The sequence below is a fragment of the Salvia miltiorrhiza genome, chromosome 5 (assembly GCF_028751815.1).
Source record: "Salvia miltiorrhiza cultivar Shanhuang (shh) chromosome 5, IMPLAD_Smil_shh, whole genome shotgun sequence".
NCBI classification, from domain to species: domain Eukaryota; kingdom Viridiplantae; phylum Streptophyta; class Magnoliopsida; order Lamiales; family Lamiaceae; genus Salvia; species Salvia miltiorrhiza.
In genome coordinates this window covers 22482655-22544793 of record NC_080391.1, presented here as the reverse complement: position 1 = coordinate 22544793, position 62139 = coordinate 22482655, and the positions used below count along the sequence as shown (strand labels likewise).

General features: G+C 38.5%; 3 protein-coding genes and 1 long non-coding RNA gene across 13 annotated transcripts; all 4 read right to left on the bottom strand.

The window, feature by feature from the left end:
• Positions 1 to 6818: 6818 nt before the first annotated feature.
• LOC130986759 (uncharacterized) lies at positions 6819 to 14791 on the bottom strand. Of its 6 annotated transcripts, XR_009089385.1 has the most exons (4): positions 9960 to 10341; positions 9817 to 9872; positions 7580 to 7644; positions 6819 to 6993 (listed from the first exon to the last, which is right to left on the bottom strand). XR_009089385.1 is itself a non-coding variant. In XM_057910270.1 (3 exons), the coding sequence occupies exons 1-2, from the start codon at positions 14758 to 14760 to the stop codon at positions 7625 to 7627; spliced, it is 609 nt and encodes a 202-aa protein (XP_057766253.1). In that variant the 5' UTR covers positions 14761 to 14791; the 3' UTR covers positions 6819 to 6993; positions 7580 to 7624. The 6 variants fall into 6 exon arrangements, 2 of the variants coding, with proteins under 2 accessions (XP_057766253.1, XP_057766254.1); XR_009089384.1 differs by having other exon boundaries at positions 9817 to 10341; XR_009089387.1 differs by lacking the exon at positions 7580 to 7644.
• A 1898-nt stretch (positions 14792 to 16689) lies between these two features.
• Positions 16690 to 20210, bottom strand: LOC130986758 (uncharacterized). The gene is made up of 3 exons (XR_009089382.1): positions 19686 to 20210; positions 17451 to 17515; positions 16690 to 16864 (listed from the first exon to the last, which is right to left on the bottom strand). It is a non-coding gene; the product is annotated as an uncharacterized LOC130986758 (long non-coding RNA).
• Positions 20211 to 27123: 6913 nt separating this feature from the next.
• Positions 27124 to 31127, bottom strand: LOC130986757 (probable disease resistance protein At1g58602). The gene is made up of 3 exons (XM_057910269.1): positions 29964 to 31127; positions 28070 to 29876; positions 27124 to 27378 (listed from the first exon to the last, which is right to left on the bottom strand). Exons 1-3 carry the CDS (start codon positions 30994 to 30996, stop codon positions 27351 to 27353), a joined length of 2868 nt encoding a protein of 955 aa, XP_057766252.1. The 5' UTR covers positions 30997 to 31127; the 3' UTR covers positions 27124 to 27350.
• A 13846-nt stretch (positions 31128 to 44973) lies between these two features.
• Positions 44974 to 55577, bottom strand: LOC130986755 (gamma-cadinene synthase-like). Of its 5 annotated transcripts, XM_057910266.1 has the most exons (8): positions 55396 to 55526; positions 50228 to 50343; positions 48674 to 48923; positions 48111 to 48486; positions 47796 to 48014; positions 47519 to 47657; positions 45677 to 45922; positions 44974 to 45381 (listed from the first exon to the last, which is right to left on the bottom strand). In XM_057910266.1, exons 2-8 carry the CDS (start codon positions 50336 to 50338, stop codon positions 45085 to 45087), a joined length of 1638 nt encoding a protein of 545 aa, XP_057766249.1. In that variant the 5' UTR covers positions 50339 to 50343; positions 55396 to 55526; the 3' UTR covers positions 44974 to 45084. The 5 variants fall into 5 exon arrangements, with proteins under 5 accessions (XP_057766249.1, XP_057766248.1, XP_057766247.1 ...); XM_057910265.1 differs by lacking the exon at positions 50228 to 50343 and having other exon boundaries at positions 55396 to 55577; XM_057910264.1 differs by lacking the exon at positions 55396 to 55526 and having other exon boundaries at positions 50228 to 50451.
• Positions 55578 to 62139: the final 6562 nt, after the last annotated feature.

The window sequence follows — 62139 nt, the reverse complement described above, 5'->3', positions numbered from 1 at the left end:
ATCTGTTGTCTGTGAGTCAATTTTGTGACAGTGGTTTCACAGTAAAAATCAAAAAGAATGAATTCACTGTTAGAAACAATCAGAAGAAGGTGGTTCTGAAAGGATTCAGACAAGGGAGTCTCTACGTCGTTTCTTGGGAAGACAGCCCACCAGAAACGTGCCTCATCAGCAAGAACAACTCGGAGCTCAATTGGCTATGGCACAAGAGACTCAACCATCTCAACTTCAAGACGATCAACAAACTTGCTAAACATCAACTGGTAGAAGGTCTTCCTTCTATTGTATTCCAGAAGAAGCAAGAATGTGAAGCATGCCTCAGAGGAAAGCAGACGCGGACGTCATTCAAGTAAAAGACAGGACACTCCTCTGGAAGGATTCTGCATCTACTTCACATGGATCTGTTTGGCCCGATCACTCCAAGAAGCTACAACGGTAGGAAGTACACCTTGGTAGTTGTGGATGATTATTCACGATATACTTGGGTTATCTTTCTCTTCAAAAAGAAGGAGACACTGGAGGAACTGCCAAAGCTGCTGAGAAGACTGAGCGTTGAAAAGGAAGTCAACATCATCAGCATCAGATCAGATCGTGGGACTGAGTTCCTCAATACTGTCATTCGTGAGTATTGTGATGAATAAGGAATCAGTCATCAAACTTCTGCAGCAAGAACTCCACAGCAGAATGTAGTTGCAGAAAGAAGAAACCGGTCTCTAAAGAAAGCAGCCAGGACGATGCTAGCCGAGTCAAAACTTCCCTTGAAGTTTTGGGCCGAAGCAGTCAACAACGCATGCTACACGCAGAATCGCTCCTTCCTCACTCAGAGACATGGAAGAACTCCATACGAGTTATGGAAGAACAGAAAGCCATCGATTGCCTACTTTCATGCTTTCGGTTCTAAGTGTTTCATACACAACAATGATAAGAAGAGGTTGAACACCTTCGATAGCAAGGCTGATCCAGGAGTCTTCCTTGGATACTCTGGAACAGAACGTTCAAGCAAAGCCTATCGAGTGTTCAATACTCAAACTCTTTGTGTAGAAGAAACACCTCATGTGATCTTTGATGAGTCTACAGATGGTTTCAGGGAACAGGATGCTGAAAAGGGTGTTCAGATCGCTGAAGGTTCTAAAGCAGAAATCCATACTGTCGAGCCCTCTATTGTCTTGGTGTGGGGACCTGGCAAAGATGAAGATACTGAGATGCTTCAGTATCAGAAGATCAACCAACGGTCTGAAGTCCAGACTGGAGCCAATACAGATGGCATCAGTCAAGGGGGAACTCCAGTTGCTGAAGTTCAAGTTGAACGCGCAGAAGCCGCCCCAGCTCAACTCACCCCTGCTCCAGAAGTTGCTCAACATCCCAGAGCTATTCTAACCGAAGAAGCTCCACCATCCCCTGAAGAAATCAAGAAGTATCGAAGATGGTTTGAACTCCACTCTAAGGAGAACATCATTGGAGAACCATCAGATGGCGTCAAGACTCGGAGATCAATGTGCAACCTCGTCTTCGACATCAACCAGAACTGCATCAACGAAGATAAGAATTTCAGCTGTTTCTTATCAACTACAGAGCCCAAGGATATTGAAGAAGCTCTGAAGTCCACTGAATGGGTCATCGCAATGCTAGAGGAACTCAATGAATTCAACCGGAATTCAGTTTGAGAGCTTGTGGATCGACCAGACGATGCAAAGGTGATTGGCTTGAAATTGATTTTCAAGAGTAAGGAAGACGAAGAAGGAAACGTTGTGAGAAACAAAGCAAGGCTTGTGGCTAAAGGATACAGTCAAGAAGAAGGAATCGACTACGACGAGACATTTGCCCCAGTTGCCAGATTGGAAGCAGTCAGACTCTTCTTAGCCTTCGCAGCTCACAAAGGTTTCAAGGTACACCAAATGGATGTCAAGTGTGCATTTCTTAATGGAGTGCTCACAGATGAAGTCAATGTAGAACAACCTCCTGGATTTGAGGTTGCTGGACCAGAAAAGGTGTACAAGCTGAAGAAAGCGCTCTATGGGTTGAAGCAAGCACCAAGAGCGTGGTATGATACTCTCTCGGAGTATCTGGTTGAACAAGGCTTCAAAAAGGGATCTGTGGACAGAACTTTGTTCACTCTCAAAGAAGGAGAAGATCTCTTGCTTGTTCAAATTTATGTCGATGACATAATCTTCGGATCCAAATCCGAACGCATGTGCAATAAGTTTGCTGACATCATGACGAACAAATTCCAAATGTCCATGATGGGAGAAATGAATTTCTTTCTCGGATTGCAAGTCAAGCAGACCAAAGAAGGAATACTGATCAGCCAGTCCAAGTATGCCAAGGAGCTGATAGCTAAGTTCAGTATTCAGCACATGAAATCAGTCAAGATCCCAATGAACACAAACTGGAAAGTTGATCCAGGTTCAGAAGGAAGCTCTGTCTCTTCGAAGAAGTACAGAGAAATCATTGGATCTTTGCTGTATTTGACTGCGAGCAGACCAGATATCGCATTTGCAGTCGGGGTTTGTGCAAGATATCAATCAGATCCTAAGGAAGCTCATTTGGATGCAGCTAAGCGGATTCTGAGATATCTCAAGGGCACACCCAATTTAGGATTGTGGTACCCAGTAGACGACGACATTAAGCTCACCGGATTTTCAGACTCCGACTTCGGTGGATGCAAGCTTGATCGCAAATCAACCTCCGGAACATGTCAATTCCTAGGCAACAAGCTCATCTCTTGGTTTTCAAAGAAGCAGACTTCAGTCGCCACCTCTACAACTGAAGCTGAATATGTTGCTGCCGGAAGCTGCTGCTCACAAATCCTGTGGTTAGTCCATCAACTAAAGGACTATGGGATCGAGGAAAAGGAAGTTCCTATCTATTGCGACAGCTCCAGTGCTATTGCAATCTCCCAGAATCCAGTTCATCACACTAGAGTCAAACATATTGAGATTCGACATCACTTCATTCGTGATCATGTCGAAAAGAAGAATATCTCTGTGGAATGGATTCCCACTGCTATTCAGAGAGCGGATCTGCTGACCAAGGCTCTTCCAGAAGAGAGGTTCAATGATCTATGTGCAAAGATCGGCCTCATCAACCCTGAAGAGTGATGCTGTGTTTGAAGATTTTCTCAAACAGTCATGCTGACTGGTGGTCAACCAACTGCTGCTTCTACGATCGCCGACGTGGAAAGCAATGAAGTCCGAATGCTCATCTGAAGAAGAAGTCATCCTGATGATTCAACCAGGATCACGTGGTATCAACTGACTACTATGTTCAGTTGATCAGTAAGTATTTTAAATGCTTACCTTTTCAAAAATCAGTTATTTCAGTTTAGAGCTTTAAGTGTTTAGTTCAAAATCTTTTCTCTAACTGATCAGTTTCTTTCAAAAACTTTAACTGATTGTTGGAATTGTTGGAAAATGGAATATCCGAAAAGGACAAGATTTTTATAAAAGAGAAAATCTGTTTTGATTGAACTTGTCCTGATCTTTTTGCCAAAAATCCTTCCAACCTTTTGGCCTCTGCAATAAAATTTCTTGAAACGCTCATTGACATGACATATGTAATGATGCCTTTCATCTTCTTCATGGTTCACATCTTGTCTATTTATACACCATGCTGTCTTCACGATTCTTCTGCATCAACTAACAACTCTCCACAGCCTTCACTGTGAGAAAATGTTTCAATTTTTTTTTCCAAAGTTGCAGAGAAAAATTGTTCCGACTAAAGGAGAAATCTATGACTGCAAAGTCATGGAGTGGAAGAATGACGCTCATAGTCTTGGTCTACACCGGACCCTTCCACTGGATCTCAACGTCTCTCCGGCGTCAAAGTTTGCTCTACCCTCACTTGTATCCAGCGAAGCGAGTGTCTTCCATCCTCATGCCCGGTGCATCGGCTTGAAGTACCTGTCTGAAATAGGACAAACTTAATCGTCTTCACCGAAAAGCTTCTTGCTCTTTGTGGAGAACCGATGCGGAGCAACAACAATGAGCTGGAACTCATTGTCAACCGGCGCTATGTCAACAGGGAGACCCTCACAATCTCCTCTGTTTTGACAACCCCTCATCTCTCAAATCCTCTCCTCACTCTTCATTTTTCTTTTCTAAACCCTCCGCCTTCTCCGTATACCTCTGACCCTCAACATCTTTCTCTGGACCATTCTGCGATTCAGTTTCCACGCAGTGGTCTTAGCTTCATCCTTCAGTCAAAATCCCGCCTTTTTGATGTTGCCAAAAAGGGGGAAATTCTTAAGAGACTTATTCTCAAAAGACTGAAGACGATCAAGCAAAATGATCATCCTTCATCCGATGATCATGAGGAAGATACGCCAAGAGGAAGAGACCTCAATTCAACGGAACACAAGTGAGAGTGGAACAAGCTTAGGAACATGAAGACACGAAGACAGAAGATGAAGATCAAGAATTTCAAGGCGCAGCCAAGCAGACTGCTGGAGTCCATGGTTTATCCATGATGTTTTCTTGTTTTTCTTGTTACTCCAATGTAAGTCTTGCTCTGTACCTCGACTGATGGCTTATCAGTCTTTTTAATGAAATGAACTTCTTATTGATCTCACCCTGAAGACAATGACTCTTTGTCCAGACTCTGATTTATGGTTTTTCTGTCTTCTTTAAGTTCTGTGTTTAGAACTGTTTTCGTTCTTGCTCTAAGTACAAGTTGTTTAGGTTCTATTGTTAAGGGGGAACTGTTTTCACTCCTTGTCTAGAACTTGTACTGAGAGCTCAGTCTTTTTATTGTCTAGAACTGCTGTGTGGTTTTGGCATCATCAAAAAGGGGGAAATTGTTGGGAACCTTGTGGAATATCCTAACCCTTGTTTTGATGATACCAAAATTCATAGGACTTAAATGTAATAGACTAGAATCGTTTTGAACTCAAGTGTTAGAGTTCGTTTCTAGTTTAGTTGCGGTGTCGAAGACTGAAGACTGAAGACTGAAGACTGGAGTTACCCACTGAAGTGTCAGTTGAAGAATCAGTTGAAGACTGATTATTTAATGCGCGCCATAGACTGATACTAAAGTCAAGTATCAGTTGAACATTCCTCCTAGGACTGATCTTCCAACGTTCAGAGGAAGCCACGTACGCTCAAAGTACAGCCGCATTAAATGCAGAGATATCTCAATATCTTATCTCTGCAGAGGTCATTCCTATCTGGTGGCTACTTTTCAGAGATGTCACATCTCCTGTCCTTCAAAGAGAGCCGTTTCCACACAGACAAGGAACCTCGAAGATTGAAGCCTCAGCCCAAATTCGAATTGCTCTCCAACGGAAGAAATCTTGAGGACGATTTACGCCAACGGATCTATTCAAGAGTTCTCCTACAAATAGCGCTCGAGGATCACTTCAATCTTCACCGATTCAACGACATAAGCTGAAGCTCTGCCGAAATAGCTACTCAGCCTAAAGCTTAACCGCTCAAAGCTTGAATCGAAGAAGAGAATTCCAAAGCCAAAATCAGTCACTGCTGATTACATGCATTCTCTTAGACCCTAGGCATATATCTGTGTACCCAGAAGCCAAAGGTCAAACTTGCTTCAAAGAACTTGTTCTTTGCAAGTAAAGTTGGCACTCGTTTAAACCTCTCCCCCATAAGAGTGTTTGAGTGACTCGGAGTTCAGGAAGGTACTCTGAACTCTGAAAGGGAAGTCTGAGCACGAGGTGTGCTTAGCAGGGAAATCCTACGCGAGTTGTGTAGGTGCTGAAATCCTACGCGAGGTGTGTAGGTGGAGAAACCCTACGCGAGGTGTGTAGGTGCTGAAGAGAGTTTATCTTCAGTTTACGGTTTGCAGTGCACCAGGCAAGCACTTGCGGAGTGGATTGTTGGTCTGATCAACCAGCCGTGGATGTAGGAAAGAGTTTTTCCGAACCACGTAAAAGTCTCTGTGTTATTTACAGCTTTCAGTTTTACATTCATAACTGTGCTATTTCAATTGATAAAACTGAACACTGACTAACAGCAAAGAGAAACCCTAATCCAACTATCTGCTCCACTGAGGCTATTCGAAACTAAGTTTAATTTCCGCTGCGTATGATATCAATCTGACTCACTATCATGTGATAGTAAGGAAGAGAGATATCATCTTCATCTTTGCAAACACGACTGAAGCCCTTACGTGGATCAGTTAAGTTCTAGTGACTTAACTGATAACTCTTTACTGAAGAGCTTTCAGTATCAGTCGTCAACCATGTTGGTCAAAACTAATTTCGGTTAAACAGGTGTCTGGTTTGCATGCAAAGTTTCTTTTCTATCTCTGACTGAGATCCCTCTGATTAAGGTCGGTAGATAGTCAAAAATAGCCTATAGGTGTATTCCCCCCCCCCATACACCTCTTCGAGACCCCCCGGACCTAACAGTTAGTTGTGAATTTGAGTTTTAAAGTTTGAATTAACAATTAAAAATATTGCTAGTAGTAAATTCAAGGTTTAAAACTCAAATTCACAACTAACATTATTTCTAGTTGTGAATTCAAGTTTTAAAGCTCAAATTTACGACTACCGCTATTTCTAACTGTGAATTCAAAAAATTGAATTAACAACTAACACTAGCAATTCAGTTGTGAATTCATCAAACTGATTGTGAATTTTAGTTTTAAAATTCAAATTCACAACCAAAACAACTAGTTGTGTGTCACAACCCACTATCCCAATGACGGGTTAACCGGGGTTATGACTTGGGTGAACAATAAGAAATGGAAATTTAAAAGGGATTTACCAAATAACCGACATTAATAACAACAAACTAGTGGTATATATATATATAACCACTTAGGTAATTAACAAATTAGCCAGCCATAACGTCTAAACTCCAAATGAAAGTTAAACAAAATGAAGGAGTAATAAGTTCCACAATACGATAACAAATTCAGAGTGTTTGCAGCGGAAAAACGTGTGAGTTATGCATATGGAGATGCATACTCAAGGTTTCATTACATAAACATCAAAAGGGAAATCCACTCAACACCAATCCATTCCATCGCCTGCTCAACCTGCACATTTAGAAATACATGCAGGGCTGAGTATAAAAATACTCAGTGACATAAGCCGAAAATACAACATGCATACATATATAAATTGAACTGCCATAACAGTAACACACAGGGTTTTTCATAAATGACCTGCGCTTACTAAAACATTTCGTTCATTTTCATAAAGGTGGATGCATCCCATTTTCAGTCTATATGATCCATATCTGTCCTTTCTGTCACGCGCCGGGAAGGAGGCCTCCTTACCACGGACGCCAAGACCGGTCGCAAGCGACTCGCGGTCTCCATGAGTGTACACGTTAACCCTAGCTAGCGACCTTTGTCTAGCATAGGATCCCAATTGGATTTCCTTTAAAGTTGGCGAACCAACACAGATAGGATACATATAAAAACATAAACATTTTGGCAGTCAATCATTTCATAAACATTTCATTTTCGTAACATTTTCATTTTCATAAAGGGCATTGAACATATAAGCATTTTATAAGAACTGAATAAATAGTCAAAACATATCATGCATATATATTCGCATATGAGGCCTACGTCACGCAGGGGATCTCTATATACGTAATAATAAAATAATGCCCACCTCAATTGTTCTTAAAGCTGGCGTGGAGTCGTTTCTTCTTCTGCTTCACTTTCTGTCGCCCGGACCTTCATTGATGAAGAGTCGATAAGTTCGTGAAGAAATTGTCATAAGACAAAGTCTAATTCTACGTGCCTAAGGTATCTTTTAATGTTTTAGGGTTCTAGCATCCATATTAATCTCGTTTCATTCAATCAATAAAATGTAACCAATTATCATGTAACTATCATATAGGTTCGATCCCATTTATTCGAACATCAACATGTACATAATCCATAACCTCCCTCTACACCCGTCATTTAGTCAAGTACTCCATCAATTAAGAACAAGCCATATTTTATCACCCTGAAAATTTAATCATTATAAATCATGCTTTCTCATACTTCGCACATTTTCATCACTTAAATAAATAAATCATTTATAAACACATGATTAGTAATTTAATATCTCAATTAAATCTCAAGCTCATTTGATAAAGTAAATCATATACTTAATCATTCTATAACACAATTCCACATTTTTTTTTATCATGTAAATAAATAAGAAATTCCATTATTCATTTATAAATAATAAAACATTTTAAAATCCATTGAGATGAAATAAAACATTTTAACCATTTTAAAAAAAAATCCATACTCGTAAGCTTTGAAAATAATTTTATCATATAATAAATGGGGCTTAATCCCAAAATATTTCTTTTAAAGTCCATCAATAAATTTAAATAAAAGAATGGACTTCGTTTAGAATAAATAATCCCAACTTTAAATATTAAAATTTAAATCAAGAGATTTAAATTCACAAAAATAATTTAGTGAAAATTCAAACATTTTTTTTTTTTTTTTTTTTTTTTAAGAAATAAGGCCAAAATTCGTAGGCCTATATTTAAAACAATAGCCCAACCATTTAAATAAAATTAGCCCACACAATTAAAATAAAAACCCATCAATTAAGAACAAAAAGAGCCCAGCAGAATTAAAATAAAATCGGCCCACATAGCAATAAAAATCGGCCCACTCTCTTTTTTTTTTTATAAAATTTTCGGCCCACACAAATAAAATAATAAATCCTAAAATTTAAACCCTAATTCTATAACACACATATAAATATACAAAACACACACATCAGCACACAAGCATCATCAGCCGCTCTCTCACTCTTACGCCTCTCTCTCCCTCTCGGCTTCCTGCCTGCCGCCGCCACCGGACGGTCGCGCCGTCGCCGGAGGCCGGCGGCTCTACCTCCCTCTCTCCCTCTCACTTCTCGCCCTCTTCCCTCAACTCTATCTCACTCGATCGTCTCTCTCTCACTGTTTTCCTCGCGAGCTCCGCCGTGAGCTGCTCCGGCGACCACAGGACAGCCATGGCCGCCGCCCTTCTCTCCATCTCACTCTCCATCGTTGGCCGGACAGCAGCAGCAAAGCCGCCGTTGCCGGCGCCTCCCTCTGCTCACTCATCTTCTCCCTTCCTCCCTCGGCGGAATCGATGCATGCGCCTCGCCGTGAAGGAGCTCGGCCGCCGTCCGTCGCCTCCTCCGTCGTTCGTCTGGCTGGAATCGCGGTGGAGGCCGAGCCTTGCGTCGCCGGGAAGGTAGGCTCCAGATCTGAGCTCCCCCTCTTTTCCTCTTTTCCGGCCGACCAGGAACAGCTCGGTGCTTCCGCCGCCGCGTCGCCGCTGCCGATGCCGCCGCGTCGTCGCCACCGGAGAAGATAAGTTCTCCCTCCTATCTCTCTCTCTCCCTCCCCTGTTCTCCCTTCTCTTCTTTTTTGTTATAATCTAATCTCTCCCCCTTTCCCTTCTCTCTCGTTTTGGCAGAACAGGGACTGGACGACAGTTGCCGCCGCGCCGCCGTTGCCGGCGCCGAACAGCCGTCTGCTGCTCCCTCCTTCCCCTCTCACGATTCGAACAACACACACGCAAGCAAAACACAAGGAACTCTCCAAATTTTTCAGTCCAGATTCAAAATATAGAACAAGTTAGGGTTTTTAAAAATCTGTTCTTTCAATCATTCATTTCTATTTACAAAAACTGATCTGTACTTGTAATAGATTAGAGAATATAGTAAAATGTGTGCGTGTGTATTATTCTGTTGGTGGTTCTCTGATGGTGATAAGCTGATGCAATTGAAGCAATAATAGTCTAAAAGAAATGGTAATGGATGTGTGTGTTCGATCTGTTTTCATTTGAATCATAGTTTTGTAATTTAACAAATGAATATATGGAGAAAGTAAAGTAGGAGGTAACCTTGATATGAGTAGGAAATGAGGAAAATCTTCTTTCTGAATTCACCAAAATTGGATCTGCGAATTTATTCAGCCAAGCTTAACAATGAAATTTTGGATCTGAAAACTATGAAAGAATTGGAAGAATTAATGGACGTTTATTACCTCTTTCTTGTTTTGGGAAATCTTGGAAACTGATTTGGAAAGCTGGAATCAGTGAATTATAATTCAAGCATAAGAACGTATAGCTTGGATCAGAATGTTAGGAGGAATGGGAGGAATGTTGGTTGCTGATTTTGATTAAATAAAAGCTAATTGCATGTTGAGATGTTAAAGTGTAGAAGATGGCTGGCAAAAGAAGGTGTAAAGAGTGTTTAGTGGAATGATGAGTGTGTGGAATAATGAGTGTTTAGTGAAATGATGAGTGTTTAGTGGGATAGTTGGCATATGATGAGTGTTTAGTGGGATGGTTGGCATATGATGAGTGTTTCCAACACCATCAATTTATTTAAGAGTAAGATGGATGTGGAAATGTGTAGGTGCTAGATGAATGTGATGAATAAAATCCTTATTCTGTATTTGTAATACTAATTTCGGGTTCTCATATAACGAAGCTTCGTTATAACTCTCTATAAATTACATATTTTATAACTCGTTTTATAAGTCGAAAATTAATTACGACTTCAAGTAAATAATAGAAATACTATTTCTATCGTATATAAATTAAATAACATGACTCTGCTAAGTCAGTTATAATCCGAAATAATAATTATTGACTACTCAATAATCCTTTAAATCTCAAACGAATTCAAATAATAATAAGAATTTAGCACATCAAAACACATATATAACAATTAAATCATATCAGATAAATCAAATCAGTTTTATTATTAATGGATGCCGAACCCTAATTATTAAGTCTTTAATCAGTGATTAAAAATTGGGATATGACATACTATCCCCCTTAAAATAAATTTCGTCCCGAAATTTGTACCTCAGGAAATAATTCTGGGTATTTCTCCTTCATGCTAGACTCGAGTTCCCATGTCGCCTCTTCTTGATCATGGTGCTTCCAAAGGACTTTTACTAAGGGTATCGATTTATTCCTTAGTACTTGAATCTTCCGATCTAAAATAGATTCGGGTCTCTCTTCATAGCTCATATCTGGGCTAAGGATAACGTCGTCTCTTTGGATCACGTGTTTTGGATCATAAACATATTTTCTCAACTGCGACACATGAAACACATTATGCACATTCCCAAGGCTTGGCGGCAACGCCAGCCTGTAAGCTACCGGGCCCACCCTTTCTAGGATCTCATAGGGTCCTATAAAACGGGGTCTAAGCTTACCCTTTACGCCAAATCTTGTAATCCCTTTAGAAGGAGAAATCTTCAAAAAGACTTTATCCCCACACTCAAACTGCAAGTCGGTTCGACGTTTGTCGGCATAAGACTTCTGTCTATCTTGGGCCTCTTTAATACGCTGTCGAATCTGACGGACGATCTCAATCATCTCGCCTACTGTATCTGGCCCCAAGATTCTTCTTTCGCCGACTTCATCCCAGTAAAGCGGCGATCTACATTTCTTCCCGTATAACGCCTCATAAGGTGCCATGGCGATAGTTGCTTGATAGCTGTTGTTGTAAGCAAATTCGATTAGTGGCAACACACGCTCCCAATCTTCTCCTCTATCTAGCACAACAGTCCTTAACATATCTTCTAGCGTTTGAATTGTCCTTTCGGACTGACCGTCGGTCTGCGGGTGGAAAGCTGTGCTGAAATTCAACCTTGTTCCCAATTCCTTCTGCAAGCTTATCCAGAATCTGGAGGTAAACTTAGAATCTCTGTCGGACGTGATTGTCTTCGGCACCCCATGTAAACGCACGATCTCCTTGATGTAGAGTTGGGCTAACTTATCTGATCTATACGTGATAGGAATAGGCAGAAAGTGTGCACTCTTTGTGAGTCTGTCTACAATGACCCATATTACCGTGTTACCTCGTCTTGTTTTTGGCAATCCTGTAACAAAGTCCATTGCAATATCGTCCCATTTCCATTCTGGAATCTCCAAAGGTTGTAGCTCGCCGTAAGGTCGTTGGTGTAAAGCCTTTACTTGCTGGCAAACTAGACACTTTTCGACGAATAAAGCCACGTCTCGTTTCATTCCTTCCCACCAGAAATTCTCTTTTAGATCTTGATACATCTTAGTGCTTCCCGGGTGGGCGACATAAGGAGTGTCATGGGCTTCGCTCATGATCTTGTTCTTGAGTTCATCGTCATGAGGGATGCATATTCTCTTCTCAAAGAAAATAGCATTGTCGGCTTCTTCGTGATAGTTCTTGAGATTTCCTTCTTTTATCTTAGCTCGTAATTTCTCCAATTTATCATCCTTCCTTTGAGCTTCTACCACCAATTTCCTCAAATTTGGTATAATCGCGACCACCCCCGCTATTGTAGCAGGTGGGTTTATCACCTCTAATTTCATCCTATCAAAATCTCGTATGAGCTCTTCTTCCTTTGTAAGGATGTATCCCAGTTTCAATGGGACCTTGCGGCTCAATGCGTCGGCTACTACATTGGCCTTCCCCGGGTGATAATTTATACCACAATCATAATCTTTTACTAATTCGAGCCACCTTCGCTGTCTCATGTTGAGATCTTTTTGCTCGAAGAAGTACTTTAGACTTTTGTGATCAGTGTAAATCTCACACCTGACACCATATAGATGATGTCTCCAAATTTTTAGTGCGTGCACTACCGCCGCTAGTTCAAGATCATGGGTCGGATAATTCAATTCGTGTGGCCTAAGTTGCCGCGATGCATATGCAATCACTTTGTCTTCCTGCATCAAAACGCATCCTAGTCCGTTCTTTGATGCATCCGTGTAGACCACATACTCCTTGTCTGGTTCCGGAATTGTTAGCACTGGCGCTGTAGTTAGCTTTTCCTTGAGCAGTTGAAAACTTTCTTCACACTCATTAGTCCATGTGTATTTAATTCCCTTTCGGAGCAATTGCGTCATCGGCCTTGCTATCTTGGAAAATCCCTCAATGAATCTTCGATAGTAGCCAGCCAATCCCAAGAAACTTCTGATCTCGTTTGGGGTAGTTGGCGACTTCCATCCTTGTACTGCTTCCACTTTGGCGGGGTCCACCTTAATACCTTCTGAAGATACAATATGTCCCAGAAATGTAACTTCTTTGAGCCAAAACTCACATTTGTTGAATTTGGCAAAAAGGCGTTCATCCCTAAGAGTTTGCAAAACAGTTCTCAGATGTTCCCTGTGTTCTTCTTCATTCTTGGAGTAAATGAGGATATCATCAATAAACACCAAGACGAATTTATCCAAATAAGGATGAAATACTCTGTTCATGAGGTCCATGAACACAGCTGGTGCATTTGTTAGTCCGAACGGTACAACTACGAACTCGTAGTGACCATATCTTGTTCGGAAAGCCGTTTTGGGTATATCTTCATGTCTAACCTTTAACTGATGATACCCAGACTTCAAATCGATTTTGGAGAAAACACCCGCGCCCTTGAGTTGGTCGAATAAATCATCAATTCTGGGCAATGGATACTTGTTCTTAAGCGTTAGCTTGTTCAGCTCTCGATAATCGATGCACAATCTCAAGGTTCCATCTTTCTTCTTGACAAACAGCACCGGCGCTCCCCATGGGGACACACTAGGCCTGATGAAGCCTAGGTCCAGCAACTCTTGTAACTGGATTTTCAACTCTTCCAATTCCTTCGGGCCCATTCTGTATGGTGCTTTTGATACCGGCGCCGCTCCTGGCTCTAGATCGATGGTGAATTCTACTTGTCTGTCAGGTGGTAATCCTGGCAAATTTTCTGGGAAAACATCTTGAAAATCCCGCACGATCTCTACATCTTCCATTGTCTTTTCGGTCTCAATTCCCCCGTTCAGGTATACGAGGAAGGTTTGGCAGTCTTTCTTGTTCATCATCTTCCTTGCCTGTAAAGCTGAAATAGTCGGCACTCTGTTCCTCCTGCATATTCCGTGGAAACTCAAAGTATCCCTTCCTGGAAAGTTGAAACCGATTTTCCGCTCTTGGCACAATATCGTGGCATAGTTATCCGCTAGCCAGTCCATTCCCAGGATTATATCAACGTCCTCCATCGATATAACATGCAAGTTGTTTGCTATAACCTTAAACGATCCTATGGTCAGTTCTAGGTTCGAGCAAGCATGTGTTACTACTGCTATTCCTCCTATTGGTGAAGAAATTCTCAAGTCCTGATTAGTCTTTTCAGGTTGGAGCTTTAAAGTTTTTACACATACACTTGCAATAAAAGAATGCGAGGCACCCGTGTCGAACAGAAGTATAACAGGTGTGTCAAGTAATGTGCCCATACCTGCCAAATTCCCTTGGTTGTTTCCTTGTTTATTCTTGTGCAAGGCATAGGCTCTTGCCTGTGGAATTTGCGGTGGACGTGCCGCAGGTCGATACTGCTGCTGTGGTGGTGGGTAGAGTAACTGTTGGCCTTGGATAGCCCTGAGTGGTTGTACTTGGCCCGGCTGATTCGGCCCTCTCATTCCTCCTTGTGGTTTTCCTTGGCAGTCTCTGGCAAAATGGCCCTTCTGGCCACACTTAAAGCAGGTATTGCTGCCAGCCAAGCATATGCCGTGATGTGACTTGGAGCATTTGGGACATAAAGGTGCCCTGAGCTGGCCCTGATTGTTTCCAGCTGATCCTGGATTGACTGGTCGTCCTTGCCATTGCCTTTGTGGCATCATGTTTCCTTGCCATGGCCTCTTGTTATCTTGGTTGTTGTAGTAACCCCTATTATTGTTGTTGTTGCCTTCCCATTTTCTCTTCCCACGATCGTTGTTTCCCGGAGCTTGAGTCTGGGTTGGGCGGTCTTCAGGCATTGCTGCTTCAACATCCAGGGCTCTGCTAAGTGCTTCAGAGTGGGTGAGATCACCATGACTAGCAAGCGCCATCTTGATCTCATGCCTAAGGCCTGAACGAAACTTCTCGGCCATTTTTTCATCAGTGTCGATCAGATGAGGGGCATAGCGAGACATGTCGCAGAAAGCGCGATCGTATTCCGTCACGGACATCTTGTTTTGTTTCAGATTGAAAAACTCCGTCTCTTTCTTCTTTCTGTAGCTTTTGGGAATGTATTTATCGTAGATCTCCGTCTTGAAGTCTTCCCAAGTCAGGTTTTCCAATTGTTCGAGGGTCATTGCCCTCTTCTTGGTTTCCCACCAAAAATCTGCCGACCCAGTTAGTTGGAATGCAACACAAGAGAGTCTCTCTTGATCAGTACAGTGAAGAAAGTCGAAAATCCTTTCCATTGCTCTAATCCAGATTTCGGCATCAGTCGGGTTGCCGGTCCCGTTGAATGTTGGCGGGCTCTGTTTAAGAAAAAGTTCCTCAACCCTTCGTGGAGGTTCGTTTGCGGTTCCCACATTGTTTCTTGGGGCTCTTCTGGGAGGCATTCTGTGCTTCAAAAATAAAAGATCCTTAGTATATTCCTTACCTCAATTCATAACATATTCCTCTTGATTTAATCATGAAAGCATCATAACAAAACATCTAAATCCTTATTGATCACAAGAGGGTGCTAGGACAACTATACAATTGTAAGGCTCAATTCTTGAACGATATCAAAACAAAGTGGTGCAGGAAAATTTGTTGAGAAATTCAAACGAATAACCAGATGGTAGAAAGGAGTAACTACTAGGTCGAACAAAATGATCTAGAGTAAAAACTCATCTGGCTTTTCAACCGAAAGTTGAAACACATGGGTCTTCAACCCAAAAGACGTCGACTGATATTTGGATCATGTGGACTGGCTAGGTCCAATCATCATCACCTCCCAATCACACGGAAAACATCATCCCAAACTTAAAAAGTCGTGGACAACTATTCATAATAAAACTCAAGTTTGTACTGACAACCAAAAGCTTAACTTAAAGTTCTATGTCCTATTGGACCCAAACCCCCGCGTATAACATGTACACAAATATATACATATACATAGGCAAAGCATACTGTTCTTAAAATCTATCGTGTACTAAAAGTCGATTCGGTGTTCCATCGCATGTGAACATTTGAACGTAGAGACTATGCTCAAACCCTTGATGCAGCGTTTGCCTTGAATTCGTCTTGTATCATCATCCCGTGTTTTTCCTTCAACGCGTACATGTCTTTTCATTCCTCTTTGTAGTTCAAAAGAACCATTGTTTTCTTGTGGGAGCTGAAATGCTCTAAGTTCTCTTTCATTATTCTACATCATCACTTTAAGAATCTAGATTGTAGAGATATCCTACTAATCCAGCAGTCTATGTTCTTTTAGAATAGTGATCATGCAACTTATAGCAATCTATGTTTTCTGGGGAAAGCATGTGTCAATTCTCTATCATTCTTCTCTTATCATAACATCATAACTGCAATGATATGCCATGAAAGGCAAAACATTCAACATTTCAATGAAAGGCAAAACTTTCAACATTTCATCATAGCATGCTCTTTACATAAACATTTTCATGAAACAGTTTAGAATAATAACATCTTTAAAACATTGTAACTGCAGTTACCTTTTTCCTTGATTGAGCACGATGCAATGGAGTGTTGAGCGGTGTCGTATGAACCCACGTATGTCTAGTGAATCAAACTAGACATGACTTTTTAGAAAATGGTTTCTAGGGCCAGAGCAAACGAACTGCTCTGATACCACTCTGTCACAACCCACTATCCCAATGACGGGTTAACCGGGGTTATGACTTGGGTGAACAATAAGAAATGGAAATTTAAAAGGGATTTACCAAATAACCGACATTAATAACAACAAACTAGTGGTATATATATATATAACCACTTAGGTAATTAACAAATGAGCCAGCCATAACGTCTAAACTCCAAATGAAAGTTAAACAAAATGAAGGAGTAATAAGTTCCACAATACGATAACAAATTCAGAGTGTTTGCAGCGGAAAAACGTGTGAGTTATGCATATGGAGATGCATACTCAAGGTTTCATTACATAAACATCAAAAGGGAAATCCACTCAACACCAATCCATTCCATCGCCTGCTCAACCTGCACATTTAGAAATACATGCAGGGCTGAGTATAAAAATACTCAGTGACATAAGCCGAAAATACAACATGCATACATATATAAATTGAACTGCCATAACAGTAACACACAGGGTTTTTCATAAATGACCTGCGCTTACTAAAACATTTCGTTCATTTTCATAAAGGTGGATGCATCCCATTTTCAGTCTATATGATCCATATCTGTCCTTTCTGTCACGCGCCGGGAAGGAGGCCTCCTTACCACGGACGCCAAGACCGGTCGCAAGCGACTCGCGGTCTCCATGAGTGTACACGTTAACCCTAGCTAGCGACCTTTGTCTAGCATAGGATCCCAATTGGATTTCCTTTAAAGTTGGCGAACCAACACAGATAGGATACATATAAAAACATAAACATTTTGGCAGTCAATCATTTCATAAACATTTCATTTTCGTAACATTTTCATTTTCATAAAGGGCATTGAACATATAAGCATTTTATAAGAACTGAATAAATAGTCAAAACATATCATGCATATATATTCGCATATGAGGCCTACGTCACGCAGGGGATCTCTATATACGTAATAATAAAATAATGCCCACCTCAATTGTTCTTAAAGCTGGCGTGGAGTCGTTTCTTCTTCTGCTTCACTTTCTGTCGCCCGGACCTTCATTGATGAAGAGTCGATAAGTTCGTGAAGAAATTGTCATAAGACAAAGTCTAATTCTACGTGCCTAAGGTATCTTTTAATGTTTTAGGGTTCTAGCATCCATATTAATCTCGTTTCATTCAATCAATAAAATGTAACCAATTATCATGTAACTATCATATAGGTTCGATCCCATTTATTCGAACATCAACATGTACATAATCCATAACCTCCCTCTACACCCGTCATTTAGTCAAGTACTCCATCAATTAAGAACAAGCCATATTTTATCACCCTGAAAATTTAATCATTATAAATCATGCTTTCTCATACTTCGCACATTTTCATCACTTAAATAAATAAATCATTTATAAACACATGATTAGTAATTTAATATCTCAATTAAATCTCAAGCTCATTTGATAAAGTAAATCATATACTTAATCATTCTATAACACAATTCCACATTTTTTTTTATCATGTAAATAAATAAGAAATTCCATTATTCATTTATAAATAATAAAACATTTTAAAATCCATTGAGATGAAATAAAACATTTTAACCATTTTAAAAAAAAATCCATACTCGTAAGCTTTGAAAATAATTTTATCATATAATAAATGGGGCTTAATCCCAAAATATTTCTTTTAAAGTCCATCAATAAATTTAAATAAAAGAATGGACTTCGTTTAGAATAAATAATCCCAACTTTAAATATTAAAATTTAAATCAAGAGATTTAAATTCACAAAAATAATTTAGTGAAAATTCAAACATTTTTTTTTTTTTTTTTTTTTTAAGAAATAAGGCCAAAATTCGTAGGCCTATATTTAAAACAATAGCCCAACCATTTAAATAAAATTAGCCCACACAATTAAAATAAAAACCCATCAATTAAGAACAAAAAGAGCCCAGCAGAATTAAAATAAAATCGGCCCACATAGCAATAAAAATCGGCCCACTCTCTTTTTTTTTTTATAAAATTTTCGGCCCACACAAATAAAATAATAAATCCTAAAATTTAAACCCTAATTCTATAACACACATATAAATATACAAAACACACACATCAGCACACAAGCATCATCAGCCGCTCTCTCACTCTTACGCCTCTCTCTCCCTCTCGGCTTCCTGCCTGCCGCCGCCACCGGACGGTCGCGCCGTCGCCGGAGGCCGGCGGCTCTACCTCCCTCTCTCCCTCTCACTTCTCGCCCTCTTCCCTCAACTCTATCTCACTCGATCGTCTCTCTCTCACTGTTTTCCTCGCGAGCTCCGCCGTGAGCTGCTCCGGCGACCACAGGACAGCCATGGCCGCCGCCCTTCTCTCCATCTCACTCTCCATCGTTGGCCGGACAGCAGCAGCAAAGCCGCCGTTGCCGGCGCCTCCCTCTGCTCACTCATCTTCTCCCTTCCTCCCTCGGCGGAATCGATGCATGCGCCTCGCCGTGAAGGAGCTCGGCCGCCGTCCGTCGCCTCCTCCGTCGTTCGTCTGGCTGGAATCGCGGTGGAGGCCGAGCCTTGCGTCGCCGGGAAGGTAGGCTCCAGATCTGAGCTCCCCCTCTTTTCCTCTTTTCCGGCCGACCAGGAACAGCTCGGTGCTTCCGCCGCCGCGTCGCCGCTGCCGATGCCGCCGCGTCGTCGCCACCGGAGAAGATAAGTTCTCCCTCCTATCTCTCTCTCTCCCTCCCCTGTTCTCCCTTCTCTTCTTTTTTGTTATAATCTAATCTCTCCCCCTTTCCCTTCTCTCTCGTTTTGGCAGAACAGGGACTGGACGACAGTTGCCGCCGCGCCGCCGTTGCCGGCGCCGAACAGCCGTCTGCTGCTCCCTCCTTCCCCTCTCACGATTCGAACAACACACACGCAAGCAAAACACAAGGAACTCTCCAAATTTTTCAGTCCAGATTCAAAATATAGAACAAGTTAGGGTTTTTAAAAATCTGTTCTTTCAATCATTCATTTCTATTTACAAAAACTGATCTGTACTTGTAATAGATTAGAGAATATAGTAAAATGTGTGCGTGTGTATTATTCTGTTGGTGGTTCTCTGATGGTGATAAGCTGATGCAATTGAAGCAATAATAGTCTAAAAGAAATGGTAATGGATGTGTGTGTTCGATCTGTTTTCATTTGAATCATAGTTTTGTAATTTAACAAATGAATATATGGAGAAAGTAAAGTAGGAGGTAACCTTGATATGAGTAGGAAATGAGGAAAATCTTCTTTCTGAATTCACCAAAATTGGATCTGCGAATTTATTCAGCCAAGCTTAACAATGAAATTTTGGATCTGAAAACTATGAAAGAATTGGAAGAATTAATGGACGTTTATTACCTCTTTCTTGTTTTGGGAAATCTTGGAAACTGATTTGGAAAGCTGGAATCAGTGAATTATAATTCAAGCATAAGAACGTATAGCTTGGATCAGAATGTTAGGAGGAATGGGAGGAATGTTGGTTGCTGATTTTGATTAAATAAAAGCTAATTGCATGTTGAGATGTTAAAGTGTAGAAGATGGCTGGCAAAAGAAGGTGTAAAGAGTGTTTAGTGGAATGATGAGTGTGTGGAATAATGAGTGTTTAGTGAAATGATGAGTGTTTAGTGGGATAGTTGGCATATGATGAGTGTTTAGTGGGATGGTTGGCATATGATGAGTGTTTCCAACACCATCAATTTATTTAAGAGTAAGATGGATGTGGAAATGTGTAGGTGCTAGATGAATGTGATGAATAAAATCCTTATTCTGTATTTGTAATACTAATTTCGGGTTCTCATATAACGAAGCTTCGTTATAACTCTCTATAAATTACATATTTTATAACTCGTTTTATAAGTCGAAAATTAATTACGACTTCAAGTAAATAATAGAAATACTATTTCTATCGTATATAAATTAAATAACATGACTCTGCTAAGTCAGTTATAATCCGAAATAATAATTATTGACTACTCAATAATCCTTTAAATCTCAAACGAATTCAAATAATAATAAGAATTTAGCACATCAAAACACATATATAACAATTAAATCATATCAGATAAATCAAATCAGTTTTATTATTAATGGATGCCGAACCCTAATTATTAAGTCTTTAATCAGTGATTAAAAATTGGGATATGACATTGTGATTTCAAGCTTTTAAACTCGAATTTACAATCAATACTAACGATTTAGTTGTGAATTCATAGATCTGGTTGTTAATTCAAAAACATAAAGTTGTGAATTCATAGATCTAGTTGTGAATTTAAGAACATTAGGTTGTGAATTCATATTAGATCTGATTGTGAATTCAAAAGCATTAAGTTGTGAATTCAAGATTATTATCCACTTATCCAAAATCTCTTTCTCTTTCAATTGATCAAATCTCTCCAATAAAATTCACATATCATCATTGAAAAAAAAATGGGTTAATTGCCCCTAAAAACATAAACTTTCACATATTTATGGAATTGCACATCATCTTTAGATTCTGCCCTACAATACATGAACTTTGAGATTCTTCTGTTTTTTCGCATGGCACCGAAAACCACTAAATGGAGAGATGACGTGGCTGCCGAAAAACACACGTGGATTCGCCGGTGACACGTGGATTCCTACTTGAAAAAAAAGTTTTAATTTCTTTTATCAACCCTAATTTCCCTAAAATTCACCCTCTCCAGCCATAATTTCCCCAAACAGTTTACCCTCTCCATCTCTGCTCGCCGTCGGCCAAGGGAGCGCCGCCGTCGGCCAAGAGAGGGCCTCGACCAAGAAAAGCGCCGCGACCAGGGGCAGCCTCTGAAAAAGTTTGAAAAACCAAAGTTTGCGAGCCCTAATTGCCCAATCTCTGCTCGTCGTCGACCAGGGAACGCCGCAACCAGGGAGTGCCGTCGACCAGGGAAATGCTCGGTCTAATATCCCATCTTGGCTTTGACCTGAGCAGGGGCTTGAGCAGGGAGCAAGAAAAACTGAGCAGGGAGCAAAAAACTGTTATTGCTATATTTTTTTAGATTTGAGTATCTCAATGGAAAATTCATTGACTAACAGGGAGCAGAGAGCTATGGGAGAGTGGTACATATCTTGTGCTTTCAAGTTATGATTGTTATGTTTCAATTCAGTTTGCTAGGTTGAATGATTGATTTTTATTTCCATGGAATACATATTTTGCTCTTTTCATACACCATGGTGGATATTTTGTTGATGTGGATGGAATTGAATGCTATATGAAGGGGCATTATATAGGAAGATATGACCTTGAAGAGCATAATTTTGATTTAGAAAGACTTCATGAAATTTTTAAGTCAATAGGTTATGCCTCGTGGACTAAGTTATGGTACAGATTTCCTAAGAGTAATTCATTTAGGTGGATTAAAAGTAACGAAGAAGTGAATGATATGTTAAAAATGTTAACTAAAGAATCTAGAATTTTGAGTATATATGTGGAGGGTGGGGTTGATGACAACACAGTTAGGCCAGAGTTCTCATGTGCATACTTGAGAAATGATATTATGGCTAGGCTGAAGTGTCAATTGCCTAAGGATATATTATACAAAGCTATAGCAATAGCAAAAGAACTTGTCAGAGGCACAGTAGACCATCATTATGGTCTACTTAGGAGATATGCAGCTGAGTTGAGAAGGGTGGACAGGGAGGGACGCTTTGAACTGTTGTTAAGAGATAATTCAGTTTTCAAAGGTTTCTGCTTGGGCTTTAGTGCACTGATAAAAGGCTTCAAGCAGAGTTGTAGACCTTTAATTGGCTTGGATGGTTGCTTCCTCAAAACATATCTAGGTGGGATATTGTTGTGTGCTATAGGGAAAGACGGTAGGGCCAGATCTGCGCTGGGCAGCGCACTCTAAAATGTTTTGAAACAATGATGCATGCATCCAAATAACAGGACAGAAGCAATGACAATCCAAAAATTAACATGATCAAAAGCAAATAAATCATCCATTACATAATAGGGCTATTACTTCTACTACGACTACACAAAAACTACAAACACTTAACCAAAACACAAAATACACAAACGAGTACAATCAATTGCATACACTTTACTTTCCATTCTAGTTTTTCTTTATTCTTCTTCAAATCTTGAAGCTCGGCATTTGTCTCATCAAATCTTAGCTTTATTGCATCTGCTTTTTCAGCTTTAGCTCGGATTTCTCCATTCTTCATTTCCAACAACATCGTTCTGCAGTTTAGTTGCTCTACCAATTTATCCCTTTCGTTTTTAATATTGTTGAAGCACAACTTATAGTATGAGCTTAGCTCAGGATCAGCCCATTGCCACAACCCACAATCATTCCACTAGAGCAATTTAAGAACACAACATCAATACTCAAATAATTACAGTAAGAAATCAAACACAACATCAATAGATGAAATTACCTCCCTTCTAGAACAATAGTAGAATCTTCTTTCCGGATGCTTCTGAGTGTGTGAGGTTTCCTCAATCGCTGGAATACCATGCTCACACAATTTTTGACGCCCAATTGAATTACTTGAGCTCGAACAGTTAGACATTATTCAAACTTTGAAGAAGACGACGAAAAGAGCTCCCTTCTATCTTGAAGAAGAGGACAAGGGAAATTGATTAACAAAAGCTTTCGAAGAAATTAAGAAAACAATTCACATTTCGAGCAAGAATTAGTTTCATCAATTAAGAAAACAATTCACATAAACTTAGCAAAAGATAGATGCGAGCTAACCGAAGTTCTGCTCACTGGTCGACGCGAGCACAGAGGCAGCTCTCCCTGGTGGCGGCGCTCTCTTGGCCGAGCAGAGATAGAGAGGGAAATTAGGGCTGGAGAGGGTAAAATGCGCGAGCACATAAGCAGACGTCCCTGGTCGCGGCCCTCTCTTGGCCGACGGCGGTGCTCCCTTGGCCGACGGCGAGCAGAGATGGAGAGGATAAAATGCTTGGGGAAATTATGGTTGGAGAGGGTGAATTTTAGGGCAGTCGAATTTTTTGGCTGGAGATGGTGAATTTTAGGGAAATTAGGGCTGGGAAAAAAAATTAAAACTTATTTTTTTTAAAAGTAGGAATCCACGTGTCACCGGCGAATCCACGTGTGTTTTCCGGCAGCCACGTCATCTCTCCATTTAGTGGTTTCCGGTGCCATTGGAAAAAATAGAAGAATCTCAAAGTTCATGTATTGTGGGGCAGAATCTAAAGATGGTGTGCAATTCCAAAAATATGTGAAAGTTTATGTATTTAGGGGCAATTACTCTAAAAAAATAATAGAGAAATCAACGTCAAAGCGCATCGTCATCGAAATCAGCACCTCTGAAATTGGCAGAGCTAAGATTCAAAAATTAAAGTAGAAACAGAAAACACTATAACGAAATGGAAAATTTTATACAGATCAAAATTCATACAAATTCCTATTATAGTTTAATGTGAAGACGTGGATTTGAAGGAAGAATTTCATTATTGAAAGGAGAAGTTGTAATCTTGAGAATACCACGAAATTGGATTGACGAGGTACTTGATTTGAGAACGTATCTTATTTTGGTAGAATAAAATGGATCGAATTTGACTCAGAAAATTGAAATTAAATAAAAATTGAAGGCATGTTGTATTCATTAATAGGGTACAGGTAACAGATCTCTATGCATACGTTGCCACCTCTATTTCCCTAGAGAGAGAGAGAGAGCATTCTGTGCGTGAAAAAGTGAGAAAGTATCGAAAAAGTTGGTTAATTTTTAAGTTTTTAATGTTTAGAATAATTTTGTACTTTTTATTTTTATTTTATAGATTAAATTTTAAATTTACTATATGAAATAAGCTAGTTTGATATATTAACTCCTAAAAAAACTAAGCAACGCGTATGGTTTAGATAAATTAAAATTGTATAAATTAATTTATATAAAAATAAATTAAAATTTTAAAATATCTTAAAAATTATATAATTTATTTATTTATTTTTCGCCTTTTCCATCATCAATTTGAATTTAAGAATTGACCTACTTTCCCTTGATTCTGCCCCAAAATTTGTAGAAACCTAATTTTGCAGGAACCAAATTTTAGAGACTCGCAAATTGAATTTGACACCTGCTGTTATGTTTGAAGCTTCTAATTGACATTAACAACACCAACACACGCACACCGAAGATTTTAATTATTTTTAAATACATTAATAGTATTAAATAAAAAAGATTCTAATTATTTTTTTTAATAAATTAATATTATTAAATAATAAAATTTAAAAACCATTCTAATTGACATTAATTAACAACACCAACAAACGCACACTGAAGATTTTAATTATTTTGTTAATAAATTAACAATATTAAATAAAAAAAGATTCTAATTTTTTTTAATAAATTAACAATATTAAATAAAAAAAATTTAAAAATCGCACTACAAGGGACTCGAACCTAAGACCATTGATCTTAATTATGGGTTAACTACTTAATGCTTAGCCAACACACGCACAAGAAGATTCTTTTTTTTGATCGGAACACACAAGAAGATTCTAATTATTATTTCCTATGTAAAGTTGATGAACAGTTAGGAAAATATTGCAATATGTTTGAAGCTTCTAAGTATTTATATATATATTTTTTGAAGTTAAAAGAAAAATGAATCTCACAAGAATACCCGAAAAATGGAAGACCAACCATAAAAGGAGGTGGTTTAGTCCACACGTAGTTAAAATATTCCAATATGTTTGAAGCTTCTAATTATTACTCCATCCGTCCCACGAATCTTGACACGTTTTCCTTTTTGGGCCGTCCCACGAGTCTTGATACGTTTCATTTTTGGGTAATAATTATTACATTCTCTCTCTTACTTTATCACCTTTTTATATTCTCTCTCCTACTTTATCACTTTTATTATCTTCTCACTCCTACTTTATCAATTTTATACTTTATTAATTACACACTTAAAACACTAATCTACAACTCCTTAATTCTCGTGCCGAACCCAAACGTGTCAAGACTCGCGGGACGGAGGGAGTATATCTTGATTATCGATACATTCTTATTAGAGTCTGATATATTCTGAAAAATATCACAGTTTGAATATTTAAGTTTTATTTATGAATAGTTTGGATTATTTCCGCAGCTACTAATTATTTATTGATTGCCGATACAATTTACGTTTGGTCAGAGAAATTTAATTATGGAGGATAGTATATGAATGTGTTTCCAAATTGGAGTTGGTGTTAGCCGTTAGGGATGGGACTCATGGACTCATGGGACGATGAAAAAGGAGGTCAGAAAAATGATACGGAATTTATTTTAATATATAAATAATGTTGTATTATTCGATGATGGAAAAGTTAACTAGACCGATAAATAGCTAGGCACCTATTAAAAATAAAAATAAAAATAAAAAGACATTAAAATAAAAATATTATACGAGGATTCAATAAACTGAAGTCGACGAAGGATAGTAGTCATGTAGTGAGAGAGAAATGGGGCCACTTTAATTAAAAATAAAAAAAATATTTATTCTAATGGTGTTAAGCTCCATTAAGTAGCTCGGGAGGGGAGGGAGAGGGTATTTGGTGCGATTTTGTCACGTTGAGGTAGTAAATAGCTCTAACTCTGACTATAGAGTTATGTACGCGATAGAGACGCCAACGATATGAAGAAATATTGTACTTAACCCTAGATTTAATTTAATAAGTAAATATTTTCTTTTAGGTAAATGAAATTTATTTAAAATGTACGAGGAGTGAAACACAACAAGAAGATACAAAATTCACCACAAGAATAACAAAAGACAAGATTATATGAACTCATGGGATCGATTGTACATCCAATCTCCTAGACTGTAACAAGCCCTACAATGAGATAAATTTGAGAACCGAAACCAAAATTGTACTTTAATCCACTCAATTAAGCTCTCATAGTAGCTCGAAAACATTCTTAAACATCATCTTATCGATGATTCCATAAGTTCCAAACAATACAGATCCATAATTTACTTAGTAGATATAATTTCACTTACATAACACATGGCAACTGGCAAGTTTCCATTATCCTTTAAAGAACTTAGGTGAGGAATACACAATACCATGAGAGAATAAATGAATTGTTCATCTCATATTCATCAAAATAAACATTCCATCAAGAGTGATAATTTCTATTATAGAATTGTACCCGCCATAGAATTAGAAACAAATGTAAAAATCTCATTTCGTTCGTGCATGTCAACTATGCTCTTATAATTTTAATTGTCACATTAGATTGAATAATTAAACTCAATACCTCTGGAGCTCATTCGTACGCGGTATGAGATAAAATGAGATATATTTAATTGTAATGTCTTTCATTATTACCATAAAATTGCAAGTACTTACACAATAAGCAAAATAATCACGATGAAAATGAAAACAACGTTAGGCCTACCACCTTATTTAATCCATATTTCCATAATAAGAGCGTATGACACAAGTTTTGATCTCACTCAATTCACTAAAACTTATATCCTTACTGAATACTATTTAATTTAATTGATCCACTAAAACAAACCTCAAAATTCAAGTAATAAAGTAGTAATATTCAAATCCCACTCAATATCTAGCTAAGCTTGATTTTTATTTTATTATTATTATTTTTTTTTTGAGAAAATAGCCAAGCTTGATTTGTTATTCAATTAATCCATCAAAACAAACTCCACTCACGAACAATTATTTCCTATGGCGATGAAGATAAAATAAAATTGCAGAAGAAAGAGTACAAAAGGAACATACAAGATTTTAGTTCAAACCTACAAAACCAAAGGATATGTGACCTCTGAACATTTCGTGGTATTCAGATCAAAACCCTTGATCACTAAGGAGAAATTTTTTGTGCCTCAAATTTACCGTTTGAATTAAACTTCACCGGCATATGTTATTTGCTATTTGAGAACCACGAGCTATCTCTCCACAAGAGGAATGTTCATCCTGTAATTAAATCAACAATAAGATGGAAGCATCGATTCGAAAATAATGGATTCAATCTAATAAATTTTGTTTCAACAAATTGCTCTTAACACAATGTCTCTATGGATAACTCTTTTTTTTTCTTCTTCTTTTTTTTGAGGGAGTCTCTCTGGACAACTCTGAAGACTGTTTCGAACAATATTTTGCTTCTATAATAAGTTTTCAAGTACTTCTAGTTTTAATATTACTAGTGAATTATCATAAACATGTATATAAAACATTTCATGAAAGATGACTTAGATGAATGAGTAGTAAGTCTGAACAACTAGTTACTTGTCTCTTGAAAATTCAAACATATTGATGTCAATGATGTGTATTATTAAAGAAAACTAAATTTAAACGAATCATTGTAGTAGATTTGATGCTTAATAAATACACTACTTCAAGATAAACTACAAGAAATATTATAATACAAGTTATCTAGGCATATATCGTCTATGTTTCTTACTGGTAATTATTAAGATATCTGAAATAATGTGTAATATTTTCTTCTTTTAACCATATGTGCATCTTTACATTTACTATGTTACATTCTAATTACATATACAGTTAGAAATCACAAGCATGTCAGAATAAACTCTAATAACCAAAACAAAACCCCAAAAAAATAAAAAAAAATAGTAAAAACTTAAAACAGAAAAAGTACGTTTACCTGAGTGAAGATTTATTGATGATAATTGAAGGCACATGGTGAACTTTGTGGAAATCCACTCCCCCTTGGCCTGATCCCAAAATCCTTTTACTCAATCTTGGTGTTGCATAAACCACCAATTTTTGAAGATTTTGAATGCTACTGAATCCTTCTGGAACCTTCTCGAAACGAGGACAACGACCAATAGTTATTTCAGTAACAAGGGGCATGGCTCCTTGGTCTACTCTCCACTCCCTCCAGTTTGGTAATCTAGCTAGAGAAAGCTTCTTGAGTAAAGGAAAACTTAATGCAGAACACGTCATCTCCTCCCCGACAAATGATCTTGGCCCTAAATACAATTCTCTTAAGGAATGAAGCTTTCCAAGAATCCTCATTGGATCATGCTCAATCTCGCAATATAACAATGATAGTTTCACAATTTTTGAAGTAATGATGTCGCTTATGCAGTCTTCTAGAAGCTTCCCTAACCCAACACAAATTCTCAAGAAATAAAGATTGGGACATGAGAATGCTTGCTTCAACTTCATCAACCCTTCTTCACTTGTTGTGAATTCGCAGCCCTGGTTGACTGAAACCGTACAATATGATAGCTTGTTCCACTTTGTAGCAATGGCGTCCATAATAGCTGATAAGCTTTCATTGTCGCATATTGATGCTGATAAACGTCGAAGATTCTTCATTCTTGTAATATGCTTCAATTCGTGCACTGAACTATCATACCCTATTAGACTCTCCAGCTCATCTACACAATCATCCAATTTCAATCGGTAATTTCCAATTTTTTCCTTGTCATAAAGTGGAAAGAGCAAATGTCTTAATCTGGACATCTTGCTCAACACATTTGGAACTCGAACATTCCTCGAAAGGTATAAATCAAGGGTATCTAAGTAGGCCAAATTGCTTATAGAAGAGGGTAGGCTATCAAGTTCACATTCTCGCAGACGCAAATATCTAAGGTGAACAAGATCAGTGATCCCTTTGGGTAACTTTCTGTCCACAAACTTGAACCTCAAGATAACTAAACCTCTAAGCAATTTGAATTGCCGAAAATCAAGTATACTTTGTGGTGGGAATTCAATAGTCTTATGCTTATCATTCAGAATCTCAAGAGATCTAAGATGCTTGCTACTATCTTCTGCACAAGTGATAGTAAGCTTGTCAAGCTCTTGTTGGACCTCTGTTTTGAAATGGACAGTCAAATGTCGTGTCTTAGTACGAGACAGAGCTTCCTGTACCGAACTACTAAATTTTCCACCTTGATAATCCAAAATTTGTACACCAAAATCCTCCTTTTTCCCCATTGATAAACATAGCTCCCTTACTACATCATGAAGCTTGCATGTCTTAAACTTTTGTTTGGGTATAACATCCTCAATTTCAACTTGGACAATACACCTCGAGGCCAACTCACTTAAGTAGAGCTCTGCAATGTCGGTTAAAGTTACATCGTTTCCTTTAACATTCTCATATGAAATCAAGCCTTGTGCTATCCACATCCTATATAGATCAGGAGCATATATGGTTTCCTCCTCTTTAAGTCTACCAAAATAGAGAAAACACGGCTTCAAGCAATAAGGCAGATCTTCGTAACTTAAATTTAGCACTCCATCAATCTGATTTTCCTTTTCGTCATGCCCTTCACCTCTATATATAGATGCATTGATGTTTTCATTCACCGACTCCCACTCTCTCACACAAGTTTTCTTACTCAAGACCCCTCCGAGTAAAGAAATTGCTAAGGGCAAAAAACCACATTTCCGTACCATTTGTTTCCCAATTGTTATGACATTTTCTTGCAATGCAAATTCTGTATTGAAATAAACGATTTACAATCAATCAAACACTGAATATGAGAATGATCAAGTGAAGATATAAGTTGAATTGAGCGAGGTACCTGGAATTTTGTTGCGTGGAAATGCTTTCTTCTTGAGTAATTCCCACGAATCCTCCAAATTAAGAAGGCCAAGCTCCATAGAGAATCCAATCTCTGCAACCTTCTGTTTGCGCGTGGTCACCAAGATTTTGGTATTTAAATCCCGGACAAGAAAGGCGTGCTTGAGTCCATCCCAATGACTAGTTTCCCAAATATCATCAAGAACAATCATGCATCGCTTCCCTCTTTGAACCTCACACAGCTTCACCACCAACTGCGTGTCGCTGAGACTCGAAACGCCCTCCCCTTTTTGCTGGTCTAGGTCTAGCTGCTTCAGAACATCCTCCAAAACTGATCGAATTTGACACTGCTGAGTAATGCAAACCCATGCCAAGGAATCGAATATTCGATCGTTTTTAGCCTCGATCATGTGATTGTAGACCCTTTTGGCAATGGTGGTCTTACCTATACCGCCCATTCCCCATATTGTAACAACTCGATGCTCGTTGTGGTCGAGAAGAAGCGAAACCAGCCGTTTTAGATCATCATCTTTCCCAACAAAGCAGTCTTCATCGACATGGGGGAAGGTTTTCCTTGCCCAATTTTGGTCGCCGGCGGCCGAGCCCCCCCCTCCATCGATGATGCTTCTTATGCCGTAGCTTTCCATTTTGGCGATCACATCCGCGAGCTCGGATTTGATTTCCACCATCTCCGAGCCTAGCTGGTGGAGCGAGTAGCACATGTTTAATGCACCAGAAAATCTACGGAGGAACAGTTTGAGGCCGCGCCGCCGTCTATCAAAAGAGATTCCGACGGCGTATTCTAAGATGACGTCTTCCGCTCTGTACGATAGATCTCTGATCTGTGAGAGCCAATTGCGCACGGTTTCGCTTTTGTGCTGTTTTGTGTCGGCATCTTTGAGGAAACACTTGATCTCTTGGAGCTGCTTTTGTAACGCCTTCACTTGGCCGCCAACGCCGACTAGCAACTTGCCTTCTTCTAACAGCAGAGCTCCTAGTGTTTCAAGAGCCACGGAGACTACTGCTTCCACCATTGATTGATTCAGTCTTAGAATTTTGGAGTGGAATAACAGTCAATTTGGGGAAGTGAAGGAAACAGATATTTATTAGGCGATGGATAAAAAATGGACACGCGACGATGAGGTCTGAAAATTCGAGTTACTCCATTAAATTGAGTTGCACGTGCATCATAATTTGACCAAATACCCACTTTATATGTGATCACCAAACTTTTAGACCAAAAGGGGTAATTGTGATCACCAAACTTTTCATACGAGGTAAATTAGACACATTAATCCATTTTATGTTTGTATTAATGGTAAAATTATCTCACTTTTGGTAATGTGTATATGTGAAAAATATTAATCTATATTAAAAAAAATATTTTACAAGAAAACTACAATATTTGATCATTAAAATATACCTATATTTTAATATTAAATTGTATAATAATTATATAGTATTTATGGATTTTTGTAAACGAATATTAAGATATTATTTCATATTTTAATTTATTTATTTTTAGACATAATAAGGATTTTATTAATGCTTTATCATCATTTACAATATCTCTGAGTCATTTAAATTCCTAACGAATTGAGCTAGACAATGAACGATTGATTAGCCAATCTATAAACATGGAAAACACCCCGAAGTATGCCGGATGGGATCCTCTCCCACAATTTAGTGTCTGTCACCGTGTACCACTCCTATTATCTTTATTTTATAATTATTTTTTATAAAAATAAAAATTATTATTATATTATGAACTCTAACTAATATTTATCACTAAAAATTAAAATTTTTAAAAATTAAATACCCTAACTTTGAATTAATTAACCCAAATAATCTATTATTAATACTCCCTCCGTCCCGTTAATAATGGCACGTTTCTTTTCGGCACGGAGATTAAGGAGAAGCAAATTAGGTGAATAAGGATTGTGATCCACATGTTTAAGTTTGTGATTAAGGGATTGTTAATTATTCCTATTTTATCAATATAAAAAAAGATTTTATTTCTTTATTCATTAATTTAATTTTAATAATCTGTATTTAAATTTATAATTTCCTAAAAATCGTAAATATACAAAAAAAAACTCAAATTTGAGAAATGAAACTGAAATTCTGAGAATAAAGAACAGAGATGTTCGTTTGTTATAGAATTAACTTAGTCAAATTTCAGTTTATATAAATGTTGTCTTTCTTCTTTCTGATGAAAAATTGAAATTCTGAAAAGGAAAACTAAAATTCTAAAATGAAACTGAAATTTCTAAAATTCGAAATTCTGAAAAATGAAACTCCAATCCGCAAAATGAAATTGAAACTCAAATCTGAAAAATAAAATTTGAAAATCAACAAACACGCTTGAAAATCTGCAAAATGAAACTCAAAGCAATTGACTCCTAAAGAAATTGCCTCCAACAACAAGAAATGGGTGAAAACATTTGCAAGAAATTAAAGAAATTGCCTCCTAATCGTCGTCAACAATAGAAAAGCAACAATTAAAGCAATTCTGCAAATTTCTTCACCACGAACTGATCTCGAATCTCGCGGCACAGAGAGTGGCGAGAAATGAAGGCGGTGGAGGGTGGCGCGGGCTGCATCGACGAGCGGTCGTCTTCATGGAGGCGCAGATCTGATGATGAAAGAGGCGGAGGCAGAGGGGGGTGGATGGGGGCTGCCGGTAGGTTTTTCTGGGGAGGGAAGATTGGGGGAAAGGCGACGTGAAGGTGGAGGCGGCGCAGTACAGGAGGTGGCGCTAGGTAGTGGAGGCGACGCTAGGGTTTAGGAGATGATTGTGGAGGGATGAAGAAGAGGGTAGAGAGGGCAGGAGAAGGCGGCAGAGGAGGCTGGGTGGACGCGGAGGCGGTGGGTGGACGCGGAGGCGCCGCGCTGCCGCCGTGGAGGAGAAGAGGCGGCGAGGGTGTAGCAGTTGAGAGAGAGTGAGGGTAATCGGGAGAGAGAGATAGAGAGTTAAGAGTGAGAGTGAGAGTGAGAAGAAAGGCAGCGAATGTTTTTTTTAAAGTTGTTTTAATTAGGCTTTTAATTAGGATTTTAATTAACACAAATCACTCCCTTATTTTTTCCAAAATAGGAAACGTGCCATCAATAGCGGGACAACCCAAAAAGGAAAACGTGCCATTATTAATGGGACGGAGGGAGTACAAATAAATATAAAAAAAATAATTATAAATTCTACTTGGATGAGTGAACCCTTGTTAATTATCTTTGTATTATATTAAAGCATAATAAATTAAAATTAAAAAAATAAATAAAAATTATACCAAATTAAGAGTGGTACACGGTGGTACACACTAAATTGTGGGACAGAGGATCCCATTTGCAAGTACGCAATCTCAAGCAACATATCTTCTTCTTTTCTTGAGGACGAGCCATGACACAAGCCGCTAACGTTGAGTTAGTATGTATCTCCACCGGCCAAAGGTTATGCTCGATACAACGATACAAACCATAATCCCCTGAACCACAACCATGATCTCGGCCATATCATTGCATTAGATGCATGGGCGGAGCCAGGGGGCTGGCCCCCTGCCAATTTTTTTTGTTTGAAATATATATAGATATATGTCTATATTATAAAAGAAAACGTTGATTTGCTTGTTATATTCTTCCATATATAATTAATTTAAGAATAATTGTGTTATTTAAAACTATATAATCTATAAAAATATTAGAGTGGATTTTGAAAATAGCCATTTTGAAATAGTAAATTTAAAAAATACCCACTAAGATAAAAAAATTAAAAAATATCCACATTTACCATTTTACCCTCGCATATAAAAATTTAAAAATTGCTCACGAATTCACAACCAGTCGAATTCACAGATGTCATTAATTTTGGTTGTGAATTCAAGCTTTGAAACTCGAATTCACAATTGAATAGCTAGTATTAGTTGTGAATTCAAGTTTTAAAGTTTGAATTCATAACTAAAAATAGCGTTAGTCGTAAATTCACAACTAGAAATAATGTTGGTTGTGATTTGTGAATTCAAATTTTTATTGGTTGTGAATTCACAACCAACACTAACCAACGCTGATAATTCACAGCCAACGCTGGTAATTCAATTGTGAATTCATCGAGTTAGTTGTGAATTCAATAACATTAACCAGACAAATTAATTCATTTTTCATACAATTCTTGATTTTCATATTCCCCTATTGCTGAACAAATCAGCACGTATATTATTTAATTTATTTACATTATTAACTTTAATTAACTATTGTTCGCATGCAAATTCGAAATATGCATACATAGATCTGAATTTTAAGATTTCACAAATCTCTGTTTTCTATTTTAGCAGATCAGATGCAAATCGGATGATGAGCATGAGCGGCAGCGTTACTTCAGTGTTGGCTCCATGGCTGATGCTGCCTGCCGGCAGCCGTTGATGGAAGCGACGACATAGCTTATAGAGCGAGATGAGAGAGAGAAAAGAGAAGATAGAAGAGAGAGAAAGTTGTGTTACACAGAGTCAAATATATAGAAGAGAGAGGAGAGAGAAATAGAAGAGAGAGAGAGTTCTTAGTGAGAGTGAGAGTGAGAGAGACGAGAGCAGAGATAGAGAGGATTAAGAGTGGGTAATTTTTTAATTTTAATCTTAAGGTTAGTTTAGTCATTTAACACAAAAAGTGGGTAGTTTTTTAAATTTTTATTTGAATGGGTAAATTTTAAGTTTATAATAAAAAATGGCTACATTCATATATTAACTCAAAATATTATACATTATTATTACTATTATGCTTGTCTTTTAATAGAAAATGCCTAAAATGTATGAAATGCCCCAAAAACATTTGTTTGCTATTATTACTATACTTGTCTTTTATTATTATTGATTCTAGCTTGTAATTTATTGAAATGATATAATCTATAAAAATATTGTTCGTTATTATCGCTATTATGTTTGTATTTTAATAAAAAAAAACGCCTAAAATTTACGAAATGACAAAAAAAGGGTTTGTATTGTATTGAAATTAATTTTTAATATATTGAAACTAAATAATCTATGAAAATGTTGTTCTTTGTTATTACTATTACACTCGTCTTTTAATAAAAAATATCTTATAAATACAGAAGGCCCAAAAAAAAAATTATAATGTATTGAAACTATATAATCTATGAAAATGTTGTTCTTTATTATTACTATTATGCTCGTCAATTAATAAAAAAATGCCTTAACTATACGGAATGTCCAAAAAAAAATCTCGGGGACTACTGCCCCCGTACAAGTTCAGCCCCTCCCAAATTAATTTCTGGCTTCGCCACTGATTAGATGTGCTTAAACATGGTATCGACATTATGGAAAAAAGAATCGATAGTAGAGAGAATTGTATTTCTGTATTTTCTTAATTTCTCTTGTAAATTACAGCCACCCTTTATAGGGTTGAGAATCATTTACATAAGGAAAGAAATATTGAAGAACTATAATCAAGGATCCTTGATTATTTAATTGATCCTTAATTACATCTAATGTAATCTTTCCCTTATTACTTTCAATACTCCCCCTCAAGTTGAGTAACGGGATTTTCGATACTTAACTTGCCTAGAACCTCTGAAAAACTTTTGGAGTTCACAGCCTTGGTTAAGATATCAGCCAACTGTTCTTCAGACCTCACAAACGGCAATGCCACAATTCCTCATTCGATCTTCTCTTTAATGAAGTATCTATTTCGACATGTTTAGTTCTATCATGCTGGACAAGGTTCTCAGATATGATGATGGCCGCCTTGTTGACACAGAACATCTGACACGTCTTTGTTGAAGGCCTAACTCAGTTAACAGTCTTCTTAACCAAAGGACTTCAGTCAGTCCACTCTTGATTCCCCTGAACTCGGCTTCTGCACTTGAGAGAGCTACCACCTTTTGTTTCTTACTTCTCCATGAGACAAGATTACCTCCAATAAACGCGAGATATCCTGCTCTTGATTTCCTGTCAACAGGATTTCCAGCCCAGTCAGCTCCTGTGTAGGCTTGTATCTCTAGATGACCAGTCTTTCTGAATAGTACTCCATAATCAAAAGTTCCCTTCAAACATCTCACAATTCTGAGTGCAGCTTCCAAGTGGTCAACTTGTGGTTGGTGCATAAATTGACTCACAACGCCAATAGCATAGGTAATATCAGGTCGTGTATGTGAAAGATAGATGAGTTTTTCTACCAAACGCTGATATTGTCCATGATCAGCTAGTTCAGCTCCTTGCACCATTTGTAGCCCATGATTCACAGCCATAAGAGTTCAGCTGGTTTACAATCTAACATTCTTGTTTCTGCTAGAAGATCTAGAGTGTACTTCTTCTGGTTGATGAAAATCCCCTTCTTTGACCTGAGTACTTCGATTCCGAGAAAGTATTTTAGCTTCCCTAAGTCCTTCATCTCGAACTCTTTAAACAGGCTTTCTTTCAGCTTCAAAATCTCATTTAAGTCATCTCCTGTTATGATCATGTCATCAACATAGATAACTAGACAAGAAATGAGACCACCTCGTTTCTTTATGAACAAGGTGTGATCGAAATTGCTTTGTTGGTATCTGAACTTTTTGATGGTTGTGGTGAATCTCTCAAACCAAGCTCTGGGGGACTGTTTGAGGCCATACAAAGTTTTCTTCAGCTTGCACACTTCTCCATCTTTGAAATCATCAGAAAAACCTTGGGGTACCTCCATGTAGACCTCCCTCTCTTCTTCTAGTTCTCCATAGAGGGAGGCATTTGTGACATCGAACTCATGGAGATCCCAATCCTTATTAGCGGCAATGGAGAGGAGGGCTCTGACAGTGTTCATCTTCGCAACAGGTGAGAAGGTTTCCTCATAATCGATCCCATACACCTGCGTGTACCCCTTTGCAACCAATCGAGCTTTGTATCGCTCAATGGATCCATCTGGTTTCCTTTTGATTGTGAAAACTCATTTTCACCCTACTGGTTTATTTCCTCTTGGTAATCTACACTTCTCCCATGTATGATTCCGGTTCAAGGCTCTTATTTTCTTTTTCATGGCTTCTCTCGAATGTTCAATCTTGAGAGCCTGTTCAGCTGTTTGTGGGATCTCTTCGTCAAACAAGGCAGCTTCATATGTTGTGGCAGCTCGAGACAAGTTCCCTTTAGCAAAATTCCTAATGGAGTACCGAGAATTTCTCCCGATCTTTTCTGGGGTATATTGCTTGGGAGGAACACCCCGAGTACTCCTCGGTGGTAGCACATATCTCCCTGTATCTTCCACCACCATATGCTCCTCATGTTCTCCATGATTCTCCTCAACAACTTGAGATATATGATAAGTGGAATCGGAGTTCATAGTAAGTTCAGTATTCCTTACCTCAGATATCCCTGGAGCTCCTCTTCTCAATCGCCCACATTATCGTAAGAGCCCAACCGAACATGAGGAATTACGACGTTAGGTCGAGTAGTTACTTAATAAAGGTCTCATCCGTCCGAGTATAAGCCCGTGCGATGTACCTGCTTTGCTTACTCCTAAGAAATCTGGAGAATGGCGTATGTGTGTGGATAGTCGAGCCATCAATAAAATCACAATTTGGTATAGTTTTCCCATTCCCCGACCTGATGATTTATTGGATCAATTGTGTGGTGCTGTGGTTTTTAGCAAGCTTGACATGCGTAGTGGGTACCATCAAATCCGTCTTCGTCCCTGTGATGAATGGAAGTATGCTTTTAAGACATGCGAAGAACTTTTTGAGTGGCTTGTTATCCCTTTTGGCCTGTCCAACGCACCGAGCACCTTCATGTATGTGATGAACCAAACCCTTCGGCCCCTTATTGGCACTTGTGTCATCGTTTATTTCGACGATATTCTTATCAATAGCGCCTCAGTTGAAACTTATATCACACATTTACGAGTTGTTTTCACCATTTTGCGAGCTGAACAATTTTATGCAGCCCCTAACAAGAGCTCTTTTCTTACTGAATCTGTGGTTTTCTTGGGCTATCGTATCTCCTCTACTGGTATTCAAGTAGATGAATCCAAAGTGGCAGCAATTCAAGAGTGGCCTACTGATGTGTGTGATTTAGTTATTTAGATTCATGTCGTTTGCCGATGATTTTATTTGATATTGCCCAAGTTGTTGGTGTTTTGGCGCAGGAATTGCATGGATGGAGAATAGAAGCTAGCGGATGCCGAGAGATGGTGAAAGTCGAGATTTTAGATGGAGATGGATGATTTGAAGAGAAGATTAGAGATTGGGCCCAAAACTTTTGCTTTAATTATTTTGGAGCTCATATTTTGCTAGGGGCCGAAAAGCCCAAGGTTTTGGCTTGGGCGGTACTTTAGGGATTTTATTCCCATATATATGATTTTGTTTTTCCTAGTAGTAGCCGACTTTTGCTCCAAAAACATTAGACTTCATTTTAGTTGTGAATAGAGTGCTTTAGTTTTTAGTTTAGTTTGGATGCAGATTTCGAGAATTAGCTTTTGGGGAGAATTAAGATTGACATCCAAGTTTATCAAGAGTGCAGATTTGATTCCTCTATAATTCAAGATTGGTGATTGTGGTTTGAAGTTTTAGTTTCTTTAGTTTGTCTATTTCGTTATTTCGTGTTGCTTATTAAATATTTGCTTTTTTTTAAATTTAATTATGAGTAGCTAATTTCTTAATTCGGCGAAAATAATAAAACACTGATTTATTAATCTGTGAGACCTAATTGAGCATATAATTGATTCATATTGATTTCGATTTATTCTTTGTGTTTCATGATAATTCCGATTTTATTTAAGTCCGGCCAACTTATGTTTAATTGGATTACAGTCAATTGGTTCCTTCAATCCGTAATTGTTGGAATAAGGCTGATTAGTGATAAAACTACCATGTTCGTAGTAGGAATAAATTGGTAGATGAATTATTACTTGCGTTCTTGGGTAATTTGTCTAAATCGGGTTCCTTCATCTTAATGTTATTAGAATGTTAAATCTAGGTCTAGCGTCTCCAGCTAGGTTATATTTTAATAAGGAACATAGGCAGGTCTGACATCCAGCTGTCTATCAACACAGTAAGTAGGAATTGGGGTACATCTGTTGCGTTCACAGTATCCTATAACTGGTTGGTTAATATGGATTAATTTATCTTTGCGTCGATGAGAAGAGAATTGAATTAGTGTGAATTTTTTCGAGCCGAGTTACCTTTCATTGATTATTTTCTAAAGTTATTTAATTTGATTTAATTTGATTTCTTAGTTGATAATTATTTTCTCAAAATTAAGACGTGGTGGCTACATCAAATTAGGTCTTTAGGGAATTGGATGATTTTACCTAGAGATGGCAACGGGCCGGATCTGGACCGGGTCTGGCCAATACCAGATCCAAATCCATTTTCATATATCAGATCCAGATCCAGATCCGTGGATTTAAAAATTTTGGATCCAGATCCAGATCCATATCCGTCAGACCCGCGGATCCACGGGTCCGGATCCATGAATCTACTATTTTTAAATTAAATTAAAAAAATTTCACAAAATCAACAACATCTAATTTCCATCATGAAAAATATAACACAAAATACTTTTATCTAATTACTTTTAATTTTTATTCTTTTGAATATAATTTATTTATTATTTTTAATTTAGTTAATACTATTATTAGTAAACTAATATAAAATATAAAAAATATATACTCCCTCCGTCCATGAAAGAACTTCCTAGGAGGGAGTGGCACGTGTTTTAATAAAATGTTGTATAGTGTATTGAGAGTAGAGAAAAAGTTGTAAAGTGTATTGGGAATTGTGAAAAAGTATTAATAATTTATTGTGTTGTTTTAATTAATGTTATTTGAGTGGTGGGAATTGTCTTAAAAGGAGAGTATTTTTTAAGTGGTGGCGTATTGTCCCAAAATAGGAAAAAGTAGGAAGTTCTTTCGTGGACGTCCCGAAATAGAAAAATAGGAAGTTCTTTCGTGGACGGAGGGAGTATAAAATAAAACAGATCCACGGGTCGGATCTGGGCCGGATCCGGATCTAAAATTTCAAGATTCAGATCCAGACCGTTTTTAAAACTGAGATCCAGATCCAGATCCGTCGGGTCCAAAAAATTGAGATCCAGATCCATAAAAATGGATCTGGATCCACGGATCTGGACCGGGTCCAAGATCCACTGCCATCCCTAATTTTACCTGCTCTCTGTGGTTCGACCTTGCTTATCATTATACTCACATAATTCTTAATAGTATTATAGAAATTATTTGGTGATATACGACGACCACCACCTACACCAACCTCTCTCACAGAAATTCGGAGTTTCCACTGCCTCGCGTTATTCTATCGGCATTTTATTCAGCACTTCAGCGCCATCATGGCCCCAATTACTGATCTTATGAATGCCAAAACTTTCCACTGGTCACCGGATGCAGCAACGGCTTTCGACCGCATCAAGTCCAAATTAACCACGACTTCTCTTCTCATTCTTCCAGATTTTTCAACACCTTTTGAGCTTCATTGTGACGTCTCAAAAATCGCCATTGGTGCTGCCTTGAGCCAAGGTGGACGACCTGTTGTCTTCTACAGTGAGAAATTGGCTGGTGCTCGCCTTCGTTACAACACGTATGATATTGAATTTTATGCCATTGTTCGTGCTATTCAGAATTGGCGTCATTATTTGTTCCCGAAAGAATTCATTTTTTTTTGGATTAATTGCATCAAAATACCTGACCTTATTCCAAAATTTGATTTTTTGACAAACTTTTTAATTGTAACAAAAATTTAAACGAGCTTTCAATTGATAGCAATGTTGACAACTCAAATTTAAAAATGTCAAATCACACCCCATCCCTCTCCCACGTCACCCTTTATTTCTCTCTCTCTTCCCACATCCCCCTTCCCCGCTCTCCCCGTCGGCTCTATCTCTTTTTCCTCAGAAAACATCGGTCATCTTTCCCCTGCGCAGAACCCTCCCCCTCTTCCACCCCGGCGCCGCCGCGTCTTCTCTGGCCGGCGAACCCTCCTCCAACGCGGGCGGTTGTCGCGGACTTCCTGGGACTGCCGCGACGGGGTTGAAGGGTGTTTGGGGCGCGGTCGCCCCTCTGCAAACCTTAACCAAGCGATGTCCCTCTGTGAACCCTAACCAAGCGCCGCTCCCTATTTCGGCTCCTCCGAGCGGCGGTAGCATTCTCCCATGCCACCCCTCCGCTGCCATGATGTATTTGAGCGGTGGGAGAGGCGGCGACGGGAAAAACCCTACTCGCCGCGAACCACCCGTGACACCTCGATTTTCCTTGAAATCCTCGTCGGAAAAAAGGTCGATGATGATAATATCTCTGAGACCACCCCTGAAATCCACGATTTTCCTTGATGTAGGAGCATTTTTTTGAATTTTTTTCTAGAATTGGAAGTTTTTCTTCATTCTTCAATTTTCAATTTGGGGGCAGCGGATTTTTGGATATCTGGGCGGTGCAGGGAGGAAGTCCGGCGAGTTGTTGGGAATTTGGGGACGGCGGCCGTTGCTGTGGAAGGTTCACCGGCTGGAGAAGACGCGGCGGCGCCGGGTTGGAAGGGGATGGGAGAAGAGAGAGAGAGAGAGAGAGAGAGAGAGAGAGAGATGTGACGTGGAAGGGGGAGTGTGTGTGATGATTTGGCATTTCTGATGCCACATTGGCATTCCGGCTGCCAACTCAGATTTAGTTTGGCCGGAAAATTACTCCGGACGGACATTACTATCAATTAAAAGCTCTTTTAAATTTTTGCTACAATTAAAAAGTTTGTCAAAAAACTAAATTTTGGAATAAGGTCAGGTATTTTGATGCAATTAACCCATTTTTTCCGATCATGAAGCTCTTAAGCATCTCTCTACTCAGTCTTCTTTATCTCATCGTCATGCTAAATGGTATGCTTTTCTCCAGCAATTCACTTTTGTTGTTCGCCATGTTATTGGCACATCAAATTGAGTGGCCGATGCTCTCAGTCGTCGCACCTCCTCTCCGACATGCGCACTTCTGCGCAAGGCTTTGATGACTTTCGTGATTTATATGCCACTGACGCATTTTTTGGTCGTATTCTTGCTGGTACTATTTCTGGTGTTGATCGTCGTTTTCTTTTGCAAAATGGATTTTTATTCAAAGGTTAATTGTTTGGCTCTATGTATACTAGCATGTAGTTTGCGGGCAAAACTCATTCAAGAACTTCACTCGGCAGGACATGTTCGCCGCGATCGCACCATCGCTCTTGTGCTCCAACGTTATTTTTGGCCGACAACCTGTCGAGAAGTGGCTCGCTTTGTTGCTCGTTGTCGTACTTGTCAGATTTCCAAGGGCACCGCGACAAATGTCGGTTTATATCGTCCACTCCCTGTTCCGTCAACTCCTTGGGTAGCATTGAGCATGGATTTTGTATTGGGTCTACTTCGCACTTAATGCGGTTTTGATTCTGTGTTCGTGGTTGCCGATCGTTTCTCTAAGATGGCCCACTTTATCTCATGCAAGTGCACCACTGATGCAGTCCATGTCGCCCAACTCTTTTTCCGAGAGGTATATCGTCTCCATGGTCTTCCTATGTCCATCGTTTCTGATAGGGATACTCGGTTCCTTAGTCATTTTTGGCGCAGCTTGTGGAGGATGACACACACTCAATTGTTGTTTAGTAATGCTTATCATCCTCAAACCAATGGCCAAACTGAGGTCGTCAATCGTTCTTTGGGCAACCTCTTTCGTTGTCTTGTGGGAGACAACCTCAAGTCTTGGAATTTGAAACTTAGCCAAGCCGAATTCGCTCATAATTCTACCATTAATCGCAGTACGACGTTTTCTCATTTTCAGGTTGTTTACGGTGTTGCCCCGCATGGTCCGACAGACTTGCTTCCCTTACCCTCAGCTGTACCTCAAGATCTTCGTGAGATGGATCTCATTGCCGAGCTTCAACACTTACATGCCCAGACCCACAATTTGGAGTCTGCTAATGCTTCCTACAAATTACATGCCGATGCTAAATGCCATGATGTTCAGTTTGAGGAAGGTGACTTTGTATGGGTTATCTTAACCAAGGAACGCTTCTCTGCCCATGAATATAACAAGCTTGCATCCCACAAGATTGGTCCGTTGGAGATTCTGGAGAAAATTAACCCAAATGCATATCGCCTTCGTTTGCCGAGCCATCTTCGTACTTCGGATGTTTTCAACATCAAGCATCTCATCCCTTTTGCAGGCGACAACTCTTCTGGAGATGAAGCTCCAAGCGATTCGAGGTTGAATCATTTTGAACCGGATGGGAATGATGGAGATGAAGTTGTTTGTGCATTCATGGAAAAACATGGTCGTTTATTGAAGTTGGAAGCAAAGAAGTGATTTCATTATTTATTTTCAATAATTCTTATGGGCTTTTTCATTAAGTATTAAGTTTATAGTTCAAGACTTATGGGCTTGGCCTTTTATTTTAGGCTATAAGTATGAGTTTTACGTATGATGCAAGACAGAAAAGTTTATGAATGAAAATCTAGGGTTTTCCCTATTCTCTGCGTGACGCAGCAGGCCAACTTCCCATCAACTTGGAGCTCAAGTTAGTTATTCATTTAGTCTCATTTCTTGTATATATATACTACTCATAGCAGAGTGTAGAAGTTGATGTTTCCAGCTGAAAAGAGAGATAAGAACTGAGAGTGCAGTAGCTTGATAGTTGCCATTTCTACTCTTGTTGCTAGGATCTCTACTTGATTCATAGTAATTTATATTGTCTGCAATATAAATTATATATAGTAATTGTTTGCACTAACAATGATGCAAATTAATATGCAAAACAATGTGATTCTCATAAAAAATAGGGGACGTTTACTTTGAGTGATAGGATGAATCGATAAATATATATATATATATATATATATATATATATATATATATATATATATAGGGAAGAGTTCAACAAGAACATAAATATTTGCAAAGTCTAGAGTCATAATCTCGTTCGTTAGATCGATTTTAATCAAGGGCTGAGATTAAAAGCTAATATTAGTATCCCTTAAATTACTCACATCCCTCTCTCCTCTCTCTTCTCTCTCTCTTCCGTCACTTTTTCCCTCTCTCCTCTCTCCTCTCTCATTTCTCTCTCTCTCCCTTCCCTTTTTCCCTCTCTCTCTCTCGTCTCTCACACAGAACACACACACACACACACAGAACACACACAAAAGGTTGTAACAGGTATTCTAGGCGCGGGGATCTCCTTCGCCGTCTATCTGCCGGTGATGGAGGTGATCTACCGCGAGGTGCGGTGCTACGCGATGGTGGTGGAGATGCAGCTGCTGATGGAGCTCTCGGCCACGGCGGGGATGGCGGCGGACGGCGGGTTCAATTGAACTTGTACGTATAAGTTCAATAATTTTATTGAACTTATACGTATAATTCTGTTGAACTTGTGTTGAACTTGTCTTGAACTTCTGAACTTCTGAATTTGTTGAACTTCTGAACTTGTGTTGAACTTGTGTTGAACTTGTCTTGAACTTCTGAACTTCTGAATTTGTTGAACTTCTGAACTTGTGTTGAACTTGTCATGAACTTAATTATGTATTTTGATTTTAAGAGAGAGAGAGAGAGGAGAGAGGGGACGAGAGAGAGAGAGAGGAGAGAGGTGAGGGGTGACGTGAGAGGAGAGAGGAGAGAGGAGAGAGAAGAGAGTAAATTAATTAAGGGATATTATGAATCTTACCAATTTTAATTATATTAACTTCTAATCTCAGCCTTTGATCAAGATTGATCTGACGAACCAGATTGCGACTCCATTCTCCATCTAATATTGTGTTTCTGTATAATGCAACCCTATATATATATATATATATATATATATATAATTCAAATTAATTAATCTGCCATGCATTTACTTTTATAGATTGATTAATATTAATCTTGTTCGATCATGTTATTCTTAAAATACATAGTATGATGTTTTATCAATCTATCTTATCACTCAATGTAAACGCTACATTGAAAAAAAAAATTAATACAAAAGCATCAATAAGCATGCCATGATCCATCTCTAGCAAATTAAAGTTACTAATTTCCACCCCTCAAAGCACCAATCAGATCCACACATCGACCAGCATTATTCATATCATAACATATAGTTAAATAAAAAGATATGGCTCAATCTTTAGAAGATGGGCATTTAGTAAACCGAGAAAGACGATGCATAATCAAATGAGAAGAGGATCCGTGTAAAGAGCTGCAATCAATGGCCCCAAATACTTTTCTGGGTCAGTGTAGCAGTCTTGTTTGTTATTGTAAGTGATCTCAGCTATGCGGCCATAGTTCAAGAGTTGCTCCACCAATTCCTTAGGGAAAGAGCTTCCCTTAGCCCACTCCGCAGTTATATCCTTCCATTCATTCTCAACAATTTCCACAAACTCAGAAATGGTCTCTTGCTTTGATACACCTTTATCCTTCATGTAGCAATCCACCACTGTTGGCAGCTTTCCTTCTCTATTCTCGCGCTTCATCATGCAAATATAAACTCTAATTAAAATTTATTCTTCAAGCAACATTTTGAGTAATGATGTTTCACTTTATAACTAGGGATATTAATTCTCATTTAAATCAAGATTTGTTTTTTTAGTTTTGACCTAACAGTTATTCTTTTTAATAAATACTAGTACAAAACAGCAATATCTATGCATTGGCATCCGATCCAACATTATATGTGTATGTATATAGTAGTATATTGTATTATGTAGTTACGCTTACTTATATATATAAGAAAAAGCAGTTGTATTATATAGTTACGCTTACTTCATGGCTGCCTAAGTCGTCGAGGGTTCGACCCATCTTAGCAATGGAAATTACGATTTTGGGCTCACTCAGTAGCCATTGAACTGCTTCTTCATTCACAGATTTCATGCCAGGGACAAGAGCTGTGAACATCACATACATACAACTCGTAATCACTGAATTCGTCATATACTCTTCGTAAGGTGGCATTTGTCGTTCCATGATCCACTTCTGCTCTTTGTTATAAGCCCTACTAAGTTGTTTCACCTTATTGCCATCCATTAAAAAAAAACATCAATGTTGTGTGTTGATTCTTGAAATTTAAAATAATTAAACTGATAGCTAGCTATAATTACATAAAATATAAAATGATTAAAAGGGAGTCTCGGGTAAGATTGTCAAGACATGATCTAAATATTGTACAAAATATACAGCTACGAACTTGTAAACAATAAGTTATTGGTAAATGTTTGAAGTAGGAGATTTGACCCATTAATTAGAAGGGTTAATTGCCGCTAAATTCAAAAGCTTTTAAAAAATTCGCGATATTCTCACCAACTTCAAAATCGGCATATAAATACATGAATTGAAAATCCGTTCTTAATGTTCCCAAAATTATTAACTCCGGCGAGATGAGGTGGCAATCACTGATTATGTGTCAAATACATGGCAATTAGGTATTACATGTCATTTTTTTCATTTTTTTAATAATCTTATTTTATTAAAATATAATACTTTATTAATAAATTAATTTACAAAAAAATAAAAAAATCCTACCCCCATCCCCAAACACCCCCAAACCTACCCCCCCAACCCCCCGACCACCTACCCCCCTCTCCCCTCTCTCATCCCTTCCCCTACCCCCCAACCACGCCACCACCGCGCCGCCGTCATTCGTCTGCCCAAGCAAACGCCACTGCGCAAGGAGGCCGTGAGGAGGGTTGCTGTCGTCGGGAGTTTTAGAGAGAGAGTGGAGGGAGGCAGGCATGGTCAGCGGTGGCGGCGGGAGAAGGAGGAGACCAGGAGGGTGAGGTGACGCTTGGAGGTGGTCGAAGAGGCCGGAATCTCTGTGGGAATTCGATTGTGATGAGCTTGATTTTGAAGCCGGAATCTTGGGCCTTCTTCACTGGGTCGGAAAAGACAGGGGTGGAGATGATGGTGGCTAGGGTGCGATTTCGAAAACTGCAATTTGGGGCCTAGGGCACGAGCGGCGGTGAGCGGCCCGGTTTTATGAGGAGCAACGGCGGCGAGGAGGCCGCGAGGAGGGAGGCCACGCCGCGTAGAGGGGAGGGGCGAGTCGCTCCCCCCTTCTTCTTGTTGCTCGAATCCTTGATTTTCCATTGTTGTTGCTCGAATCGTGAGCAACGGCGCCGGGGGTGTTCTGGTCTAGCTGGGAACCTTAGATCGAGAGAGGGGAGAGGGGAGAGAGTAGAAAGGAGAGGGAGACCAGAGACGAGGGAGGCTGCGATTTGGGGCCTAGATTCAGGGAGGGAGGCCGCGATTCAGGGCAGGGAGGGGCTTCGCCATCCGAGCTTGAAGCTCTCGCCGGCGACCTGGAAATCAGAGCCCCAATTTTGCTTTTTCTTTTTTCTTTTTTTTTAATTGTGGTTGGAAATAAAAACGACGTCGTATTGTTTTAAAAAAAACGACGCCGTTTTCTTGCACCGCCGACTATGCCACGCTGTATTTACGGTAGTCCACGTCACCTTCAATTTGGGGGTTTTTTCTGAGTTTGGGAACATTAAGAACAAATTTTCAATTCATGTATTTATATGCCGATTTTGAAGTTGGTGAGAATATCGCGAATTTTTTAAAAGCTTTTGAATTTAGCGGCAATTAATCCTAATTAGAAATAGGGCTTACTGTTTCTCTATAGTAAGGGACTGCGAAGGATTTTCCTTGCCTTTCAGCTTCACCTACATAATCTTCGTATACACTCATAATGAATCTATAAACAACTTTCATAAATTCTGGGAGTACATCAATCTCATCCAAATTCCACCTGACAAAGTGTAAGTATTATATATTAGTTACTTTTACAATAATCTTAATTTTCACATATATATAAATAACAAATATAAATAGTACGTGGATCAATTAAGAAACACGTATCCAAAAAAAGATTAATATTAGTGTGTACCTCTCCAACATATCAGTAAAAAGGTCATCTTCTTCAAGTGTTCCATAATTATCATAGGTGTCATCCATAATTGTAGCAAGTTGCATGTTTTTGGCAACAACTACTCGAAGGTATGAGTATTGAGGTTCGTAGCGAAACGCATTGCCCCACAGATAACACTCCACCATTCTGTCTCTTGCATATGGCAATTTGTTCTTTAGGTCAAATTTATCCCACCACCTTCGCGAAAGCATGACCAATGTTAAAATAAAATCATTAATATAATATTGATTAACATTAATATTCCTCAAGAAATTAAATACTTTGATTTTATACCTCATAATTTCAGCAAGTTCTTTCCTGTAGATATTCTGCAAGAAATTGAAATTCAATTTGGCTAGTTTGAGAAGCAATCCATTCGTCGTTCCATCTCTTTCGTAGACAGAAATGTAAAAGCGGATATTCAATAGTGGAAGACTCCTATGAATGGAGTGCTTCAAAGCCTGCTGCACTTTCTCTTTAGTGGGAGACTCTAATGTTGGTAACATATGATTCAGTTCAACAACTGTGAATTCCAAAGCTTCGTCTAATATTTTTTCGTCGCGAATTCGGACATGAGCTGCCTCGTACAAACTTAAGATGCCTTCGACGTCGCTGCGAAGGCGGTCTCCTATCCATTTGCAGTCTTTCTCAACAAATTTGTCGAAAACAGCTGTGTCATTAGCATATCATGTGAGGTTTTAGTTTATTCAAATTTACCACATCACGTAAATTGTTGCAAATTTTCGATTTGAAAACTTAGTCAATTTATTGGATAACACGCATGCTTGAGAATGAGACTCACTTAAAAATGATATCTACGTAGTGAAAGAATTATATAGGACCAATAAGTGACATACTGCAAGAAACATGATATTGATGTTGTCTGAGCAAACGAAATCGAAGCGCAGTAGTGAACAAGTCGCAATCGTCTGCGGCATCATAAACTTGTTTGAGTTTCTCTTCGATTTCTATCTCAAAATGATATGAGAGTCCCAAACGCTCAATTTGGTCGATCAAAACCATAAGTTTGGTAGACTTGGCAGCCATTAGCATGCTTCTTATTTCTTTCTTCAATGCTTCCATTTCCTTGCTATACTTCTCCTGCACCTATATATGCGGACAAACTTAATTATATATTGTTTACTAATTCTAAAAGTTTTGATTTGTTCAACTTATTCTTGAAAAAATCTAAAAATATTTCACCAGTGTAACATATAATCAAATTGAATCATGAATTGAAAGAATTTCCATGGATTCACACACACACACACACACACACACACACACACACATATATATATATATATATATATATATATAGGGTGTGGTTCTAGAGAGAACTACATTATTTGTGAGAACGGGAGAACCATCAAATCTAATGCATCCACTATAAAAATTAATGCATTCGCTGTTAAAATTAATGCACTAAAAAAATAAAAAAAAATGCTCCCTTCAGGATTCGAACCCAGGATCTGCATTCATCCAACAAGATGATGCATCCACCGTAGATCTTGATGATCGAATGGCTGAAAATGGTTCTCCGGTCTTCTTTTATTTATGGTTCTTTCTTGAACCTCTCCCTACATATATATATATATATATATATATGTATATATATATATATATGTATATATATATATATATATATATATATAGGGAAGGGCTAAAATAAGAGCATTTCTTAAAATATAAAATAAGAATAATTTTCAGCCCTTAGATCATCAAGATCTACGGTTGATTCGTAATCTTGTTGGATGAATTTATGGTCCTGAGTTCGAATCCCAAAGGCAACAAAAATTTATTTTTCACAATTCATACCTTTATACAGCGAATTCATACGTGTTCTACATAAAATTCATACATTAAAATTGCTCTTATTTCTTATTTTAAGATGTGCTTTCACGGTAGCCCACCCCTATATATATATATATATATATATATATATATATATATATATATATATACTTAGGGTTAGGTTACAGTGAAAATGCTATTTTATGTGAGAAATGCATGAGAATAATGAATGTGTCCGTATATAGTGTTGATCATAAGGAAGTAGAAAGTGTTGAATCACGATATTCAGTTAATTAATAAAATTTTCGCTCCCTCCAAGATTCGAACCCATGTAAAGTTTCACCCCCTCCAAGTAAATATCAGTCATAGTATTTGAAAATCTTACGTTCCAAATTCGTTCTCATTTCTCAGCACATTTGGTCATTCTCATTGAAACCATTCCCTATGTATATATATGGCTGATGATGGTCTTACATCATCCTAGTACTTTTAGTTTGTGACACATAATATGTGTACTCTTTTCTCTTACACCGTGTTATTTATGCTTGAACGGCTACTCTTTTTCTTCCCAATGAATATTATGTATGCATGTATGTAAAATACGTATTAATTGATACCTGATGATGGTCAGAAAATGTTGAGAAAGTGTGACCCCACATGCTTGGCTTGTAAGTGACGATGGGAGGGCGGATATGCGTCCTCACGTTGCTTGAAATAGCAGTCACCATGTTTGCTGCAGCCATTATATCGTTTCAAATGCTAAATTTAATTAGCTCTCTTTAATATTATGATTTGTGATGCTATGATATGCAATGAGATCATTCACCAATTTATAGATTCATGCACGAGTTTAGTTACAACGACCTTTTTCTTTTCTTCGGAAAAGTCATAAAGATATATAAAAACATGGAAATAGTAGCCTTTAAGACTCATGCACGAGTTTATAGATTCATCGCACGAGTAAATGGGCTCACTTAGCCCTTCCAACTTAATAAAAGGAAAAAATGTCCACTCAAATTAAAACATGGAAATAGTAGCCTTTAAGACTTTTTTACCCTTATTTGAATTTTTAATAATTTATAAAAACTGAAAAATTAAATCCTATTTTGTTCAATTAAAAATATAATTAAATCAAATAAAATTACATCATAAAATTACCATATCAAATTTACCACACCCAAAATTCACACTCAAACCCTAACATCTCCCCATCGCCTTTGAGTTCTCACGCCGCCGCCGTGACATCGACGTCCGACGCCGGCCGCCCGCTCCGCCGCCGTTCCGTCATTGTCCAGCAGCCGTAAAACCCCACGGTTGCCGCCTCTCCTCTCCTCTCCCGCTGGGACGTCCGAACCGGCGCCGTCTCTCAACGGCTGCCGCCTCTCCTCTCCTCTCCCACTGCGTCTCCTTTCCGCTCCCGCTTCGACGTCCGAACCGGCCTTGTGTTCATGGTTACACGGAAATATACTTGTTTACACACAAAAAACGATAGTTACACACATTATCAATAGTTACACACAATTTCGGAAGATAGTGTGTGTAACAGTGCAAATTTTGCACTGTTACACACATTATCAGCCGAAATTGTGTGTAAACGTGAAGTTTGAACCATTACACACATTTGTGGTCGATAATGTGTGTAATGAAGCATTTTGAACGGTTACACACAATTTGGGAAGATAATGTGTGTAACAGTGCAAATTTTGCACTGTTACACACATTATCTTCCCAAATTGTGTGTAACACTCGAATAAAGTGTGTAACTATTGATATGTGTGTAACTATCGTTTTTTGTGTGTAAACAAGTATATTTCCTTGTAACCATGAACACAATGCGAAAATCACAAATCAAGAACCAACAACAACAAGAATATTCACTAATACTAAACCAAATCAACCAAATCTCGTTGTTCGAACATCATTACAAAGGGGATTAACACATCCCTCTATTATCAAGATTTACCCAACAAAATTTCAAAACACCATTTTTTTCAAAAACCTCTCGACAAATTCCGTGTTATGAGAGATTAGGAGGATGTGACTTACCGGAAACGAGAGGAACAGAAGCAACACGGCCTTGGAGACCGCCTCACGAGACCGCCAGAAAGAGGTCGCCGGAAAAAAAGCCGCCGGAGACGGTGGTAACTTGGGGAAGAAGACGATAACCTTTTTTTTACCCAAATATGATTTAACCCAAAATCTAGGTTTTGTTTTTTGTTTTAACTTTTTTTGATTTTACTATTTTGTGAAATTTTCGAAAATTAGTAAAAAAACTAATTAATCAATATATATTATTAAGGGTAACTTTGTCAATTCAACACTAAAAAGGCTACATTTTCCATATATTTATCTTCATGGACATATTTTCCTACAACTAAAAGGTTTTGGCTAGAGTAGGGGTTTCACTCATTTTTTAATATATCCACGATATATAAATGGGCACAATTTTATATCAATAAAACGGATCTATACTAATATAAGATTAAAGTCTATATGTTGAAAGAGGGACCACGTTGCATCAATAGGCGCGGCACAATTTTATATCAATCTATACTATAAAAAATATCTTGTACAAATATAAATGATCACACATTAACATATCTTACTCTAATTAAAATTATCTTACTCTAATTAAGATTGTCACATCAATGGTGGGCACATTATGTATGCCCACGGTGGGTAGGTGATCGGTTCTGATGTCTATATGGAACCGATCACCTACCCACCATGGGCAAGCATAATGTGCCAACCAATGATGTGACAATTTTAATTTGGAAAGAGAATTAACATATCTTACTCTAATTAAAATTATCTTACTCTAATTAAGATTGTCACATCAATGGTGGACACATTATGTATGCCCACGGTGGGTAGGTGATCGGTTCTGATGTCTATACGGAACCGATCACCTACCCACCATGGGCAAGCATAATGTGCCAACCACTGATGTGGCAATTTTAATTTGGAAAGAGAATTAACATATCTTACTCTAATTAAAATTATCTTACTCTAATTAAGATTGCCACATCAATGGTGGGCACATTATGTATGCCCACGGTGGGTTGGTGATCGGTTCTGTATATCTATATATCTATATATTATATATATTTAATTTGAAAAGTAATTATATAAATTAGATATGTTTAGAATAATATATTAATTTATTAAACATTAAAATGCTATAAAAATATTTGTAGGATATATAATTGAGTGGATTTTTAAAATGACCACTTTCATATTGCAAAGATAAAAAATGTCCACTAAAATAAAAAACTTAAAAAATGTCCACTGTTACCAAAATACCCTTCACATTAAAAATTAAAAAAATGTCCACTTTACATCACCCCTTTAAAAAATCCCGCAATTCACAACCAGTGTGAATTCACAACCAAAATTTTTTGGTTATGAATTCACACTGGTTGTGAATTGAGAATTCACAACCAGTCGAATTCACAACCAGAATTTTTTGTTTGTGAATTCACAACTAGTCGAATTCACAGCCAAAATTTAATTCACAACCAGTCGAATTCACAACCAAAATTTAATTCACAACTAGAATTTTTTGGTTGTGAATTCACAACAAACGAATTCACAACCAAAATTTAATTCACAACCAGATTTATGTTGGTTGTGAATTCACCATTAGTCGAATTCACAACCTGAATTTAATTCACAACTAAAATTTATTTTGGTTGTGAATTCATAGATCTCGAATTTTTTGGTTGTGAATTCACAACAAACGAATTCACAACCAAAATTTAATTCACAACCAGATTTATGTTGGTTGTGAATTCACCATTAGTCGAATTCACAACTAGAATTTATTTTGGTTGTGAATTCATAGATCTCGTTGTGAATTCAAGAATATTAAATTGTGAATTCATCGAGTTGGTTGTAAATTCAAGAACATTAAGTTGTGAATTCATAGATCTGAGCGTGAATTCAAGAATATTATGTTGTGAATTCATAAATTTAGTTGTAAATTCAAGAACATTAATCAATTATCCAAAATGTGTTTCTCTTTCAATCGATCAAATCTCTTTAATAAAATCCACAAATCATCACTAAAATAAATATTATTCATTTTATTTCTTACAATAACTAAAAATTCTCATTTCAACCAAGCACATGTAATATAAATTTCCAATCACCAACACAAGAAAAAAAAATTGAATCTCTGCTGCTGCCATGGATTCATCGAGTGGAATATCGTCGAATTCATCGGGGCTGCAAACTCGGCATCAAAGGAGGATCTGCAGCAGACGATCGATTTAAGGAAGAGGAAGTGGATTTGTTGACGTCCTCGATGCCGATTATGCCCTGGAGGAAGTAGAGAGCGGGGCGGAGCTGCCGCTCCACGCTGCAGGCGAGGAGGCGGAGGTCGGCGGCGTCCACGCGGGCCTCGCGGAGGAGGAAGGTGGAAGACAACAGCCGCCGACTCTCCAGATCTGGAGCAAGATGTCGAATATATCTGGAATTCTGCTCCAGTTATCTTTGAGCGTTTGAATTCCACCTTCCCTTGCGACCAACAGTTTCAAATCATTGTCTTCGGCCACCAAATTGCACAAGCACCCAATCGCATTCTCCTGCGCTAATGCTGTACCTGAATTGCACAATGCCAGTAATATCAAGACTGTGTTTTCCTCGATGAAATTCTCCCTCACATCTTCGAAAACGGCTAAATTCCGCAAAACCCCAGCTGCCAGCGCCTGCGAATTGGGGGTGCCTTCTCGACAGATATCCAACAGTGACGAAATTCCTCCTCTCGATCCAATCGCCCTCGCGTTTTCCTTGGAATTGCTCAAAACCCTCAGCGCGATGCACGACTTCTCCTTGGCGAATACGCTACCGGATTCGAGCACCCGCATCAAATTGTTCAACAATACCAAACCCTCGGCCAGCAAAACGTGCTTGCTCGAATCCTCGGTCGAGATTTTGGCGATCGCGCTCACGGATTTCTCCTTCAATTCGGAGGAACTGGTGCTGTCGAGAAGGTGCACGAGCACCGGAACTATCCCCTGAGGCACCGCAATCAGCAAGTTCTTACCGTCTTCCTGAAAAAGCCCGAGGAGCGATTCGAGAGCGGAGCTCTTGGACTCGGTAGATCTGCCGTCCGACCCCATCCTCTATCGCCTGCGCCAGATCTGCCGTTCAGTGGGCAGCTCACGGCCGCGCCAGATCTGCCCAGCCACCATTGTCGAGCTCCAAAATGTCCAGATCTGTCGATCATTGTCGACGAGATCTCGTTGTTGTTGGCGAAGCTCTCCAAGTCAGAATCGAGAGAGAGAGATAGAAAGAGGCGCCGCGGTGGTGGTGGCTGTGCGGCGCTGCGGAGATTGAGTGGCGGCGGGGGTGAAGCAGGAGATGGCGGAGGCGACGAGGCGGCTGATTTCCGACGCCGAGAGAGAGATGGAGCAGATCTCGACTCGCTGAGCGGAGGAGCTTCTGGTGGCGCGGATTTCCGACGCCGAGAGAGATGGTGGAGGCGGCGGCGGCGGAGGATGCTACGAGGGAGAGGTGGTGGCGGTAGTGAGATAGAGAGAGAGTGACGTAAATGTGAAGAGAGAGAGAGAGAAGAGAGGGATAGAAGTGAGTGGATATTTTTTATTATTTTAAAGTGAGGGTTATTTCCGTCTTTTCAATCAAAAAGTTGACAGTTTTTATTATTTTTATCTTAGTGGACAATTTTTATCTTTACAATATGAATGTGGATAGTTTTATATATTTACTCTATATAATTTGCACAGACTATTACTCTTTTTCTTAATTAGCAGAAAATTAATACCTGATGATCGTAAGAAAATGTTGAGAAAATGTGACCCCACATGTTTGGCTTGTAAGTGACGATGGGAGGGCGGATATGCCTCACGTTGCTTGAAATAGCAGTCACCATGTTTGCTGCAGCCATTATATCGTTTCAAATAATGCTAAATTTAATTAGCTCTCTTTAATATTATGATTTGTGATGCTATGATATGCAATGAGATCATTCACCAATTTATAGATTCATGCACGAGTTTAGTTATAACGACCTTTTCCTTTTCTTGGGAAAAGTCACAAAGATATATATTTTTAAATATATCTACTACAAAATAAAAAATAAAAGTATAGATGGACCACGATATATAATGCCATAATGGGCACACTTTTATATCAATAAAACGGGTAAAATCTATTACTAATATAAACAATATCTTGTACATATATACTAAAGTCTATATGTTGAAAGATGAACCACGTTGCATCAATAGGCACGGCACAATTTTATATTAATCAATACTAATATAAAAAATATATTGTACACTATAAATGATCACCTATTATTGAGAAGTTGGAAATGTGATTAATGAACATATCAATAAATTCTTTGAACATACCAATATAACTGATGAACATATAAATTTATTTAATTTGTTAAAAAACACGCACCGCCAGGTTTTGAACCCCAGACCAAACGCGCGTTAATAAAAATTAATTGACAGGTTCATCAAAATGCACTAACTTGTTCACACCTATTTAGATTGCTTCTCACTTCTCAACACATTTGTGCTTCTCAATTGAACCTCTCCATATATATATATATATATATAGGGTGTGGTTCTAAAGAGAACCATTATTTGTGAGAACGGGAGAACCATCAAATTTAATGCATCCACTGTAAAAATTAATGCATTCGCTGTTAAAATTAATGCACTAAAAAAAATAAAAAAAAATGCTCTCTTCAGGATTCGAACCCAGGATCTGCATTCATCCAACAAGATGATGCATCCACCGTAGATCTTGATGATCGAATGGTTGAAAATGGTTCTCCGGTCTTCTTTTATTTATGGTTCTTTCTTGAACCTCTCCCTATATATATATATATATAGAGGAATATTATGCTACATACCTTATGTGAGCACCTTACGTGAGCACCACTCACGTTTAGCCCTTGTTAGCATTATCTTTTTTATTTTAGATATTTATTTTTATTCTAATACTTTATAAATTGTTATTAGGGTCATTAATTTTATAAATAACAAAAAATCAAAGTTCGATTTGTTCATATTCCCTTTAACTTCAAATGATTAATAAAAAGAACAAATTAGACTTTGATTTTTATGTTATTTATAAAATTAATGATCCTAATAACGATTTATGAAGTATTAAAATAAAAATAAATATCTAAAACAAAAAAAGATAATGCTAACGATGGCTAAACGTGAGTGGTGCTCACGTAAGGTGCTCACATAAGGTATGTAGCATAACATTCCTCTATATATATATATATATATATATATATATATATATATATATATATATATATTATAAATTAGATATGTTTAGAAGAATATATTAATGTATTAAACATTAAAATGCTATAAAAATATATTAACTATATATTACCTTATCTAAAATCTATTTTCTATTTGATATTAGAGATCTTAAAAAATAAACACAAAATCTTGGGTACACCTGGGTGTACCGTACAACCGGTTGATCCGTACCCAAAATAGTACTCCCTCCGTCCGCCAAGATTATGTCACAATTACTATATCGGGCGTCCGCCAAGATTATGTCACTTTCCTTTTAAGGCAATGGTCCCACCATCCTCTTTAATATTTTATCCTTACTAACACCCTTTATTTACAAAAAACTCACCTCAAATTCTATCTCAACCACACATCTCATAAAGTGGTGGGACCCTTTCTCCACTACATCAAAATCATCACCAATTTTATTAAATCTTGTGCCCAGGCAATTTGCCATAATCTTGGCGGACGGAGGGAGTATTATTTATATGGATTGGATCAGAATATGGGTTCAAATCAGAGTACGGGTCAAGGTTTAAATGAATGTATAACCCAGTTGTACGGTACACCCAGGTGTACCCAAAACTAGAGATGTCAAATGGTATGGGTCGGGCCAGCCCGGCCCGAACCCATTGGGCTTTCGATTTTTCGGGTCGGCCCGAAATTAGATCGGGCTACAAAATTCTAGGCCCAGCCCAGCCCCTCTCGGGCCATCGGGCGGTTGGGCTAAACCGGCCCATAATTTTTTTAATATTATTTTTTTATAAAAATAATAAATAATAGTTTAAATTAAAAAATTAACTCAAATTTAAATTAATAAACTTGGGCTCTTATATCTTAATTTCGGCACAAACATCTCAAATTTGAGTTAGAATACACCATATGCTGCATTGCTGCTCTACACAAATGGAGCAATTAAAAATTCATAACAAATGATGTATTTAATTAGTGCATTATTAATCGACAAGATAATTCATTAATTAAATTTTGTTTTTGTAATCCAGCTCGAGTTAATTTAGTCTTTTAAAGTTTCCTTAATGTATATAAATATAATTAATATATATATATAATTAAATGGGCGGGCCAAAAAAGCCCGAAAACCCCGGGCTTAAAAGCCCGAAACTCGATAAGCCTGACGGGCCAAAAACCCCGGGCTTTTAGGCCCGATTTTTTTTGGGCTATATTTTTTCAAGCCCAGCCCGCCTCCTAACACGGGCGAGCCGGGCCGGCCCATCGGGCCGGGTCGATTTTGACATCTCTACCCAAAACCACCTCATAAATAAATATCAACTACTCAACTAGATAAATGAAAATAACAATAACTCATTATTATATAAATAAATAGGATGCATATCACGTATATATTAAGGGTTCGTTTGGTAGGTATGTTAGAGCATCCACAACAATAGAGCCCCTAAAGGTGGTCCCCACTTAAGAGCCATCACTCCATAATAAGGAGCTCTAAAAATTTTATTTTCATTTCATTCAAATCAACTTCTTCAATTTTAAAATCGAACAGTTTATTAAAATTAAAATTTCCTCATTACGATAATTAAAATAAAATACAATAAATAAAAAATTATTACAAATATAATTCAAATAAAATTAATATAAAAAATTTAATTCCATCCTCGAAGATTCTTCACTTCCTTGAAGAGTTTCATGTGGACGGCCAATTCATCTGTATCCATCTTTGATTTGTCCGCATGGAGAATTTGGAAGTCAAGAGCTTCGCATTCAGTGTTGTTGAAGAGTTTGATGCCTTTTGCAACTCGGTCCGTTACATCGTAGTATTTCACCTTTTGATCATCAGCCCTAGAGGACTCCACCTTCTTGCCTTCTCATTGTCTCCCTTTGCGGCTTTTTGACCTATAGGCCTCGTTGTTATGCTCAGCTCCGAGGATATCGTCGTATACACCTCATTCGAGACCTTCGATGAGTGGATATCCTCACCGGTTGATGTGAAATATTGAGTGTTGGGAACCTTGTGGAATATCCTAATCCTTGTTTTGATGATACCAAAATTCATAGGTCTTAATTGTAATAGACTAGAACTGTTTTGAACTCAAGTGTTAGAGTTCGTTTCTAGTTTAGCTTGCGGTTCTGAAGACTGAAGACTGAAGACTGAAGACTGAAGGACGAAGGACTGGAGACTGAAGACTGAAGATACCAACTGAAGTATCAGTTGAAGAATCAGTTCGGAATTGATTACTTAATGCGTGCCGCGGACTGATACTAAAGTCAAGTATCAGTTAAACATTCTTCCTCGGACTGATCTTCCAACGTTCAAAGGAAGCCACGTACTCACAAAAGTACAGCCGCATTAAATGCAGAGATCTCAGGATCTTATCTCTGCAGAGGTCATTCCTATTTGGTGGCTACTTTATCAGAGACGTTACATCTCCTGTCCCTCAAGAGAGCCGTTTCCACCAGACAAGGAACCTCGAAGATTGAAGCCTCATCCCAAATTCGAATTGCTCTCCAACGGAAGAAATCTTGAGGACGTTCTACGCCAACGGATCTATTCAAGAGTTCTCCTACAAATAGCGCTCGAGGATCACTTCAATCTTCACCGATTCAACGACATAAGCTGAAGCTCTGCCAAAATCGCTAATCAGCCTAAAGCTTAACCTCCCCAAAGCTTGAATCGAAGAAGAGAATTCCAAAGCCAAAATCAGTCACTGCTGATTACACACATTCTCTTAGACCTTAGGCAAACCTCTGTTTACCCAGAAGCCAAGGTCAAACTTGCTCCAAAGAACTTGTTATTTGCAGTATAGTTGGCACCCGTTCAAACCTCCTTTCAGACAGAAAGATTTGAGTGTTTGAGTGATTCGGAGTTCAGGAAGGTACTCTGACTCTGAAAGTCTTAGCGCGGGTTGTGCTAAGCAAGAGAAATTCGACACGAGTGAAGTGTGGACACTGAAGAAGGGTTTTCTTCAGTAATACGGTTGTGTGCACCCGGCAAGCACACGGTTTGGTTTGCAGTGCACCTGTTAAGCACTTGCGGAGTGGATTGTTGGTCTGATCAACCGACCGTGGATGTAGGAAATGGTTTTTCTGAACCACGTAAAAGTCTCTGTGTTGTTTACAGCTTTCAGTTTTACTTTCCTACTTGTGTTGTTTCAATTGATAAACTGAATACTGAATAACTGCAAAGAGAAACCTAAGACCAACAATGTGCTCAACCGAGGCTATTGTGAAACTAAGTTTAATTCCCGCTGCGTATGATATCAGTCTGACTGATCTATCTTTTGATAGTCAGGAAGAGTGTTATCATCTCTGTTTTAGCAAACTCGACTGAAGCCCATAAGTGCATCAGTTAAGTTCCAGCAACTTAACTGATAACTCCTTACTGAATAGTTTTCAGTATCAGTCGTCAACCCTGTTTGGTCAAAACTATTTTCAGTTAACAGGCGTCACTGTTTGCGTGTAAAAGTTTCGTTTAGATCTCTATCTGGAGATCCCTCACTTTGAGGAAAATAAAAATAGCCCATAGGTGTATTCCCCCCCATACACCTATTCGAGACCCCAGGGACCTAACAATTGGTATCAGAGCAGGTTGTTCGCAAGAACACTCTGTATCTGATTAAGTTCTAACTGAACTAGATCCTAATGAGGGTATTTTGTTTTTGATCAAAATTTTTTCTCAAGATTCCTCTTGAGATTGCTTGCTCCGTGTTCTCTTCCTGCTTCCTGTGTGCTTCTCCTTACTTTCCCTCCAATGTACAGGAACAAGAAAGACTCCTCCAGCGACTATGTCCACACATACTTTCGAGGAGTCAACGGACTTGAGATTGGGACGTTGGATTCTGACCAAGATGACAGATTCATCTTTCCAGAAGAAAATCAGAGCCCAACCCACTCACAGTCAGAAGGAACGAGCAGATATGATCAAACTCGACTAGAGTATCAACACCTAAGAACGAGATTTGAAAATCCCCTTAGGGAGCACAGACAGATCATCAGAGAGATCGATCATGTGCAAGATGCTCGAAGGATCGTCATGCGCTACTTCATTTCAGATGAAGACGAAGCTGACAGAAGGGATGTTCAAGAGCGCAGACTGATCAACAGACTGAGACTGCTTCAGTCTCAAAAACAAGAACTTCTGCCACGTCTCGAGAAAACAGAGACAGATTTCAAAAGCACGTCAGAAGTCTTTGAAGAAGTGATTCATGAAGAAACACTTCAGTTCAGAAGAATGTTGAAACAAGAAAAAACGTGCAGCAACAGTCGACAGATTAGTAACCGAAGGAGAACCAGTTATACATTCCAGGGGGAACTTGCACTTCAGTCAACGACTAATCTAGTGGTAGTCACTGCGTAAGCTTCTCTCAACAAACTCACTTGTACTTATGACTGATTTTCTTTATCTTTTTTTACTGAAATGTGTTTTGTCTGACGTGTCATTGTATTTACATTCTCATTCCTTTTTAATTGACACGTGTTAACTTCGTTCAAAAATGGGTGACACACGATCACACGATCCGGCCCTTTTTACTAACAAGCGGATTGATCCACGTGCCACGTCTCCATTTGCACAGATTTTAAAAGTTTATTGAAACCGCCTTGTGCACGATCTTTCACATTCTCTTCAAAAACGTTTCATCTTCGGAAAAAAATTTACTCAATCTCAGAGAAATCATTTGTGCATAAATCTTTGAGTGTGCTATCTCTTCAAGGCTAACAGTGAAAATCCACAGTTCAATCTCTGTGAGAACCAATTTGCAGATTTTTGCAGAAATCTTCTTCACTCAAAATTCCACATGGCAAAATCAGCATCTCAACAAAGTGTATGTTACGAATCCATTGTAACATCTGAGGCACTCCAGAATCTTGCTGAGTTCAACAAGATTAATGAAATCTTGGAACGCCATGGATGGATGAAGTTCATTCAATGCTCAACGGAGTTTCTTCTCGACAAGTCGACCATCAGAGAATTCTACGACAACATCAAGACTGATGAGTCAACTGGTGATCTCAGAACAGAAATCACTGTTTTCACCGATGAAAACTTCTCAGATTCCACGAAGGTCTCCATCAACATCTCACAAGCAGCAAGAGAAGTGTTTAATCTCCCAACTGACGAACCCGCACCATTCTTCACCGATAACGAAGCCACGAATCTCATGAGAGATACGCTGATGGAGTCACGCTACAAAACTCGAGGCTCAATCAAAAGAAGCCTTGATAGTTCGTCATCTCCAGTCAAGATCCTTCTTGACACTCCTCAA

Bases quoted from the DNA above. Each gene is read 5' to 3' on its own strand.
- LOC130986755 (XM_057910264.1), bottom strand. From the start codon at position 50,353: ATGGCTGCAGCAAACATGGTGACTGCTATTTCAAGCAACGTGAGGACG. The intron at 48,924-50,227 runs GTATCAATTAAT...CCGCATATATAG, and splicing joins CATTTTCTGACCATCATCAG to GTGCAGGAGAAGTATAGCAA. The intron at 48,015-48,110 runs GTATAAAATCAA...GCTTTCGCGAAG, and splicing joins GAACTTGCTGAAATTATGAG to GTGGTGGGATAAATTTGACC.
- LOC130986757 (XM_057910269.1), bottom strand. From the start codon at position 30,996: ATGGTGGAAGCAGTAGTCTCCGTGGCTCTTGAAACACTAGGAGCTCTG. The intron at 29,877-29,963 runs GTACCTCGCTCA...ATTTCAATACAG, and splicing joins TCCACGCAACAAAATTCCAG to AATTTGCATTGCAAGAAAAT. The intron at 27,379-28,069 runs GTAAACGTACTT...ATTTAATTACAG, and splicing joins ATCAATAAATCTTCACTCAG to GATGAACATTCCTCTTGTGG.
- LOC130986759 (XM_057910270.1), bottom strand. From the start codon at position 14,760: ATGGCGCTTGCTAGTCATGGTGATCTCACCCACTCTGAAGCACTTAGC. The intron at 7,645-14,171 runs GTATGGGCACAT...TCATCAATGAAG, and splicing joins CAACCAAGGGAATTTGGCAG to GTCCGGGCGACAGAAAGTGA.